At 39.3% G+C, this 70,504-nt stretch overlaps 6 protein-coding genes, 2 long non-coding RNA genes and 1 pseudogene across 12 annotated transcripts; 6 read left to right on the top strand and 3 right to left on the bottom strand.

The window, feature by feature from the left end:
* Positions 1–6,638: 6,638 nt before the first annotated feature.
* On the top strand, positions 6,639–8,069 carry LOC125139971. The gene is made up of 3 exons (XR_007139155.1): positions 6,639–6,898; positions 7,308–7,529; positions 7,668–8,069. It is a non-coding gene; the product is annotated as an uncharacterized LOC125139971 (long non-coding RNA).
* Positions 8,070–14,556: 6,487 nt separating this feature from the next.
* LOC125139965 lies at positions 14,557–17,609 on the top strand (annotated as a pseudogene).
* A 3,720-nt stretch (positions 17,610–21,329) lies between these two features.
* On the bottom strand, positions 21,330–22,452 carry LOC113635576. The gene is made up of 2 exons (XR_003438861.2): positions 22,232–22,452; positions 21,330–21,919 (listed from the first exon to the last, which is right to left on the bottom strand). It is a non-coding gene; the product is annotated as an uncharacterized LOC113635576 (long non-coding RNA).
* A 9,531-nt stretch (positions 22,453–31,983) lies between these two features.
* Positions 31,984–38,854, top strand: LOC125139964 (lymphocyte antigen 75-like). Of its 2 annotated transcripts, XM_047806704.1 has the most exons (7): positions 31,984–32,215; positions 34,743–34,872; positions 35,302–35,401; positions 35,626–35,688; positions 36,963–37,310; positions 37,408–37,740; positions 37,880–38,854. In XM_047806704.1, exons 4-7 carry the CDS (start codon positions 35,652–35,654, stop codon positions 38,245–38,247), a joined length of 1,086 nt encoding a protein of 361 aa, XP_047662660.1. In that variant the 5' UTR covers positions 31,984–32,215; positions 34,743–34,872; positions 35,302–35,401; positions 35,626–35,651; the 3' UTR covers positions 38,248–38,854. The 2 variants fall into 2 exon arrangements, with proteins under 2 accessions (XP_047662660.1, XP_047662661.1); XM_047806705.1 differs by lacking the exons at positions 31,984–32,215; positions 34,743–34,872 and having other exon boundaries at positions 35,111–35,401.
* A 3,033-nt stretch (positions 38,855–41,887) lies between these two features.
* LOC113637298 (lymphocyte antigen 75-like) lies at positions 41,888–45,521 on the top strand. 2 transcript variants are annotated; one of them, XM_047806702.1, is made up of 4 exons: positions 41,888–42,115; positions 43,984–44,340; positions 44,440–44,772; positions 44,911–45,521. In XM_047806702.1, exons 1-4 carry the CDS (start codon positions 42,079–42,081, stop codon positions 45,276–45,278), a joined length of 1,095 nt encoding a protein of 364 aa, XP_047662658.1. In that variant the 5' UTR covers positions 41,888–42,078; the 3' UTR covers positions 45,279–45,521. The 2 variants fall into 2 exon arrangements, with proteins under 2 accessions (XP_047662658.1, XP_047662659.1); XM_047806703.1 differs by lacking the exon at positions 41,888–42,115 and having other exon boundaries at positions 44,007–44,148; positions 44,228–44,340; positions 44,911–45,520.
* Positions 45,522–46,123: 602 nt separating this feature from the next.
* On the bottom strand, positions 46,124–50,403 carry pnrc2 (proline-rich nuclear receptor coactivator 2). The gene is made up of 3 exons (XM_027137897.2): positions 50,206–50,403; positions 49,375–49,608; positions 46,124–48,823 (listed from the first exon to the last, which is right to left on the bottom strand). Exon 3 carries the CDS (start codon positions 48,800–48,802, stop codon positions 48,392–48,394), a length of 411 nt encoding a protein of 136 aa, XP_026993698.1. The 5' UTR covers positions 48,803–48,823; positions 49,375–49,608; positions 50,206–50,403; the 3' UTR covers positions 46,124–48,391.
* Positions 50,404–51,948: 1,545 nt separating this feature from the next.
* On the top strand, positions 51,949–55,026 carry akirin1 (akirin 1). Its single transcript, XM_047806562.1, has 5 exons — positions 51,949–52,327; positions 53,738–53,863; positions 53,989–54,123; positions 54,384–54,455; positions 54,583–55,026. Exons 1-5 carry the CDS (start codon positions 52,123–52,125, stop codon positions 54,591–54,593), a joined length of 549 nt encoding a protein of 182 aa, XP_047662518.1. The 5' UTR covers positions 51,949–52,122; the 3' UTR covers positions 54,594–55,026.
* A 1,443-nt stretch (positions 55,027–56,469) lies between these two features.
* rhbdl2 (rhomboid, veinlet-like 2 (Drosophila)) lies at positions 56,470–65,395 on the top strand. 2 transcript variants are annotated; one of them, XM_047806561.1, is made up of 8 exons: positions 56,470–56,850; positions 57,338–57,564; positions 58,463–58,611; positions 58,710–58,822; positions 60,180–60,280; positions 60,665–60,725; positions 61,012–61,073; positions 63,985–65,395. In XM_047806561.1, exons 2-8 carry the CDS (start codon positions 57,346–57,348, stop codon positions 64,165–64,167), a joined length of 888 nt encoding a protein of 295 aa, XP_047662517.1. In that variant the 5' UTR covers positions 56,470–56,850; positions 57,338–57,345; the 3' UTR covers positions 64,168–65,395. The 2 variants fall into 2 exon arrangements, with proteins under 2 accessions (XP_047662517.1, XP_047662516.1); XM_047806560.1 differs by having other exon boundaries at positions 56,471–56,850; positions 57,333–57,564.
* Positions 65,159–69,636, bottom strand: LOC113637318. Of its 2 annotated transcripts, none has more exons than XM_047806558.1 (6): positions 69,348–69,636; positions 68,647–68,850; positions 67,728–67,936; positions 67,399–67,600; positions 66,463–66,713; positions 65,159–66,304 (listed from the first exon to the last, which is right to left on the bottom strand). In XM_047806558.1, the coding sequence occupies exons 2-6, from the start codon at positions 68,816–68,818 to the stop codon at positions 66,227–66,229; spliced, it is 912 nt and encodes a 303-aa protein (XP_047662514.1). In that variant the 5' UTR covers positions 68,819–68,850; positions 69,348–69,636; the 3' UTR covers positions 65,159–66,226. The 2 variants fall into 2 exon arrangements, with proteins under 2 accessions (XP_047662514.1, XP_047662513.1); XM_047806557.1 differs by having other exon boundaries at positions 68,647–68,836.
* Between the last annotated feature and the right edge of the window lie 868 nt (positions 69,637–70,504).

Below are 70,504 nucleotides of genomic sequence, written 5' to 3'. Positions count from 1 at the left end.
TTTTCTAGCCTATGAGAAAACAGAAGCTGCAGCACAAACCACATGCAAATGTTAAAATGCAGACAGGACAGTTAATAAAACTCTCTGTCCTGTTTTATTTCTTCATCACTTCTGTGGAATGTATCACGACAAGGGACAGTGTTGTTTATGATGATATTTATGTTTAATAATTAATCCAGTCTGCAGCGGCCATAACGCCATGACACAGGAGCACTTCAGCTCATTTACCTGAGGAAGGTTAAACCTTTCTTCCTTTTTTCTGTAAATGATGCACATATCAGCTCATCAGCTCCTGTTGACCTTGAACACGTGATCATGTGGATGTTAAAGGGGTTCAAGTTGAACGTTAATCCTCCATTCAGCAGCGAGCAGCTCATCAGGTAAGACTGCAGCACTTTACCTGGATCTGTTCACCTGATCTCTTTCTCACTGATTCACACACGGCTTTTATCATTTACACTTCACACAAACACACAGCGAGCTTCTGTACAGGCCATTTTACCATTATTATTATTATTATTATTATTATTATTATTATTATTATTATTATTATTATTTATATATACAAAAATTTATTTAAAAAAATGCGGCCCAGGACGTTCGAGCCACATGCACCAAATTTGGATATGTCGTAGACCTTGGTCTGAAGTTTGTTGCTTCTATTTTTCTAAGAGATCGGAATTCCGGCATTCCCGGTACGGAAGCTCAAAGTGGCCTTTTCCCCATAGACTTCCATTATAAACTTTTGAGGTTTATAACTCGGCACGTTTTCGAGCGATTTACACCGAACTCGGACAGGTTCTTTAGGACCTTACTCCGGACGAAGTTTTTATTTCGGACTTCCGACGGAATTTTCGGTTTTCCGGTAGTCGACGATCGAACATCCCATAGACTTGAATGGGGAATTCCGAAAATTCCTCTAAGCTCTCACACACACAGCGTGTTCAGAGCTCAGGCACGGCTTCTCTCTCTGTGATCCACGCAGTATAATAATAAGTAGAATCCCATAATGACTGCAGTATTGACATGAAATGTCCAAACCCTCAGTAGCCACTTTTTGCCAAAAGTATTGGCACACCACCGGATATATCAAAACACTCAGCACAATGAGGGGAACTGCCCCACGGGTTTTCTGGTGACGTCACGTGTAGCCCCGCCCCCAAAACAAGTGAAATCAAAAATTTGCACAAGATGGACATGTGACATATCAAAACACTCAGCACATTGAGGGGAACTACCCCATGGGTATTATGGTCACGTCACGTGACGTCACGTGATGTCACATGTAGCCCCGCCCCAAAAACAAGCAAAATTAAAAATTTGCACAACATGGACATGTGACATATCAAAACACTCAGCACAATGAGGGAAACTGCCCCACGGGTATTCTGGTCACCTCACGTGACGTCACGTGAGGTCACGTGTAGCCCCGCCCCCAAAACAAGCGAAATTAAAAATTTGCACAACATGGACATGTGACACATCAAAACACTCAGCACATTGAGGGGAACTGCCCCACGGGTATTCGGGTCACGTCAAGTTACTTCACGTGAGGTCACGTGTAGCCCCGCCCCCAAAACAAGCAAGACCAAAAATTTGCACAACATGGACATGTGACATATCAAAACACTCAGCACATTGAGGGGAACTGCCCCACGGGTATTCTGGTCACGTCACGTGACTTCACGTGTAGCCATGCCCCCAAAACAAGCAAAATCAAAAATTTGCACAACATGGACATGTGACATATCAAAACACTCAGCACAATGAGGGGAACTACCCCGCGGGTATTCTGGTCACGTCACGTGACGTCACGTGATGTCAAATGTAGCCCCACCCCAAAAACAAGCAAAATTAAAAATTTGCACAACATCGACATGTGACATATCAAAACACTCAGCACACTAAGGGGAACTGCCCCACGGGTATTCTGGTCACGTCACGTGACGTCACGTCAGGTCACGTGTAGCCCCACCCCCAAAACAAGCGAAATCAAAAATTTGCACAACATGGACATGTAACATATCAAAACACTCAGCACATTGAGGGGAACTGCCCCACGGGTATTATGGTCACGTCACGTGACGTCACGTGTAGCCCCGCCCCCAAAACAAGTGAAATCAAAAATTTGCACAAGATGGACATGTGACATATCAAAACACTCAGCACATTGAGGGGAAGTGCCCCATGGGTATTCTGGTCACGTCACGTGACGTCACGTGATGTCACATGTAGCCCCGCCCCAAAAACAAGCAAAATTAAAAATTTGCACAACATGGACATGTGACATATCAAATCACTCAGCACAATGAGGGGAACTGCCCCACGGGTATTATGGTCACGTCACGTGACGTCGCGTGTAGCCCCACCCACAAAAGAAGCGAAATAAAACATTTGCACAACATGAACATGTGACATATCAAAAAACTCAGCACAATGAAGGGAACTGCCCCACGGGTATTCGGATCACGTCACATGCTCATGGCCGATCACCTCCAAAAGTATTGGCACCCTAGCGGTCCAGTAGCTTTCACAATCTTTCTGTCCACTCGCCTCCAAAATGCACCGGCCTTTGCGAATACTTGCACCATCAAAGCCAACATCAAAGTTTGTCGCAACGAACTTTACAAATCTAGTTATTATTATAATTCTTCTAAAAAACAAAAATTTATTTAAAAAAATGCGGCCTAGGGCGTTCGAGCCACATTCCCCAAATTCGGATATGTTGTAGACCCTGGTCTGAAGTTTGTTGCTTCTATTTTTCTAAGCGATCGGAATTCCGGCATTCCCGGTTCGGAGGCTCAAAGTGGCCTTTTTTCCCATAGACTTCCATTCTAAACTTTTGAGGTTTGTAATTCAGCAAGTTTTCGAGCGATTTACACCGAACTCGGAGAGGTTCTTTAGGACCATACTCCGGACCAAATTTTTATTTCGGAGTTCCGACGGAATTTTCGGTTTTCCCGTAGTCGACGATCGAACATCCGATAGACTTGAATTCCAAAAAGTCCTCTAAGCTCTCACACACACAATACATCCAACATTAAAAATTGCATGTAATGTTCTATGCAGTATAATAAGTAGAATCCCATAATGACTGCAGTATTGACATGAAATGTCCAAACCCTCGGTAGCCACTTTTTGCCAAAAGTATTGGCACCCCACCAGGTATTCTGGTGACGTCACTCGACACCACGTGACGTCACGTGTAGCCCCGCCCCCAAAACAAGCGAAATCAAAAATTTGCACAACATGGACATGTGACATATCAAAACACTCAGCACAATGAGGGGAATTGCCCCACGGGTATTCTGGTCACGTCACGTGACGTCACGTGTAGCCCCGCCCCCAAAACAAGCGAAATTAAAAATTTACACAACATGGACATGTGACATATCAAAACACTCAGCACAATGAGGGGAACTGCCCCACGGGTTTTCTGGTGACGTCACGTGTAGCCCCGCCCCCAAAACAAGTGAAATCAAAAAATTTGCACAAGATGGACATGTGACATATCAAAACACTCAGCACCTTGAGGGGAACTGCCCCATGGGTATTCTGGTCACGTCACGTGACGTCACGTGATGTCACATGTAGCCCCGCCCCAAAAAACAAGCAAAATTAAAAATTTGCACAACATGGACATGTGACATATCAAAACACTCAGCACAATGAGGGGAACTGCCCCACGGGTATTATGGTCACGTCACGTGACGTCACGTGACGTCACATGTAGCCCCACCCCAAAAACAAGCAAATTTAAAAATTTGCACAAGATGGACATGTGACATATCAAAACACTCCGCACAATGAGGGGAACTGCCCCAGGGCTATTCTGGTCACGTCACGTGACGTCACGTGAGGTCACGTGTAGCCCCGCCCCCAAAACAAGCAAAATCAAAAATTTGCACAACATGGACATGTGACATATCAAAACACTCAGCACAATGAGGGGAACTGCCCCACGGGTAATCTGGTCACGGCATGTGACGTCATGTGACGTCACGTGTAGTCCCGCCCCCAAAACAAGCGAAAATCAAAAATTTGCACAACATGGACATGTAACATTTCAAAACACTCAGCACAATGAAGGGAACTGCCCCACGGGTATTCGGATCACGTCACATGCTCATGTCCACTCACCTCCAAAAGAATTGGCACCCTAGCCATCCAGTAGCTTTCACAATGTTTCTGTCCACTCGCCTCCAAAATGCACCGGCCTTTGCGAATTCTTGCACCGTCAAAGCCAACATCAAAGTTTGTCGTGACGAACTTTACAAATCTAGTTATTATTATTATTATTATCTGATGTTGGATTTTTAACACACAGGGCATCACCTCAGCACTGCTGTCACCATGGTAACCATGTAAGTCCTGTTCCTCCTGCTCTCAGGTAATTTTTTTATTATAATTAATAAGCATTGTTAAAATATTCCAGAAGTAATGATTGCTGTATATTTTGAACTGTGAAAATAATCAGAGTGAAAGTTTCATCATTTTAAACAGTATGTGTGTGAGACTATGTGATTACAGAATGAAAGACCCTGACATCTGTTTTAATAAATACACTCTTCACAGTTATTGCTGCTTTATGAAGGATAGAAATAATAAAGTCAGTGGCTGTGATGATGTGGTCAGGATGATATTTATCCTATATATCGAACTGTTTACTACGTGACTGAGTTTGGTAGCTCAGCACAGAGGAGACTGGACAAAAAAGTGAACCATTCAAATTAAACACCACAGATTACTGAGAAAGTATTTTAAAAGTATTTAAGTATCTCATTGTCAACAGAATTGTGTATGATTTTATACATTCACACTGGAAATGTTTTTCTCTGTTTGAGGCTGAGGAAAGTGCTGTTGTTTATGAGACTCATGTCAATTTATAGCCACACCCTCAATGCTGCTTAACTCCGCCCCTACTCAGGCTGTAGCAGCTGTGAGCACAACCTTATACATCAGCAAACAAAACGTAATAGAAAAAACACATTATTTTTGTGATGCCCATAGAGTGGGGCTCGAAAGTTTGGGCACCCCAGGTAAAAATTTGTATTAATGTGCATAAAGAAGCCAAGAAAAGATGGAAAAATCTCGAAAAAAGCATCAAATTACAGATTAAACATTCCTATAATTTGTCAAAAAAGTTAGATTTATTTCCATTATTTACACTTTCAAAATAAGAAAAAACAAAAAATGGTGTCTGCAAAAGTTTGGGAACCCTGCAAAGTTTATAGCATGCACCACCCCCTTTGAAAAGCTGAGACCTGACAGTGTCATGGATTGTCAATCTCAAAGGTTTTAAAAGCCCACTCATCTGACTTTTCCCCAACAAACAGCACCATGGGTTCTTATAAGCAGTTGTCTAAAAAACTGAAACTAAAAATAGTTGACGCTCACAAAGCAGGAGAAGGCTATAAGAAGATAGCAAAGCATTTTCAGATGCCAATGTCCTCTGTTCGGAATGTAATTAAGAAATGGCAGTCATCAGGAACATTGGAAGTTAAAGCAAGATCTGGAAGACCAAGAAAAATATCAGACAGGACAGCTCGCAGGATTGTGAGAAAAGCAAGTCAAAACCCACATTTGACTGCACGATCCCTCCAGAAAGATCTGGCAGACACTGGAGTTGTGGTACACCATTCCACTATAAAGAGATACTTTTACAAATTTTGGAAACAATTTCTGTGGACCGATGAGTTTAAAATGGAACTTGTTGGCCGGAATGAGCAAAGGTCACATTTGGAGAAGAAAGGGCACAGAACTTAATGAAAAGAACCTCTGTCCAACTGTTAAGCATGGGGGTGGATAAATCATGCTTTGGGGTTGTATTGCAGCCAGTGGCACAGGGAACATTTCACGAGTAGAAGGAAAAATGTATTCAATCAAATTTTAGCAAATTTTGGACGCTAACTTGATGCCATCTGTGAAGAAGCCAAAGTTAAAGATAGGATGGCTTCTACAAATGGATAATGATCCTAAACACACCTCAAAATCCACGGTGGATTACATCAAGAGGCATAAACTAAAGGTTTTGCAATGGCCTTCACAATCTCCTGACCTCAACATAATTGAAAATCTTTTTTTCTTTTTTTTTAAGGATATACCTTAAAAGAGCAGTGCATGACAGACAGCCCAGAAATCTCAAACAACTGGAAGACTTTTGTAAGGAAGAATGGGAATTTTTTTTTGCACATTAATACAAATTTTTACCTGGGGTGCCCAAACTTTCGAGCCACACTGTAGATATATACACTAGATGTCGCCTTGGGTACGGCAGTACATTGGAACGAATGCGTCAATTGAGCCGCCATCTTGGTACAGGGGACCCCCTCCTCTTAATGCATCAGCGTCAATGTTGGCAAAGAAATAAAATCACCATAAATCGTCATGAATGCGATTTTCTATTTTTTTTGGTTCGTTCCAAAGGGTCAGACATGTATTTATCCAGAGGGCTCTTTGAGTCCAGAGACAATTTAAGGTTTTGATATTAAGATAATCTACTTTTTCAAAATATAATGCATTGTGCTAGTAGGTGCAAGTTTATTATTTACATTCTTCCACTTGAATAAACATTAAATGAACAATCACTACTTACCTTATAGCCCTACTGCATGCAACACTGCTACAATGGTGTGACTACACATGTTAATTTAAACATTTAAATTGTATTGGTTTATTAAATATGATACACAAAGCAATTTGCAGGTGGAAGCAAATCACAAATTTGAGAGGAACATAATGTGAAAGGACCCCAAGGCAACATCTAGTATAGCCTTGGGGTTTCTAAAAATGCCAACACCGCCACCATCTTGGTACAGGTGCCGGACTTCTGTGCTGCGTTTGGATGTTCAGCTGAACGAGATATAAAAGCCAGACAGCAAGGGATTACATTTCACAAGTGAGAATGTGTTTTATGGTACTGAATGTTAGGAAATTATATTTCTTGTTACGTTGGTTTGTTTCAGTCCTTGGTTAACGACCGCAGCTAATCCATGCTAGTTACCCTATTATTATTATTATGATTATTTGTTTTGTACTTGTACCAGCGACTGAGCTCCGAGGACTCACACTGCCACCTGCTGGTGATGAGAGGTTTAGTTTTACTGCTCAGTCTACAGGAGCAGACAAAGAAGAACTACAGACTATTTCTGAAGCTGTTGAACATTATTCTTAAGAAAGTTATGGTTAATACAGCATTCATTTGCTCTTTGGAATGGTTAGGTGTTATTTAAGCAGGTAATATAAAATAAAAAATGATGTGATGGGCAAATGGTTTAATGGTCTAATGGTGATCCTGTAACATACAGAAATATGACAGGAGATTGTGGGACATCAAGCTACTGTGCTACTGTGAAGGCTACACCACACCCTGCTGTGTGATGACTGGCAGTGGAATGACGGAGGAATCTCTGCCTACAGAAACTGGGAGCGCAATCAACCTCAACCACAAGAAAACTGTGCAGCAGTGAGAGGAGAGAGATGGCACTCAGTCCCTTGCAGTAATCATCAATTTGCTTTGTGCTACTACAGTAAGTGTCGACTTCCTGAAGAGTAAAATCATCTCAGCAATCTTCTGTATGATGACTGGATCACAGCTGGTGTGAGTCTCTGTCTCTGATATCACTCTAAACAATCCTCCTCCTTTTGGTGTTTTGTGTCTCTATCAGCTTCCATCCATGTGAGTGAAAAGGCTCTGAGCTGGGAGAAAGCGCAGGATTACTGTGATAAAGAGAACAGAACTGGATTGTTGCAGATTGAGTCAGAACATGACCAGACTGATGTGGAGAATGAGCTCAGAAGGAGGCGTGTCTCTGAGCCTGTGTGGGTGGGGCTTAGACAGAGCCAGCTCTTCGGGTTCTGGATTTGGCCTGATGGGAAAGCTGTGTTTCCGTACTCCAACTGGGATGAAGGGAAACAGCCTGAGCATCAACTCTCTCAGCACTGCGGTGCCGTCGTTCCACAGAGCTACAGACGGAAAGACATGAACTGTGAGGCACAGTATAAAACTCTGTGTCACATCAGATGTTCTCCATGAACCACTATACATATAAAACTGTTTTTCTAATGCATTATATATATATATATATATATATATATATATATATATATATATATATATATATATATATATATATATATAGTTTTCCTATTGCATATATAATTACTATTCATAATTTTCATTTAAAGCTTAGAGACTACATGGTTATTTGTGGTAAAATTTTAATATAACACACTGATAGAAATATGAATTCTTGAAAAAATCTACATGTGAAACTCACAAAGGGTTTGATTGTTTTTTAATCATTATCTTATTTTGTTTTTTAAAAGTAATACTGAAATAAATACTTTAAGATTTGAAGCCATTTTGAATATTCACTAAAGGTTGTAAACATCTAAAGCTAATCTTTTTTTGACAAATGCATAGATAGTCAAAAACAATGAAATAAATCACGAAAACTATTGCCACTTAAATTCCACATACAAACACCACACTCCCATTAAACCCAAATAATGAGTCTGCCCTGGATACGGAATGGGTTTCTAGATTTATTGCCAAACAAGCATCTAGAGCAGCTGGATCATTTACATTTACAGCATTTGGCAGACGCCCTTATCCAGAGCGACGTACATAAGTGCTTAAATCTCTAACATTGGATACATTAATGCTGGTTCACTGGGTTACATACTTAAGATACCATGAGTTTAAAACATTGTTCAAAGTTACAATGAAAAAATAAAAAAAATAATTTTAATGCAAAAGATAAAGAAAGAAGTGCTGAATAAGTAGGTCTTCACCGCCATTTGAAAATGGCCAGTGACTCAGCTGTCTGAACCCCTAGGGGAAGTTCATTCCACCACCTTGGTGCCAGAACAGAGAAGAGTCTTGTAGTATACTTGCCTCTTACCCTGAGAGATGGTGGAACCAGTCGAGCCGTGGTGGTAGATCGGAGGTTGCGGGGTGCAGTGCGAGGAGTGAAGAGGGCTTTGAGGTAAGAGGGAGCTGGTCCGTTTTTGGCTTTGTAGGCCAGCATCAGTGTTTTGAATCTGATGCGCGCAGCTATCGGAAGCCAGTGGAGGGATCGCAGCAGCGGGTTGGTATGCGAGAACTTTCGCAGGTTGAAAACAAGCCGTGCGGCTGCATTTTGGATCATTTGCAGAGGACGGATTGTGTTCATAGGTAGACCTGCCAGCAGTGCGTTGCAGTAGTCCAGTTTAAAAATGACAAGAGACTGAACAAGTACCTGAGCAGCCTGTGTGGACAAAAATGGCCGAATCCTTCTAATGTTGTAGAGAAGAAAGCGACATGAGCGAGTCACATTGGCAACATGAGAGGAGAAGGACAGCAGGGATATAGCATGACCTGTGGATGAATCACCTGGGATGATCAGCAGTTCAGTTTTACTAGGATTAAGCTTTAACTGAAGAGCAGTCATCCATGATGAAATTTCTGCCAGACATGCTGAGATCCGATCAGAAGCTGTGGTATCGAGCACTGTGGGATCGATACCTGCCTGCTTTAGAAATGACAGCATTTACGACTGTAAGATTCTGCAGCTGACAGTGAGGACTGTACAGATAATATATCATATGAACTTTATTCACTACAAGAGAGTGTACTGCTCGGTCCTGCACCACAGAGGTCACTGAACTCTGAGACTTAAAACAAACCAGTGGCGTGAGTTTAGGTGTTCATCCGGTTCAGCTGAGAATTCAACACTTCTACCATCTTCCACTTCCCCGAGGAACAGCAGCACATCACACACTAATTACTCAAACTATATAATACACATAGTAATTATTTCAAGAAAAGAAACACACACAGTTTTGGGGGTTAAAAGGGTGATTTTTTTAAAACCAAATTAGTGCTTAAAAACAATTTGTTAACATACCAATTACAACAAAATGGGATTTGTTTCTTTCTTTCTTTTTTTTAATTCTCTTAAAGTGACATATGAAAAGGTTTGGGACAAATTCAACGCCAATTATCAGGGACTGTCCAGAGACTTTTACACACACAGCAAATAAACATTGAAACAAAAATGCTAAAAAATAATTTGTATTCAAATGTGAGTCTACAGAGGAAAGAACTCACTCCTGGATACACAAAGCTACTTAAAATCTACTGTAAGAGGGGAAAAAAGCATAAAATCAGGGTTCTGCTTTGAAAATGGAGCTGATGTGTGTGTAAAAGTCTGAAACTTTAAAAACAATCTTTTTTTAATCTTGCACTTAAAGCTTTTCTCCTCTGCACTGTGCCTTCTATAAAATAAAATCATGTGCAGGATCACTGGCAGAAACACGGCACCGTGCAGAGGGACTTTCACACGCTACAGTACAAATATTTTCTTTTTTTTTTAACAAAAATAATTTCAGCATTTCAAATCAAGCCACATCATCTGCATGACTTACATTCAGTGTTGTTAATAAAAATACTTTATCAGCAGGTTTAAAACAACCCTGTGTTCAATGTACAATATGCTACAAGGTTTTATACAGCTCATTATTTACACGGCTCCGGGGCGCTATCCAGAGTCACCTTCCTGCTGGCCGTTAATGCGCCCGTGTGCAGAACAGGTGTTCAGGCATGTGTTCAGGCATGTGGCGATAATCAGCTATACGATATAAATCACGATACTCTACAATTATCATCATTGTGGAAAGGATGTGATGGGATTGTGATTGTATTTGAACTGACATCTAAACCTGTGATGATCCACACTGCACTAATACATTTCATCTTAAATCATTTACTATTATTTTAAGTACAATATCAGACTTAGAAGACTGGGCAGTTAAATGATATGGCACATGCCTGAACATGTTAAACAAAAAGGAAATAAAAATAAAACCCACTCACAACATGGACACAGTGCAAGTCAAAGAACGAGTCAGCTGTGTCTAAAACTTTGGCCCCTGTAAACTATTAACTGCTACAACACGACTTTAACGACATGCTGCATGACAAACAGGTGAATGAAGTTAGAGAGCGAGATGCTCAACACTCCTGCGCCTCATCTCCATACACCTTCCTCTGCATCGTCTGCCACAAAGCTGCTGTAAGTCAGTGACTGCGTTCACATCCTCCTTTCTGGTGTAAATCCTGGAAACTCCACAAACACGTGCTGATATCACGGCTCTATGTCGTGACTGACTCTGGTGCTGCTGTGATTTAAAATGACTTTAATAAGAGCCCTAAGATGCGCTCTGTTAAACTGGTCTGAAACTAAAGTGAACGTGAATGGAGCTCGACTGCACGTCGTCCACACCTAACAGTGAGGTATAGGTATAGGTTAGTAATAAACTGCAACACATAGGATTGACAGATTAAAGCAAATCAAAGGAGATGCTTATTTACACACCTTGTCAAATCTTAACCCCCATAGTGCAGTGCGCACAGCGCTAATTATAAAAGTATAGGGGCTGAAAACACAAGGTGTGTGTGGGCCACATTGTGAGGATGTAACAACACACACTTTTGCATTTGGTTTGCATCAAACATTTCCTCTTCCACAAAAAAAAAACAAGCAAAAACCCAGAAACCACAGGGAGCCAGATCGATGTTATCTGATCTATAAAAGAAGGCATGGCTGGCGTGGGAGAAAAAGGTGTGAAAGTAAAGGCGAGAGAGTGATGACACACTCATCAGCAATTTGGCTGTTTAATGCTCAAGATTGTTTCTCTTTAATGTAATAAATTATTACTTAAGGGCATTAAAATATCAGAAAGCGATGTAATCAGTGGTCTAAACTGTTATTAATACAGATATGAACATTAGGAGAACTGGTCAAGTTTTTTTGTTTTATTCATTTCTGTCGAAATCTTGCCCACATATGGCATCTGGACGAGATTAAAGTTGCACATCGTGTGAAAACTGCACAAGATTTTAACTTTCACATGAGCACAACTGAGACGTCAGATGAAACCTGTGGCACAAAGAAAGACTATGTTCAATAATATAAACATGAGTGTTAACATGATATTAACAAGTACATGTATAGCGCTTGCTCATATTCATGAAGTCTACTAGTGTGTATACATTTTGTGAAAGAAATCCTGGTAGAATGCTAATAAAATCCTGAAGGTAGAGAGAAATAAAACTAATAAGATTGAGATCAAAAGAGGGATTATAAAAAAACCTCCTGAACCTCAAATTTATTTAATATTGAGTTTTGTAGCTGAGGTTGGAGGATTATCTGTAAGGTTTGGATAATCAATATTAATGATACATGTGTGATGTTACTTCAGTCATGTGTGATGTTGCTTGATGTCTGATTTCCATATATTTCCTCTATTTTTATGATATTCTCTCTCCAGTAGTTTTCCTGTTTCCATCCTGAAACATTTGCATGTGTTTTGTTCTGCAGCTTCAGCTCCATAACTTCATTTCCTGTATGTTGGATCTCTGCTGAAGAAATAATCAACATTTATATGTGTTTTGTAACAGACTTTATGTGTTTCTTGGATTATTGGAGGTATTATAGAGCAGAACAGCGGGTCATACTGTATCTTCTTTATACAGTACAGGATTCAGTGGGAATAACACAGAGAAGGGCTGAATAATTCAGAACTTTTATTAGTTATGTTTGAGGAGATAGACGTGCAATGAATCTGCCCAGATTAAAGTCCAGCTCCACTTGCTTTCAGACAAAATCTGTACACAATGAACAGAACTGAACTGAACTGAACTGAATTGAATGTAGTTGTATTTTTAGTATTCTCCTGTCCATTGGTTCATCTTCATACCAGATGAGTGATCAAGCCAACATCCTTGTAGACTTCATGTATTAATTTGTGTGTGTTTGACCATCGAAAATATCCTAGCTAATGAATGTTTTTTTTTCATTGGTTGTTGCGTTAAATCTTACCCAGCTATTTTCTGATTGGCTATTGTGTAGCTTCTTTTAGTTGTTTGGCTGATAAGTGTCAGGCTTGACTAAGCGGTGCAGACAGATACATTTTGAATATTAAATATATGATAAATAGTCCAAAAGTTTTTCTGAGTGAGAAATATGATGTGTGGCGGGAGAGCGTGACAAAAGAACAAAATGAGTGACTGTCACTAATGCGTGATACTTGACAGCCCTGTATCTGCCTGAGAGCAGGACTCCTACACACAAGCATAAGACTCTGAGTTTTAATCTAAGTATCACCATTTGTGTTTGTGCTGCTTACTATGTGAAAATTTGCAGGTTATAATAACATCATTCCTTACTTTGGGACGGTTAAAGTGTGAAGTGGTAAAAAAAAAAAACATGGTGGCCTCCATGAAAGCATGAGTTTTGTTTGCTTTGTTAGAGCATTTTTATAGGCTATCGGTTCTGTTCTACTGGAGTGACCTTCAAACATTCATGCAACAATTTGGACTGAAACTGCAGCTACAGCAACAAGATCACACAATAGTGAGATGCTTAGCAACAAGCTAACTGGCTAATGTTAGCGACAACTCTAACGTTGACTACTGATTAGCTTCTCAATACAGCTATTATTATGTTATGGTCAGTGTTATAGATTTAACCAAGTGCCGTGTCTGTATGTTAACAGATCATTTAGCTAGAAATAGAGATTTTACATAAAGAAGTGTAAATATACACCGTTTATAGTTTGATTCACAATTATTTTGATTTGTAAACAGCGACAGAGCAGGGAGTCCACCTGAAGACTGCATCCTGTAGATGGTCCACTTTGAGGAAGCTTAGACATGAAGATCATTCATTATTGCAGAATCCCAGGCGTACTGAGTTACAGGCCCGGGAGTCAGGAGATGACGAAGGCTGTGGACTGAGCCACAGCTATGAGAGAGGAGCAGTGCCTGTATGTGTTTACAGATGATTCATAAGCATTCACAAGCTTTTACTCAGAAAGCTGTAGGGTGCTCAGAAGGTCCTACATGTGTACGTGTGTGTGTGACGGTATTTACATCACATACTACATGTACAATCACAATGATCTTGACACACACAATATTCTCAGTGTTTCTGGTGGTTAGGAGTTAGAGTTACACACATTCTATTGAAAACAGTCAGAGTTTCATGCTCCAAACTAAATGAGTGCAAAATCTCACTTGTATTCACTTTTTTAGTTCAGTTTCCTCTCAGTTTTTCACTTTTTTCAGATTCACTTTTAATTATCCCTCTAGTGTGTGTACTATTGATACTGTTGTGTGCTGGAGTTCTGTTATGTGACACATTATCAAACCAGATCTTTCTCCTGTTTTAACCTTCACATATTTGTTTATCAGTTCACATCTAACTTCATCACGTGACATCACCAAAGTGACGGACATTAAAGAGGGTTGAGTTGAACGTTAAGCTTCCATTCAGCAGTGAGCAGCTCAACAGGTAAAACTGCAGCACTTTACCTGGATTTGTTTACCTGATCTCTTTCTCACTGATTCACACACACATGGCTTAATCATTTACACACAGTGAGCTGCCCTCTGACAAAAAGCCCTTCTTCTGAGTGCAGGATATTTTATCATTATTTTCTTCTTCTTCTTCTTCTTCTTCTTCTTCTTCTTCTTCTTCTTCTTCTTCTTCTTCTCCTTCTCCTTCTTCCCCCTCTTCCTCTTCCTCTTCTTTTTCATCATAATAATAATAATATCTGATGTTGGATTTTTAACACACAGGGTATCACCTCAGCATTGCTGTCACCATGGTAACCGTGTCAGTCCTGTTCCTCCTGCTCTCAGGTAATTGTTTTATTATAATTAATAAGCGTTGTTAATATATTTGAGATGTAATGATTGTTGTATATTTTGAATTGTGAAAATATTCAGAGTGAAAGTTTCATCATTTTAAACAGTATGTGTGTGAGACTATGTGATTACAGAATGAAAGACCCTGACATCTGTTTTAATAAATAAACTCTTCACAGTTATTGCTGCTTTATGATGGATAGAAATAATAAAGTCAGTGGCTGTGATGATGTGGTCAGGATGATATTTATTCTATATATCGAACTGTTTACTACGTGACTGAGTTTGGTAGATCAGCACAGAGGAGACTGGACAAAAAAGTGAACCATTCAAATTAAACACCACAGATTACTGACAAAGTATTTTAAAAGTATTTAAGTATCTCATTGTCGACAGAATTGCAAGTCTATGTGTCTATGTGTATAAGTTTAGTCATTTGTTTAAGAAAATACAATGAAATGTGTTTATTTATTGTTTAATCAGGACGAAAGCTGCAGTTTTTCCTGCAGTGTATCGAGCTCCAATCAGTAGCCAGGTTAAAGCTGAATAATGCTTCTATCTATATAATAGCATCTGTGTGTGTGTGTGTGTGTGTGTGTGTGTGTGTGTGTGTGTGTGTGTGTGTGTGTGTGTGTGTGTGTTACACTGTGAGTTTGAGAGAAACACGTTCACATTTACATGTTATTTTATTTGTAAGTAAATATTCAAAATCTACTTTAAATCTAATTTCAAACATGGCTGCTGATATCTCACATGGTGTTGTGAAGTTCCTGTACACTCTGTAGGTCTCAGATATGGAGACTGGAAGCAGATAAAACTATGTGAATGTGAATTTTGTTTATTTGGATTATAAACATGTCACAGAAAGAAAAAACTTTTTCTATAGTTTATATTTATACATTCACACTGGAAATGTTTTTCTCTGTTTGAAGCTGAGGAAAGTGCTGTTGTTTATGAGACTCCTGTCAATCAATTTATAGCCACACCCCCAATGCTGTTTAACTCCGCCCCTTCTCAGGCTGTGGAAGCTGTGAGCACAACATTATACATCAGCAAACAAAACGTAATAGAAGAAACACATTATTTGTTTTAATGCGCACTTGTACCAGCGACTGAGCTCCTGTTTATGTTTGTGTGCTCAGATGACTCACACTGCCACCTGCTGGTGAGAGGTTTAGTTTTACTGCTGTCTACGGGAGCAGACAAAGAAGAACTACAGACTATTTCTGAAGCTGTTGAACATTATTATTAAAGAAAGTTATGGTTAATACAGCATTCATTTGCTCTGTGGAATGGTTAGGTGTTATTTAAGCAGGTAATATATAGTAAAAAAAAAATGATGTGATGGGCAAATCATGTTATTTTTTGTTCATTTAAAGAATTATATTCATTTATAGAACACTTTATTTTCAAATGAACCCCATTATTTGATGAATGATTTATGTCATTAATCAAATATACATATAAACAAATTAATGATACATCAAAAGATTCATGTCTGCATTCATCACATCACATTTTAGTCCTTTTATCTCTGTCCTGCTACATTAACAGGAGAAATTTCTTCCACAGCTTCTACTCCTCCAGTCCAGAGTCAACTCACTTCACTCCATATCATTCCGGGTGACATGAATCAGACTGAGGCTCAGAAAGCTTGCAGAGAAAATTACACCGACCTCGTCACTGTGTACTCTGATGAAGACAACACTAAACTGGCTGAACTGGTGATAAAGGCTGGTAACGTTTCTGGCTGGATCGGACTCTATCGCGGTGAGAAATGGTCTAATGGTGATTCTGTAACATACAGAAATCTGGCAGGGTATTGTGGGACATGGAGCTACTGTGCTACTATGAAAGCTGATGGTTCATGGGAAAGTCTTCAGTGCACAGTGACTAAACATTTCATGTGCTATGGACAAGGTAACTCCAGGTGACTTCATTACAGTATAACTATGAAATATAAATATAATAGATAAATAAGATAAGTAGCCATTTTTTGTTGCACTTTCCACAGATGCTTCCTCACAGACATTTAATTATCATCTAAACCTTGAGAATAAGACCTGGTATGAAGCTGTAGACAGAGATACACTGACCTGGTCAGCATCAGAGATCAGCAGCACAATGAAGAGGTGAGGATTAAAGGGTTAAACAGCAGCACACCCTTCTGGATCGGCCTGCTGTGTGATGACTGGCAGTGGAGTGATGGAGGAATCTCTGCATATAGAAACTGGGATAGCAATCATCCTCTACCACAAGGAAACTGTACAACAGTGAGAGGAGGGAGATGGCACTCAGCCCCATGCAGTAATAATACCTCTGCTTTGTGCTACAACAGTAAGTGTCGACTTCCTGAAGAGTAAAATCATCTCAGCAATCTTCTGTATGATGACTAGAACACAGCTGGTGTGAGTCTCTGTCTCTGATATCACTCTAAACAATCCTCCTCCTTTTGGTGTTTTGTGTCTCTATCAGATTACATCCATGTGAGTGAAGAGGCTCTGAGCTGGGAGGAAGCGCTGGATTACTGTGATAAAGGGAACAGAACTGGATTGTTGCAGATTGAGTCTGAACATGACCAGACTGATGTGGAGAATGAGCTCAGAAGGAGGCGTGTCTCTGAGCCTGTGTGGGTGGGGCTTAGACAGAGCCAGCTCTTCGGGTTCTGGATTTGGCCCGATGGGAAAGCTGTGTTTCCGTACTCCAACTGGGATGAAGGGAAACAACCTGAGCATCAACTCTCTCAGCACTGCGGTGCCGTCGTTCCACAGAGCTACAGATGGAAAGACATGAACTGTGAGGCTCAGTACAAAGCTCTGTGTCACAGATGTTTTCCATGAACCCACTATACATTCATTTTATATATTTATCAATAACTTTTTTTTAATATTTGAATGCATTCTATATTTTTATATTATATATATACACACATTATATTATATATATTTATTATATATATATACATATTTCTATACATATTATATATTCTATATATATATATATACACACACACACACACTATTCTCTATCCTATCGCATATGTAATTATACATAATTAATTTAATTTAAAGCTTAGAGACTACATGGTTATTTGTGGGAAAACTTCACTGATAGAAATATAAATTCTTGAAAAAAAAAAGATTACCTGCATTTACATTTCTAACATATTCATCTACATGTGAAACTCACATAGGGTTTGATTGTTTTTTTAATCAAACCTTTTTTTTTTGCTTTTTAAAAGTAATACTGAAATAAATGTTTTAAAAGATTATGTATTTTTGAAGCCATTTTGAATTTTCACTAAAGATTGTAAACATCTAAAGCTATTTATATATCTAAATTCCACATACAAACACCACACTCCCATTAAACCCAAATAATCAGTCTGCCCTGGATACAGAACAGGTTTCTAAATTTATTGCCAAACAAGCATCTAGAGCAGCTGGATCACTGCCTGCTTTAGAAATGACAGCATTTACGACTGTAAGATTCTGCAGCTGACAATGAGGACTGTACAGATAATCTATCGTATAAACTTTATTCACTACAAGAGTGTGTACTGCTCGGTCCTGCATCACAGAGGTCACTAAACTCTGAGACTTAAAACAAACCAGTGACGTGAGTTTAGGTGTTCATCCGGTTCAGCTGAGAATTCAACACTTCTACCATCTTCCACTTCCCCGAGGAACAGCAGCACATCACACACTAATTACTCAAACTATATAATACACATAGTAATTATTTCAAGAAAAGAAACACACACAGATTTGGGGGTTAAAAGGGGGGATTTATTTTTATTTTTTTAAACCAAATTAGGCAGTGCTGTAAAACAATTTATTAACATACCAATTACAATAAAATGGGTTTTGTTTCTTTTTTTTTAATTCTCTTAAAGTGACATATTAAAGGTTTGGGACAAATTCAACACCAATTATCAGGGAATGTCCAGAGACCTTTACACACACACAGAAAATAAACATTGAAACAAAAATGCTAAAAAATAATTTGTATTCAAATGTGAGTCTGCAGAGGAAAGAACTCACTCCTGGATACGCAAAGCTACTTAAAATCTACTGAAAGAGGGGAAAAAAGCATAAAATCAGAGTTCTGCTTTGAAAATGGAGCTGATGTGTGTGTAAAAGTCTGAAACTTTAAAAACAATCTTTTTTTAAACTTGCACTTAAAGCTTTTCTCCTCTGCACTGTGCCTTGTATAAAATAAAATCATGTGCAGGATCACTTATTTTATTTTTTTTTTTAACAAAAATAATTTCAGCATTTCAAATCAAGCCACATCATCTGCATGACTTACATTCAGTGTTGTTACTAAAAATACTTTATCAGCAGGTTTAAAACAACCCTGCGTTCCATGTACAATATGCTACAAGGTTTTATACAGCTCATCATTTACACGGCTCCGGGGCGCTATCCAGAGTCGCCTTCCTGTTGGCCGTTAATGCGCCCGTGTGCAGAACAGAACACTGTGTTCAGGCATGTGGCAATAATCAGCTATACGATATAAATCACGATACTCTACAATTATCATCATTGTGGAAAGGATGTGATGGGATTGTGATTGGATTTGAACTGACATCTAAACCTGTGATGATCCACACTGCACTAATACATTTCATCTTAAACCATTTACTATTATTTTAAGTACAATATCAGACTTAGAAGACTGGGCAGTTAAATGACATGGCACACGCCTGAACATGTTAAACAAAAAGGAAATAAAAATAAAACCAACTCACAACATGGACACACAGTGCAAGTCAAAGAACGAGTCAGCTGTGTCTAAAACTTTGGCCCCTGTAAACTATTAACTGCTACAACACGACTTTAACGACATGCTGCATGACAAGTGTCAGCACACGCACATCTGTAACCATGTGACCAAGGGACTCGGTGTAAGTGATAAACTTCAACACATAGGATTGACAGAATAAAGCAAATCAAAGGAGATGCTTATTTACCCACCTTGTCAAATCTTAACCCCCATAGTGCAGTGCGCACAGCGCTAATTATAAAAGTATGGGGGCTGAAAACACAAGGTGTGTGTGGGCCACATAGTGAGGATGTAACAACACACACTTTTGCATTTGGTTTGCATCAAACATTTCCTCTTCCACAAAAAAAAACAAGCAAAAAAACCAGAACCCACCGGCAGCCAGATCGATGTTATCTGATCTATAAAAGAAGACATGGCTGGCGTGGGAGAAAAAGGTGTGAAAGTAAAGGCGAGAGAGTGATAACACACTCTTCACCTCTTTGGCTGTTTAATGCTCAGGATTGTTACTCTTTAATGTAGTAAATTATTACTTAAGGGCATTAAAATATCAGAAAGCGATGTAATCAGTGGTCTAAACTGTTATTAGTACAGATATGGACATTAGGAGAACTGGACAAGTTTTTTTTTGTTTTAGTCATTTCTGTCGAAATCTTGCCCACATATGGCATCTGGACGAGATTAAAGTTGCACATCGTGTGAAAACTGCACAAGATTTTTACTTTCACATGAGCACGACTGAGACGTCAGATGAAACCTGTGGCACAAAGAAAGACTATGTTCAATAATATGAACATGAGCGTTAACATGATATTAACAAGTACATGTATAGCACTTGCTCATATTCATGAAGTCTACTAGTGTGTATACATTTTGAGAAATAAATCCAGGTAGAATGCTAATAAAATACTGAAGGTAGAGAGAAATACAACTAATAAGTTTGAGATCAAAAGAGGGATTATTAAAAAAAACAATACTCCTGAACCTCAGCTTTATTTTAGAGTTCTGTAGCTGAGGTTGGAGGATTATCTGTAAGGTTTGGATAATGAATATTAATGATACATGTGTGATGTTGCTTCAGTCATGTGTTATGTTGCTTGATGTCTGATTTCCATCTATTTCCTCTATTTTTATGATATTCTCTCTACAGTAGTTTTCCTGTTTCCATACAGAAACATTTGCATGTGGTTTGTTCTGCAGCTTCAGTTCTCTCCATAACTTCATTTCCTGTATGTTGGATCTCTGCTGAAGAAATAATCAACATTTATATGTGTTTTGTAACAGACTTTATGTGTTTCTTGGATTATTGGAGGTATTGTAGAGCAGAACAGAGGGTCATACTGTATCTTCTTTATACAGTACAGGATTCAGTGGGAATAACACAGAGAAAGGCTGAATAATTCAGAACTTTTATTAGTTATGTTTGGGGAGATAGACGTGTAATGTCTAGACCCAGATTAAAGTCCAGCTCCACTTGCTTTCAGACAAAATCTGTACACAAGGAATAGAACTGAACTGAATTTAGTTGTTTTTTTAGTATTCTCCTGTCCATTGGTTCATCTACAGAACCATTGTGTTACTCTGTTTCATACCATATTGAGTGATCAAGCCAACATCCTTGTAGACTACATTTATTAATTTGTGTGTGTGTAATTTGCGCGCGAGAGAGAGAGATTATGACTGGTGTTGTTTATTGTAAGTGTAACACTTTCTCTCTGGCTAATAACTTATAGATTGTATAAATAATTTACGCATTATATGCCAATCTATGGACCAGCGTTTCAGAAGAATAGGTACGCTACGGAGAAAGATGCAACAACAACAGTGAACGGACTTGAGAAACAGGTGGATTGAACATACAATGTGTTTATTTAACAATGTTCAAGAGGTTAGATTGAAGCAATGTGAAATAATTAAAACAAAAATATATATATATATATATATAATCTCACAAATGAAATTATTTTTAAATTTTGTTATTACTTGTGTTTTAACAGGTTTCGGGAAATTTTCCCATTGGTCTTCAACAAAGTAAGTTCTTTGTTCAATAACTTTCAATAACAAAAAATAAATATTCAAGCATAAAAAAAAAACCCCAATACATCTCACTTATCAACACACACAAAAAAAACTGACACTTCTCAATGAAATAAAATGTCCTTTGATCTCTAAACAAATGTCTTTTCACTGTCGATGAGGGGAAAAAATATGTCTTCATCCGAACGAGGAAAAAGAAGTTATTTGATTTCCTACCATTCGCAGAGTATAGAGAAAAAAAATGGTGTTTCCACAGAAAGTCCAAGAACAACTCAAGGGAGGCTCGCCAGTCCAAACCCTCTTCAAAACCATTGGAAGGCCGGGACGAATCCAGAACACATGCCTTCGAACATCAGAACAAGAAAACAAAAAGAAAACAAAAAAAAACAAAAACCTGACCTTGAATAAACAAGGTCATGAAAACATCATGAATATCTTACTGTAACAACATTCAATAAAGTTATCCCTATTCATCACTCAACTTCACAGAACTTGAGTATTCTGAGTATGTACATGTGTCTTTCCAAATAAAGAATATTTTCTGTATATGCAATGTCTGTGACAATTTTTTCCAACATAGCATATTAATTATTATATGGCTAACAATTTCTCATGACATACTTGAGCACACAATCAGCTGTTATGTACCAAATACAGTATTTCACTTTTTTATACATACATATATATAATTATCAAGGCAAATTGACTTACCAAAGAGCTCGTTAACTTATTGAAATTTCCAGAAACGGTGCAGCTACAGCACATCCGTTTTAATCCTTTTCTTTAACATCAATCCGTCGATAAAGCACATCAAAAAGGTTATTTCTTTATTTCTGTTTTCCGGAGTTTTAGCAAACACCGCAGTCCTCTGCATCTATGCACGCTAACTAGGGCTGCCTCTAACACCACAAGCAAACCTCGTGCAAAACCGGAAACCAATTTCTCCACTCCGCTACATTCTGCGCTCTCATTGGCTCATGCTCGGGTTAAAAAACCACTCGCGATTGGTCACACTGATAATCAAGTAGATATATATATATATATATTTATATAAAATAAATATTATCTCTGTAATTACACTTATTTTAAGTAGTTTCCAATCGTTTTATTTATACATCTGTATGTTATTATATTAATAACATTATTTATATGTCACTCTGGTAACCTGGGTTACATAAGTGTTTGTTGCCTTTTTGGACTCCTTTATCATTTGCAATTTTGCTCCCATTTAAAACAGTCCGGCTCAATTTTTAGTGTCATGATTGTTTCGTTTTGAGGTTTTGTTCAAACGACCGTCTGCCAAATGCTGTAAATGAAAATATCCTAGATAATGAATGTTTTTTTTTCATTGGTTGTTGCGTTAAATCTTACCCAGCTATTTTCTGATTGGCTATTGTGTAGCTTCTCTTAGTTGTTTGGCTGATAAGTGTCAGGCTTGACTAAGCGGTGCGGACAGATACATTTTGGGCGCTGCGGCATATTAAATATATGATAAATAGTCCAAAAGTTTTTCTGAATGAGAAATACGATGTGTGGCGGGAGAGCGTGACAAAAGACCAAAATGAGTGACTGTCACTAATGCGTGATACTTGACAGCCCTGTATCTGCCTGAGAGCAGGACTCCTACACACTAGCATAAGACTCTGAGTTTTAATCTAAGCATCACCATTTGTGTTTGTGTTTGTGCTGCTTACTATGTGAAAATTTGCAGGTTATAATAACATCATTCCTTACTTTGGGACGGTTAAAGTGTGAAGTGGTAAAAAAACATGGTGGCCTCCATGAAAGCATGAGTTTTGTTTGCTTTGTTAGAGCATGTTTATAGGCTATCGGTTCTGTTCTACTGGAGTGACCTTCAAACATTCATGCAACAATTTGGACTGAAACTGCAGCTACAGCAACAAGATCACACAATAGTGAGATGCTTAGCAGCAAGCTAACTGGCTAATGTTAGCGATAACTCTAATGTTGACTACTGATTAGCTTCTCAATACAGCTATTATTATGTTATGGTCAGTGTTATAGATTTAAGCAAGTGTCGTGTCTGTATGTTAACAAATCATTTAGCTAGTACTGTTAAAAATAGAGATTTTACATAAAGAAGTGTAAATATACACTGTTAATAGTTTCAATTCAATTCAAGTTTATTTGTATAGCGCTTTTTACAGTAGACATTGTCTCAAAGCAGCTTTACAGAACATAAACATAGAGCAGAAGGTAGATATAATTAATGATAAAGGAAATAACGAATAATAAAAGAAATAAGAATTAACAGAATAAAAATTCTAGGTTATTATTAGATGTATATAGTTCACAATGTGTATGTATTTATTCCCCCTATGAGCAAGTCTGAGGTGACTCAGGCAGCAGTGGCAAGGAAAAACTCCCTTTTACGGGTCGCCGTGCCGTGGCCACTAGGGTATGACCCAGAAACAAGCTTCAATTCAACTTTAAAGCATCAAATCCTCCAAAAACACGAAAAAACCTATTTACCTATTACAGTTTATACTCTCAAGAATTTTTTAAGCCCACACACAAAGCACAATATGATTCACAGCCTTCATACAATTAGAAAAAAATTTTGGACAAAACTGACCTAGGTGGCGCTATACCGGTTTTTCCCTTACCTGGGAACCTATACAGCTGTTTAGGCAATAAGCAGACGATTCCAGCGCTATGTGGCATGCCTTATGTTCTTTGCCTGTGTCTGCGTGAACTGGATGCGCAGAACAATTCTTGCGTAATCCCTGACCTTTTGTCCCTCTCACAGCGCAGGGTGTCAAGTTACAGGCCGTTTTTCACACCAGAGTGATAGAGAGAGAGTCTCTGCTTGTTTATGGCCTTTCAGACTGAGCCTGCAGCCTTTTATTTCAAAGTTATATAGTAAACAAGTACACAAAAACGCTGCACCAGACGACCATGTCCGTAGAAAAATATTTTTATTGAAGCCATTTTTGGGTCTTTTGACTTGAAATTTTTTTTTGGTGAAAGCCAAGACATGTGGCTATGACCCTCAGTTGTTATTTGGTCCCTAGCATGTTCCAGAAAAATAAGATTAATCAGTTTATCAGGTAAACAACCCAGGCGGAAATGAAAACCTTCCATTCTAGCCCCTGTAACTTTGTGTTAGAATCAATCTGAAACTAGTTTCTGAAACTAGAGAATCTCTTCTTTCAAATGAGACCAGGCTCACCCCTGTGTGTCAAAGTATGTGGGAGCTGTACTACTTTTGTTGGGCAGGTCATGAAGGCGAAAAACCTGCAAAAGGGGGGCGATGCATAAAGGGGTTAAATTGGTAAAGGAAGAAACCTTGAGAGGAACCGGACTCAAGGGGGAACACATCCTCATATGGGTGACACTGGGGGTGTGATTGTAATATACAGTCTTTTAAATGTTGTATTGGTGTAAGGATCATGGACTTTGGATCTCCTTAGTATCACAGAGTCTAACTGGAGATGTCTCAGGATTCTTAGAGTCGGCCTCGGCTCAGTGGACATCCAAAGGCTTCGTCCCACAGAGGACGTTGGGAGCTGGTACAATGACTGGATGCCTCGGGATGGGTACAAAGAGAGAAGCAGTTGAAAGGGATTAACATATCTGCTGTTCATAAAAATGTGCTGGTCTGATGTACTAGTGCATGATACTATAGGATGTATTATGTGTACGCCTGACTAAAGAGATAAGTTTTTAATATACATTTAAACTGGGAAAGTGTGTCTGAGCCCCGAACACTATCAGGAAGACTATTCCAAAGTTTGGGAGCTAAATACGAGAACGCTCTACCACATTTAGTAGATTTAGATATTCTGGGAACTACCAAAAGTCCTGAGTTTTGTGATCTCAGAGAGCGTGAAGGATTGTAACGTGTTAGAAGACTAGTTAGATACATGGGAGCTAAACCATTAAGAGCCTTGTGCGTAAGTAGCAGCAGTTTGTAGTCAATTCTAAACTTAACAGGTAGCCAGTGTAAAGATGATAAAATTGGGGTTATATGGTCATACTTTCTTGTCCTAGTGAGAACTCTGGCAGCTGCATTTTGGACTAACTGTAACCTATTTATTAAAGATGCAGGACAACCACCTAGTAATGCATTACAATAGTCCAGTCTAGAGGTCATGAACGCATGAACTAGCTTCTCAGCATCAGATACAGACAGGATGTTTCTCAGCTTGGCAATGTTTCTAAGGTGGAAGAAGGCTGTTTTGGTAGTATGAGCGATATGATTTTTAAAAGACAAGTTACTGTCTAATATGACACCGAGGTCTTTCACTGTCGAGCTACTTGTAACAGTATATCCCTCTAGATGGGAGTTAAGTTGTGAGAGTTTCTGTGCACTGGTTTTTGGATCTATGAGTAGTATTTCTGTCTTATCGGAGTTTAACAATAGAAAGTTGCAGCTCATCCAGTCTTTTATCTCTCTAAGGCACTGAGTTAATTTGGACACTGTGGCTATTTCATCTGGTTTTGATGAGATATATAACTGTGTGTCATCAGCATAACAATGGAAACTAATCCCATGTCTTCTAATAATGTTCCCTAATGGAAGCATGTATATAGAGAAAAGCAGAGGTCCTAGAACTGATCCTTGAGGGACCCCATAATTAACTGGTAGTAAACTGGAGGATTCACCATTTAATTCTACATCACTGTAATTTCTAAAGAAGGATCACTGCCTTCTTTAGAAATTATAGCGTTTACGACTGTAAGATTCTGCAGTTGACCGTGAGGACCGTACAGATAATCTATCGTATAAACTTTAGTCACTACAAGAGAGTGTACTGCTCGGTCCTGCACCACAGAGGTCACTAAACTGAGACTTTAAACAAACCAGTGACGTGAGTTTAGGTGTTCATCCGGTTCAGCTGAGAATTCAACACTTCTACCGTCTTCCACTTCCCAGAGGAACAGCAGCACATCACACACTAATTACTCAAACAATATAATACACATAGTAATTATTTCAAGAAAAGAAACACACAGTTTTGGGGGTTAAAAAGGGGGATTTTTTTTATTATTTTAAACCAAATTAGGCAGTGCTTAAAAAACTATTTATTAACATACCAATTACAATATAATGGGCTTTGTTTCTTTTTTTTTAATTCTCTTAAAGTGACATATTAAAGGTTTGGGACAAATTTAACACTAATTATCAGGGAATGTCCAGAGACTTTTACACACACAGCAAATAAACACTGAAACAAAAATACTAAAAAATAATTTGTATTCAAATGTGAGTCTGCAGAGAAAAGAACTCACTCCTGGATACACAAAGCTACTTAAAATCTACTGTAAGAGGGGAAAAAAGCATAAAAATCAGAGTTCTGCTTTGAAAATGGAGCTGATGTGTGTGTAAAAGTCTGAAACTTTAAAAACAATCTTTTTTTAAACTTGCACTTAAAGCTTTTCTCCTCTGCACTGTGCCTTGTATAAAATAAAATCATGTGCAGGATCATTGGCAGAAACACTGCACCGTGCAGAGGGACTTCCACACGCTACAGTACAAATATTTTCTTTCTTTTTTTTAACAAAAATAATTTCAGCTATCCAGCGCTATCCAGAGTGTCCTTCCTGCTGGCCGTTAATGCGCCCGTGTGCAGAACAGAACACTGTGTTCAGGCATGTTGCGATAATCAGCTATACGATATAAATCACGATACTCTACAATTATCATCATTGTGGAAAGTTAAAGCTGTGAAAGGATGTGATGGGATTGTGATTGTATTTGAACTGACATCTAAACCTGTGATGATCCACACTGCACTAATACATTTCATCTTAAATCATTTACTATTATTTTAAGTACAATATCAGACTTAGAAGACTGGGCAGTTAAATGACATGGCACACGCCTGAACATGTTAAACAAAAAGGAAATAAAAATAAAACCAACTCACGACATGGACACACAGTGCAAGTCAAAGAACGAGTCAGCTGTGTCTAAAACTTTGGCCCCTGTAAACAATTAACTGCTACAACACGACTTTAACGACATGCTGCATGACAAGTGTCAGCACACGCACATCTGTAACCATGTGACCAAGGGGACTCGGTGTAAGTGATAAACTTCAACACATAGGATTGACAGAATAAATCAAATCAAAGGAGATGCTTATTTACATACCTTGTCAAATCTCAACCCCCGTAATGCAGTGCGCACAGCGCTAATTATAGTATAGGGGCTGAAAACACAAGGTGTGTGTGGGCCACATTGTGAGGATGTCACAACACACACTTTTGCATTTGGTTTGCATCAAACATTTCCTCTTCCACAAAAAAAAAAAAGCAAAAACCCAGAAACCACAGGGAGCCAGATCGATGTTATCTGATCTATAAAAGAAGACATGGCTTGCATGTCAGAAAAAGGTGTGAAAGTAAAGGCGAGAGAGTGATAACACACTCTTCAGCAATTTGGCTGTTTAATGCTCAAGATTGTTACTCTTTAATGTAGTAAATTATTACTTAAGGACATTAAAATATTAGTAAGCGATGTAATCAGTGGTCTAAACTGTTATTAGTACAGATATGAACATTAGGAGAGTTTTTTGTTTTAGTCATTTCTGTCGAAATCTTGCCCACATATGGCATCTGGACGAGATTAGAGTTGCACATCATGTGAAAACTGCACAAGATTTTTACTTTCACATGAGCACGACTGAGACGTCAGATGAAACCTGTGGCACAAAGAAAGACTATGTTCAATAATATAAACATGAGTGTTAACATGATATTAACAAGTACATGTATAGCGCTTGCTCATATTCATGAAGTCTACTAGTGTGTATACATTTTGGGAAATAACTCCAGGTAGAATGCTAATAAAATACTGAAGGTACAGAGAAATAAAACTAATAAGATTGAGATCAAAAGAGGGATTATATAAAAAAAGTCTCCTGAACCTCAGCTTTATTTTAGAGTTTTGTAGCTGAGGTTGGAGGATTATCTGTAAGGTTTGGATAATCAATATTAACGATATATGTGATATGTTACTTCAGTCGTGTGTTATGTTGCTTGATGTCAGATTTCCATCTATTTCCTCTATTTTTATGATATTCCCTCTACAGTAGTTTTCCTGTTTCCATCCTGAAACATTTGCATGTGGTTTGTTCTGCAGCTTCAGTTTTCATTATAAATTTATTTCCTTATGTTGGATCTCTGGTGAAGAAATAACATTTATATGTGTGTTTTGTAAGACTTTGTGTTTTTTTTTTTTTTATTAATGGAGGTATTATATAGCAGGACAGATTGTCATACTATATCTTCTTTATACAGTACAGGATTCAGTGGGAATAACTCAGTGGCTGAATAATTCAGAACTTTTATTAGTTATGTTTGGGGAGATAGACGTGTAATGTCTAGACCCAGATTAAAGTCCAGCTCCACTTGCTTTCAGACAAAATCTGTACACAATGAACTGAAGTGAACTGAATTGAATTGAATGTAGTCCTGTTTTTAGTATTCTCCTGTCCATTGGTTCATCTACAGAACCATTCTGTTACTCTGTTTCATACCAGATGAGTGATCAAGCCAACATCCTTGTAGACTACATTTATTAATTTGTGTGTGTGTATGTGCGCCCGTGAGAGAGAGAGAGATTATGACTGTTGTTTATTGTAAGTGTTTGTTGCCTTTTTGGACTCCTTTATCATTTGCAATTTTGCTCCCATTTAAAACAGTTCAGCTCAATTTTTAGTGTCATGATTGTTTCGTTTTGAGGTTTTGTTCAAACGACCATCGAAAATATCCTAGCTAATGAATGTTTTTTTTTCATTGGTTGTTGCGTTAAATCTTACCCAGCTATTTTCTGATTGGCTATTGTGTAGCTTCTCTTAGTTGTTTGGCTGATACGTGTCAGGCTTGAAGCGGTGCGGACAGATACATTTTGGGCGCTGTGGCATATTAGATATATGATAAATAGTCCAAAAGTATTTATGAGTGAGAAATATGATGTGTGGCGGGAGAGCGTGACAAAAGACCAAAATGAGTGACTGTCACTAATGCGTGATACTTAACAGCCCTGTATCTGCCTGAGAGCAGGACTCCTACACACTAGCATAAGACTCTGAGTTTTAATCTAAGCATCACCATTTGTGTTTGTGCTGCTTACTATGTGAAAATTTGCAGGTTATAATAACATCATTCCTTACTTTGGGACGGTTAAAGTGTGAAGTGGTAAAAAAAAAAAACATGGTGGCCTCCATGAAAGCATGAGTTTTGTTTGCTTTGTTAGAGCACGTTTATAGGCTATCGGTTCTGTTCTACTGGAGTGACCTTCAAACATTCATGCAACAATTTGGACTGAAACTGCAGCTACAGCAACAAGATCACACAATAGTGAGAAGCTTAGCAACAAGCTAACTGGCTAATGTTAGCGACAATTCTAACGTTGACTACTGATTAGCTTCTCGGAAGCCAGTGGAGGGATCGCAGCAGCGGGGTGGTATGCAAGAACTTTGGCAGGTTGAAAACAAGCCGTGCGGCTGCATTTTGGATCATTTTCAGAGGACGGATTGTGTTCATAGGTAGACCTGCCAGCAGTGCGTTGCAGTAGTCCAGTCTAAAAATGACAAGAGACTGAACAAGTACCTGAGCAGCCTGTGTGGACAAAAATGGCCGAATCCTTCTAATGTTGTAGAGAAGAAAGCGACATGAGCGAGTCACATTGGCAACATGAGAGGAAAAGGACAGCAGGGATATAGCATGACCTGTGGATGAATCACCTGGGATGATCAGCAGTTCAGTTTTACTAGGATTGAGCTTTAACTGAAGAGCAGTCATCCATGATGAAATTTCTGCCAGACATGCTGAGATCCGATCAGAAGCTGTGGTATCGAGCACTGTGGGATCGATACCTGCCTGCTTTAGAAATGACAGCATTTACGACTGTAAGATTCTGCAGCTGACAGTGAGGACTGTACAGATAATCTATCGTATAAACTTTAGTCTCTACAAGAGAGTGTACTGCTCGGTCCTGCACCACAGAGGTCACTGAACTCTGAGACTTAAAACAAACCAGTGACGTGAGTTTAGGTGTTCATCCGGTTCAGCTGAGAATTCAACACTTCTACCATCTTCCACTTCCCCGAGGAACAGCAGCACATCACACACTAATTACTCATACTATATAATACATATAGTAATTATTTCAAGAAAAGAAACACACAGTTTTGGGGGTTAAAAGGGGGATTTTTTTTTAAACCAAATTAGTGCTTGAAAACAATTTGTTAACATACCAATTACAACAAAATGGGATTTGTTTCTTTTTTTTTTTTAATTCTCTTAAAGTGACATATGAAAAGGTTTGGGACAAATTCAATGCCAATTATCAGGGACTGTCCAAAGACTTTTACACACACACAGCAAATAAACATTGAAACAAAAATGCTAAAAAATAATTTGTATTCAAATGTGAGTCTGCAGAGGAAAGAACTCACTCCTGGATACACAAAGCTACTTAAAATCTACTGTAAGAGGGGAAAAAAGCATAAAATCAGGGTTCTGCTTTGAAAATGGAGCTGATGTGTGTGTAAAAGTCTGAAACTTTAAAAACAATCTTTTTTTAAACTTGCACTTAAAGCTTTTCTCCTCTGCACTGTGCCTTCTATAAAATAAAATCATGTGCAGGATCACTGGCAGAAACACGGCACCGTGCAGAGGGACTTCCACACGCTACAGTACAAATATATATATATATATTTTTTTTTAACAAAAATAATTTCAGCATTTCAAATAAAGCCACATCATCTGCATGACTTACATTCAGTGTTGTTACTAAAAATACTTTATCAGCAGGTTTAAAACAACCCTGTGTTCCATGTACAATATGCTACAAGGTTTTATACAGCTCATTATTTACACGGCTCCGGGGCGCTATTCAGAGTCTCCTTCCTGCTGGCCGTTAATGCGCCCGTGTGCAGAACAGAACACTGTGTTCAGGCATGTGGCGATAATCAGCTATACGATATGAATCACGATACTTTACAATTATCATTATTGTGGAAAGTTAAAGCTGTGAAAGGATGTGATGGGATTGTGATTGGATTTGAACTGACATCTAAACCTGTGATGATCCACACTGCACTAATACATTTCATCTTAAACCATTTACTATTATTTTAAGTACAATATCAGACTTAGAAGACTGGGCAGTTAAATGACATGGCACACGCCTGAACATGTTAAACGAAAAGGAAATAAAAATAAAACCAACTCACAACATGGACACACAGTGCAAGTCAAAGAACGAGTCAGCTGTGTCTAAAACTTTGGCCCCTGTAAACTATTAACTGCTACAACACGACTTTAACGACATGCTGCATGACAAACAGGTGAATGAAGTTAGAGAGCGAGATGCTCAACACTCCTGCACCTCATCTCCATACACCTTCCTCTGCATCGTCTGCCACAAAGCTGTTGTAAGTCACTGATTGCGTTCACATCCTCCTTTCTGGTGTAAATCCTGGAAACTCCACAAACGTGCTGATATCACGGCTCTATGTCGTGACTGACTCCGGTGCTGCTGTGATTTAAAATGACTTTAATAAGAGCCCTAAGATGCGCTCTGTTAAACTGGTCTGAAACTAAAGTGGACGTGAATGGAGCTCGACTGCACGTCTTCCACGCCTAACAGTGAGGAATAGCGTTCTACAGACTATCAGCACACGTACATCTGTAACCATGTGACCAAGGGGACTCGGTGTAGGTAATAAACTGCAACACATAGGATTGACAGAATAAAGCAAATCAAAGGAGATGCTTATTTACACACCTTGTCGAACTTCAACCCCCATAGTGCAGTGCGCACAGCGCTAATTATAAAAGTATAGGGGCTGAAAACACAAGGTGTGTGTGGGCCACATTGTGAGGATGTCACAACACACACTTTTGCATTTGGTTTGCATCAAACATTTCCTCTTCCACAAAAAAAAACAAGCAAAAACCCAGAAACCACAGGGAGCCAGATCAATGTTATCTGATCTATAAAAGAAGGCATGGCTGGCATGTGAGAAAAAGGTGTGAAAGTAAAGGCGAGAGAGTGATAACACACTCTTCAGCAATTTGGCTGTTTAATGCTCAAGATTGTTACTCTTTAATGTAGTAAATTATTACTTAAGGACATTAAAATATTAGTAAGTGATGTAATCAGTGGTCTAAACTGTTATTAGTACAGATATGGACATTAGGAGAGTTTTTTGTTTTAGTCATTTCTGTCGAAATCTTGCCCACATATGGCATCTGGACGAGATTAAAGTTGCACATCATGTGAAAACTGCACAAGATTTTTACTTTCACATGAGCACGACTGAGACGTCAGATGAAACCTGTGGCACAAAGAAAGACTATGTTCAATAATATAAACATGAGTGTTAACATGATATTAACAAGTACATGTATAGCACTTGCTCATATTCATGAAGTCTACTAGTGTGTATACATTTTGGGAAATAAAACCAGGTAGAATGCTAATAAAATACTGAAGGTACAGAGAAATAAAACTAATAAGATTGAGATCAAAAGAGGGATTATATAAAAAAAAAAAGTCTCCTGAACCTCAGCTTTATTTTAGAGTTTTGTAGCGGAGGTTGGAGGATTATCTGTAAGGTTTGGATAATCAATATTAATGATATATGTGATATGTTACTTCAGTCGTGTGTTATGTTGCTTGATGTCAGATTTCCATCTATTTCCTCTATTTTTATGATATTCTCTCTACAGTAGTTTTCCTGTTTCCATCCTGAAACATTTGCATGTGGTTTGTTCTGCAGCTTCAGTTTTCATTATAAATTTATTTCCTTATGTTGGATCTCTGGTGAAGAAATAACATTTATATGTGTGTTTTGTAAGACTTTGTGTTGTTTTTTTTTTTATTAATGGAGGTATTATATTGCAGGACAGACTGTCATACTATATATTCTTTATACAGTACAGGATTCAGTGGGAATAACTCAGTGGCTGAATAATTCAGAACTTTTATTAGTTATGTTTGGGGAGATAGACGTGTAATGTCTAGACCCAGATTAAAATCCAGCTCCACTTCCTTTCAGACAAAATCTGTACACAATGAACTGAAGTGAACTGAATTGAATTGAATGTAGTCCTGTTTTTAGTATTCTCCTGTCTATTGGTTCATCTACAGAACCATTCTGTTACTCTGTTTCATACCAGATGAGTGATCAAGCCAACATCCTTGTAGACTACATTTATTAATTTGTGTGTGTGTATGTGCGCCTGTGAGAGAGAGAGAGATTATGACTGTTGTTTATTGTAAGTGTTTGTTGCCTTTTTGGACTCCTTTATCATTTGCAATTTTGCTCCCATTTAAAACAGTTCGGCTCAATTTTTAGTGTCATGATTGTTTCGTTTTGAGGTTTTGTTCAAACGACCATCGAAAATATCCTAGCTAATGAATGTTTTTTTTTCATTGGTTGTTGCGTTAAATCTTACCCAGCTATTTTCTGATTGGCTATTGTGTAGCTTCTCTTAGTTGTTTGGCTGATAAGTGTCAGGCTTGAAGCGGTGCGGACAGATACATTTTGGGCGCTGCGGCATATTAGATATATGATAAATAGTCCAAAAGTATTTATGAGTGAGAAATATGATGTGTGGCGGGAGAGCGTGACAAAAGACCAAAATGAGTGACTGTCACTAATGCGTGATACTTAACAGCCCTGTATCTGCCTGAGAGCAGGACTCCTACATACTTGCATAAGACTCTGAGTTTTAATCTAAGCATCACCATTTGTGTTTGTGCTGCTTACTATGTGAGAATTTGCAGGTTATAATAACATCATTCCTTACTTTGGGACGGTTAAAGTGTGAAGTGGTAAAAAAAAAACATGGTGGCCTCCATGAAAGCATGAGTTTTGTTTGCTTTGTTAGAGCATGTTTATAGGCTATCGGTTCTGTTCTACTGGAGTGACCTTCAAACATTCATGCAACAATTTGGACTGAAACTGCAGCTACAGCAACAAGATCACACAATAGTGAGAACCTTAGCAACAAGCTAACTGGCTAATGTTAGCGACAACTCTAACGTTGACTACTGATTAGCTTCTCAATACAGCTATTATTATGTTATGGTCAGTGTTATAGATTTAACCGAGTGCCGTGTCAGTATGTTAACAGATCATTTAGCCAGTACTGCTAAAAATAGAGATTTTACATTAAGAATTGTAAATGTACACTGTTTATAGTTTCATTCACAATTATTTTGATTTGTAAACAGCGACAGAGCGGGTAGTCCACCTGAAGACTGCGTCCTGCAGAATCCCAGGCATGCTGAGTTACAGGCCCGGGAATCAGGAGCTGATGGAGGCTGTGGACTGAGCCACAGCTATGAGGGAGGAGCAGTGCCTGTATGAGTTTACAGATGTTTCATAAGCATTCACAAGCTTTTACTCAGAAAGCTGTAGGGTGCTCAGAAGGTCCTACATGTGTACGTGCGTGTGTGATCGTATTTACATCACATACTACATGTACAATCACAATGATCTTGACACACACACAATATTCTCAGTGTTTCTGGTGGTTAGGAGTTAGAGTTACACACATTCTATTGAAAACAGTCAGAGATTCATGCTCCAAACTAAATGAGTGCTAAATCTCACTTGTATTCGCTTTTTTAGTTCAGCTTCCTCTCAGTTTTTCACTTTAAAAAGATTCACTTTTAATTATCCCTCTAGTGTGTGCACTATTGATACTGTTGTGTGCTAGAGTTCTGTTATGTGACTCATTATCAAACCAGATCTTTCTCCTGTTTTAACCTTCACATAATTGTTTATCAGTTCACATCTAACTTCATCACGTGACATCACCAAAGTGACGGACATTAAAGAGGGTTGAGTTGAACGTTAAGCTTCCATTCAGCAGTGAGCAGCTCATCAGGTAAAACGGCAGCACTTTACCTGGATTTGTTTATCTGATCTCTTTCTCACTGATTCACACACACACACATGGCTTAATCATTTACACTTCACACAAACACACAGCGAGCTGCTCTCTGACAAAAAGCCCTTCTTCTGGGTGCAGGATATTTTATCATTATTTTCTCTACTTCCTCTTCTTCTTATTATTATTATTCTTATCTGATGTTTTATTTTAACACACAGGGCATCACCTCAGCATTGCTGTCACCATGGTAACTGTGCCAGTCCTGTTCCTCCTGCTCTCAGGTAATTGTATCATTATAATTAATAAGCGTTGTTAAAATATTTCAGATGTAATGATTGTTGTATATTTTGAACTGTGAAAATATTCAGGGTAAAAGTTTCATCATGTTAAACAGTATGTGTGAGACTATGTGATTACAGAATGAAAGACCCTGACATCTGTTTTAATAAATAAACTCTACATAGTTATTGCTGCTTTATGATGGATAGAAATAATAAAGTCAGTGGCTGTGATGATGTGGTCAGGATGATATTTATCCTATATATCGAACTGTTTACTACGTGACTGAGTTTGGTAGCTCAGCACAGAGGAGACTGGACAAAAAAGTGAACCATTCAAATTAAACACCCCAGATAACTGAGAAAGTATTTTAAAAGTATTTAAATATCTCATTGTCAACAGAATTGCAAGTCTATGTGTCTTAGTAATTTGTTTAAGAAAATACAATGAAATGTGTTTATTTGTTATTTAATCAGTATGAAAGCTGCAGTTTTTCCTGCAGTGTATCAAGCTCCAATCAGTAGCCAGGTTAAAGCTGAATAATGCTGTTTAGCATCTGTGTGTGTGTGTGTGTGTGTGTGTGTGTGTGTGTGTGTGTGTGTGTGTGTGTGTGTGTGTGTGTGTGTTACACTGTGAGTTTGAGAGAAACACATTCACATTCAAATGTTATTTTATTTGTAAGTACATATTCAAAATCTTTAAATCTAATTTCAAACATGGCTGCTGATATCTCACATGGTGGTGTTGTGAAGTTCCTGTACACTCTGTAGGTCTCAGATATGGAGACTGGAAGCAGATAAAAATATGTGAATGTGAATTTTGTTTATTTGGATTATAAACATGTCACAGAAAAGTTCAAGTTCAACTGTATTTATATATCACATTTACAAACAGCCACACGGCTGACCAAAGTGCTTCACGCTGAGTTTGACATTACACATACACTTAAAAATACACACACACAAAAATAGAGTTCAAAAAACTAAAATAAGAATTATTAAAAAAGTAGACAAAATAAAACCAGTTTAAAAGACAGTGATATAAATATGGGAATAAGAAGTGATGGGAATGGGAGTGATGTGTTCATGTTTGCGACAACTAGAGAGAAATCTGGCTGCAGCATCTTGAACGAGCTGGAGACGCGTAATCTGAGTTTTAGATATACTGCAATATAAAGAGTTACAGTAATCTAAGTGAGAAGTTACAAACGCATGAACAGCCATTTCTTAAGGGTATCTCTGTCCTGCTACATTAACAGGAGAAATTTCTTCCACAGCTTCTACTCCTCCAGTCCAGAGTCAACTCACGTCACTCCATATTATTCCGGGTGACATGAATCAGACTGAGGCTCAGAAAGCTTGCAGAGAAAATTACACCGACCTCGTCACTGTGTACTCTGTTGAAGACAACAATAAACTGGTGATAAAGGCTGGTAACGTTTCTGGCTGGATCGGACTCTATCGCAGTAATTTTAGTGAGAAATGGTCTAATGGTGATTCTGTAACATACAGAAATATGACAGGGAATTTTGGGACATCGAGCTACTGTGCTACTATGAAAGCTGATGGTGCATGGGACAGTCTTCAGTGCACAGAGACAAAAAATTTCATGTGCTATGAACAAGGTAACTCCAGGTGACTTCATTACAGTATAACTATAAAATATAAATATAATATAGATCAAAAAGATAAATAGACATTTTTATTTTTGCATTTCCACAGACGCTTCCTCACAGACTCGTAATTATCATCTAATCCTTGAGACTAAGACCTGGTATGAAGCTCAGCGTTACTGTAGACAGAACTACACTGACCTGGTCAGCATCAGAGATCAGCAGCACAATCAAGAGGTGTGGATTAAAGGGTTAAACAGCACCACACCCTTCTGGATCGGCCTGCTGTGTGATGACTGGCAGTGGAGTGATGGAAAAATCTCTGCCTACAGAAACTGGGATAGCAATCATCCTCTACCACAAGGCAACTGTGCAGCAGTGAGAGGAGGGAGATGGAACTCAGTCCCGTGCAGTAATAATTACTCTGCTTTGTGCTACTACAGTAAGTGTCGACTTCCTGAAGAGTAAAATCATCTCAGCAATCTTCTGTATGATGACTAGAACATAGCTGGTGTGAGTCTCTGTCTCTGATATCACTCTAAACAATACCTCCTCCTTTTGGTGTTTTGTGTCTCTATCAGGTTACATCCATGTGAGTGAAGAGGCTCTGAGCTGGGAGAAAGCGCTGGATTACTGTGATAAAGGGAACAGAGCTGGATTGTTGCAGATTGAGTCTGAACATGACCAGACTGATGTGGAGAATGAGCTCAGAAGGAGGCGTGTCTCTGAGCCTGTGTGGGTGGGGCTTAGACAGAGCCAGCTCTTCGGGTTCTGGATTTGGCCTGATGGGAAAGCTGTGTTTCCGTACTCCAACTGGGATGAAGGGAAACAGCCTGAGCATCAACTCTCTCAGCACTGCGGTGCCGTCGTTCCACAGAGGTACAGATGGAAAGACATGAACTGTGAGGCTCAGTACAAAGCTCTGTGTCACATCAGATGTTCTCCATGAACCACTATACGTTCATTTTATATATTTATCAATAGTTTTTTTTTAAATATTTGAATGCATTCTTTATATATATTTATTGGTTTTTTTTTTCTATCCTATCACATATGTAATTATTCATAATAATTAATTTAATTTAAAGCTTAGAGACAACATGGTTATTTGTGGGAAAATTTTAATATAACTACGCTGATAGAAATATGAATTCTTGAAAAAAAAATGAGATCAAATGCATTTACATTTCTAACCATTTTAAACATTATATATTAATGTACATGTGAAACTCGCATAGTGTAATGAGTCTGTCTGTTTTCCTTTGTTTCTGTCTGCTGTCATTCCCTGCTGTTAATTGTTGGCCCCACCCACTTATTTGTTACCATGGACATTAATTGCACTCAATCTCTTCCCCAGGTGTTTTGTCCTAGTCTTTGATTGTCTCCGCCTTGTGATTGGTTCTTGTTCACTATATCTACTCTGTTTGTCCACGTTGTTGGTGTAGTATGTTATCTGGTTATGTCCCTGTTCCGCTCAGTGTTCTGCCCTGTTTTTGCCTGCCTATCTGTTGTTTATTTCTTGTTTTGGTTTAGTAAAAGTTCAAACTGCACTTGGATCCTCACTCGCCTTTGTCTCTTCATGACACATAGGGTTTGATTTTTTTTTTTTTTTTTTTTTGCTTTTTAAAAGTAATACTGAAAAATGTTTTAAAAGATTATGTATTTTTGAAGCCATTTTGAATTTTCACTAAAGGTTGTAAACATCTATAGCTATTTATATATCTAAATTCCACATACAAACACCACACTCCCATTAAACCCAAATAATCACAGGGAGCCAGATCGATGTTATCTGATCTATAAAAGAAGACATGGCTTGCATGTGAGAAAAAGGTGTGAAAGTAAAGGCGAGAGAGTGATAACACACTCTTCAGCAATTTGGCTGTTTAATGCTCAAGATTGTTACTCTTTAATGTAGTAAATTATTACTTAAGGACATTAAAATATTAGTAAAAATTAGTAATCAGTGGTCTAAACTGTTATTAGTACAGATATGAACATTAGGAGAGTTTTTTGTTTTAGTCATTTCTGTCGAAATCTTACCCACATATGGCATCTGGACGAGATTAGAGTTGCACATCGTGTGAAAACTGCACAAGATTTTTACTTTCACATGAGCACGACTGAGACGTCAGATGAAACCTGTGGCACAAAGAAAGACTATGTTCAATAATATAAACATGAGTGTTAACATGATATTAACAAGTACATGTATAGCGCTTGCTCATATTCATGAAGTCTACTAGTGTGTATACATTTTGGGAAATAAAACCAGGTAGAATGCTAATAAAATACTGAAGGTATAGAGAGAAATAAAACTAATAAGATTGAGATCAAAAGACGGATTATATAAAAAAAAAAAAAAGTCTCCTGAACCTCAGCTTTATTTTAGAGTTTTGTAGCTGAGGTTGGAGGATTATCTGTAAGGTTTGGATAATCAATATTAATGATATATGTGATATGTTACTTCAGTCGTGTGTGATGTTGCTTGATGTCAGATTTCCATCTATTTCCTCTATTTTTATGATATTCTCTCTACAGTAGTTTTCCTGTTTCCATCCTGAAACATTTGCATGTGTTTTGTTCTGCAGCTTCAGTTTTCATTATAAATTTATTTCCTTATGTTGGATCTCTGCTGAAGAAATAACATTTATATGTGTGTTTTGTAAGACTTTGTGTTGTTTTTTTTTATTAATGGAGGTATTATATAGCAGGACAGACTGTCATACTATATCTTCTTTATACAGTACAGGATTCAGTGGGAATAACTCAGTGGCTGAATAATTCAGAACTTTTATTAGTTATGTTTGGGGAGATAGACGTGTAATGTCTAGACCCAGATTAAAGTCCAGCTCCACTTGCTTTCAGACAAAATCTATACACAATGAACTGAAGTGAACTGAATTGAATTGAATGTAGTCCTGTTTTTAGTATTCTCCTGTCTATTGGTTCATCTACAGAACCATTCTGTTACTCTGTTTTATACCAGATGAGTGATCAAGCCAACATCCTTGTAGACTACATTTATTAATTTGTGTGTGTATGTGCGCCCGTGAGAGAGAGATTATGACTGTTGTATATTGTAAGTGTTTGTTGCCTTTTTGGACTCCTTTATCATTTGCAATTTTGCTCCCATTTAAAACAGTTCGGCTCAATTTTTAGTGTCATGATTGTTTCGTTTTGAGGTTTTGTTCAAACGAAAATATCCTAGCTAATGAATGTTTTTTTTCATTGGTTGTTGCGTTAAATCTTACCCAGCTATTTTCTGATTGGCTATTGTGTAGCTTCTTTTAGTTGTTTGGCTGATAAGTGTCAGGCTTGAAGCGGTGCGGACAGATAAATTTTGGGCGCTGCGGCATATTAGATATATGATAAATAGTCCAAAAGTATTTATGAGTGAGAAATATGATGTGTGGTGGGAGAGCGTGACAAAAGAACAAAATGAGTGACTGTCACTAATGCGTGATACTTAACAGCCCTGTATCTGCCTGAGAGCAGGACTCCTACATACTTGCATAAGACTCTGAGTTTTAATCTAAGCATCACCATTTGTGTTTGTGCTGCTTACTATGTGAGAATTTGCAGGTTATAATAACATCATTCCTTACTTTGGGACGGTTAAAGTGTGAAGTGGTAAAAAAAAAAACATGGTGACCTCCATGAAAGCATGAGTTTTGTTTGCTTTGTTAGAGCATGTTTATAGGCTATCGGTTCTGTTCTACTGGAGTGACCTTCAAACATTCATGCAACAATTTGGACTGAAACTGCAGCTACAGCAACAAGATCACACAATAGTGAGAACCTTAGCAACAAGCTAACTGGCTAATGTTAGCGACAACTCTAACGTTGACTACTGATTAGCTTCTCAATACAGCTATTATTATGTTATGGTCAGTGTTATAGATTTAACCGAGTGCCGTGTCAGTATGTTAACAGATCATTTAGCCAGTACTGCTAAAAATAGAGATTTTACATTAAGAATTGTAAATGTACACTGTTTATAGTTTCATTCACAATTATTTTGATTTGTAAACAGCGACAGAGCGGGTAGTCCACCTGAAGACTGCGTCCTGCAGAATCCCAGGCATATTGTGTGATCGTATTTACATCACATACTACATGTACAATCACAATGATCTTGACACACACACAATATTCTCAGTGTTTCTGGTGGTTAGGAGTTAGAGTTACACACATTCTATTGAAAACAGTCAGAGATTCATGCTCCAAACTAAATGAGTGCTAAATCTCACTTGTATTCGCTTTTTTAGTTCAGCTTCCTCTCAGTTTTTCACTTTAAAAAGATTCACTTTTAATTATCCCTCTAGTGTGTGCACTATTGATACTGTTGTGTGCTAGAGTTCTGTTATGTGACTCATTATCAAACCAGATCTTTCTCCTGTTTTAACCTTCACATAATTGTTTATCAGTTCACATCTAACTTCATCACATGACATCACCAAAGTGACGGACATTAAAGAGGGTTGAGTTGAACGTCAAGCTTCCATTCAGCAGTGAGCAGCTCATCAGGTAAAATGGCAGCACTTTACCTGGATTTGTTTATCTGATCTCTTTCTCACTGATTCACACACACACACATGGCTTAATCATTTACACTTCACACAAACACACAGCGAGCTGCTCTCTGACAAAAAGCCCTTCTTCTGGGTGCAGGATATTTTATCATTATTTTCTCTACTTCCTCTTCTTCTTATTATTATTATTATTATCTGATGTTTTATTTTAACACACAGGGCATCACCTCAGCATTGCTGTCACCATGGTAACTGTGCCAGTCCTGTTCCTCCTGCTCTCAGGTAATTGTATCATTATAATTAATAAGCGTTGTTAAAATATTTCAGATGTAATGATTGTTGTATATTTTGAACTGTGAAAATATTCAGGGCAAATGTTTCATCATGTTAAACAGTATGTGTGAGACTATGTGATTACAGAATGAAAGACCCTGACATCTGTTTTAATAAATAAACTCTACATAGTTATTGCTGCTTTATGATTCATAGAAATAATAAAGTCAGTGGCTGTGATGATGTGGTCAGGATGATATTTATCCTATATATCGAACTGTTTACTACGTGACTGAGTTTGGTAGCTCAGCACAGAGGAGACTGGACAAAAAAAGTGAACCATTCAAATTAAACACCACAGATTACTGAGAAAGTATTTTAAAATTATTTAAGTATCTCATTGTCGACACAATTGCAAGTCTATGTGTCTATGTGTATAAGTTTAGTCATTTGTTTAAGAAAATACAATGAAATGTGTTTATTTATTGTTTAATCAGGACGAAAGCTGCAGTTTTTCCTGCAGTGTATCGAGCTCCAATCAGTAGCCAGGTTAAAGCAGATAATGCTTCTATCTATATAATAGAATCTCTCTCTCTCTCTCTCTCTCTCTCTCTCTCTCTCTCTCTCTCTCTCTCTCACTCTCTCTCTCTCTCTCTGTGTGTGTGTGTGTGTGTGTGTGTGTGTGTGTGTGTGTGTGTGTGTGTGTGTGTGTGTGTGTGTTGGGCTTTGAGAATGAGAGAAACACGTTCACATTAACATGTTATTTTATTTGTAAGTAAATATTCAAAATCTACTTTAAATCTAATTTCAAACATGGCTGCTGATATCTCACATGGTGGTGTTGTGAAGTTCCTGTACACTCTGTAGGTCTCAGATATGGAGACTGGAAGCAGATAAAACTATGTGAATGTGAATTTTGTTTATTTGGATTATAAACATGTCACAGAAAAGAAACTTTTTCTATAGTTTATATTTATACGTTCACACTGGAAATGGTTTTTCTGTTTGAGGAAAGTGCTGTTGTTTAGTAGACACAATTTTTAATGTCCTTATTAAGAGCTTCGGAATCTACAAACATTGTCGGTTTTCCTAACTGTCAAAAACTAATAGGGTAACTAGCATGGATTAGCTGCGGTCGTTAACCAAGAACTGAAACAAACCAACGTAACAAGAAATATAATTTCCTAACATTCAGTACCATAAAACACATTCTCACTTGTGAAATGTAATTCCCTGCTGTCTAAAAAATATAAGAAACAACTTTTTAGATTTCGTTCAGTTGAACATCGAATCGCAGCACAAAAGTCCGGCATCGTCCATGACTTCGAAGTACAAGACCCCTGTTCCAAGATGCCAGCGGATTTGACGCATTTTTAGAAACCCAAGGCGACATCTAGTATAGATATCTATGCCATCAACTGAGCTCCGGTTTATGTTTGTGTGCTCAGATGACTCACACTGCCACCTGCTGGTGATGAGAGGTTTAGTTTTACTGCTCAGTCTACAGGAGCAGACAAAGAAGAACTACAGACTATTTCTGAAGCTGTTGAACATTATTCTTAAAGAAAGTTATGGTTAATACAGCATTCATTTGCTCTTTGGAATGGTTAGGTGTTATTTAAGCAGGTAATATATAGTATAAAATGATGTGATGGGCAAATCATGTTATTTTTTGTTCATTTAAAGATTTATATTCATTTATAGAACACTTTTTTTAAATGAACCCCATTATTTGATAAATGATTTATGTAATTAATCAAATATACATATAAACAAATTAATGATACATCAAAAGATTAATGTCTGCATTCATCAAATCACATTTTAGTCCTTTTATCTCTGTCCTGCTACATTAACAGGAGAAATTTCTTCCACAGCTTTTACACCTCCAGTCCAGAGTCAACTCACTTCACTCCATATCATTCCGGGTGACATGAATCAGACTGAGGCTCGGAAAGCTTGCAGAGAAAATTACACCGACCTCGTCACTGTGTACTCTGATGAAGACAACACTAAAGTGGCTGAACTGATGATAAAGGCTGGTATGGTTTCTGGCTGGATTGGACTCAATCGCAGTAATATAAGTGAGAAATGGTCTAATGATGATCCTGTAACATACAGAAATCTGTCAGGGCATTGTGGGACATCGAGCTACTGTGCTAGTATGAAGGCTGAAGGTTCATGGGAAAGTGTTCAGTGCACATTAGCAAGAAATTTCATGTGCTATGAACAAGGTAACTCCAGGTGACTTCATTACAGTCTACCTATGAAATATAAATATAATATAGATAAATAAGATAAATAAGACATTTTTATTTTTGCGCTTTCCACAGATGCTTCCTCACAGACTCGTAATCATCATCTTATCCTTGAGAGTAAGACCTGGTATGAAGCTCAGCATTACTGTAGACAGAGATACACTGACCTGGTCAGCATCAGAGATCAGCAGCACAATGAAGAGGTGAGGATTAAAGGGTTAAACAGCACCACACCCTTCTGGATCGGCCTGCTGTGTGATGACTGGCAGTGGATTGATGGAAGAATCTCTGCCTACAGAAACTGGGATATCAATCAAACTTTACCACAAGGCAACTGTGTAGTAGTGAAAGGAGAGAGATGGTACTCAGCCCCGTGCAGTAATAATACCTCTGCTTTGTGCTACTACAGTAAGTGTCGACTTCCTGAAGAGTAAAATCATCTCAGCAATCTTCTGTATGATGACTAGAACACAGCTGGTGTGAGTCGCTGTCTCTGATATCACTCTAAACAATCCTCCTCCTTTTGGTGTTTTGTGTCTCTATCAGATTACATCCATGTGAGTGAAGAGGCTCTGAGCTGGGAGAAAGCGCTGGATTACTGTGATAAAGGGAAAAGAACTGGATTGTTGCAGATTGAGTCTGAACATGACCAGACTGATGTGGAGAATGAGCTCAGAAGGAGGCGTGTCTCTGAGCCTGTGTGGGTGGGGCTTAGACAGAGCCAGCTCTTCGGGTTCTGGATTTGGCCTGATGGGAAAGCTGTGTTTCCGTACTCCAACTGGGATGAAGGGAAACAGCCTGAGCATCAACTCTCTCAGCACTGCGGTGCCGTCGTTCCACAGAGCTACAGATGGAAAGACATGAACTGTGAGGCTCAGTACAAAGCTCTGTGTCACATCAGATGTTCTCCATGAACCCACTATACGTTCATTTTATATATTTATCAGTAACTTTTTTTTTAAATATGTGAATGCATTCTTTATATATATAATTTTCTATCCTATCGCATATGTAATTATACATAATTTAATTTAAAGCTTAGAGACTACATGGTTATTTGTGGGAAAATTTTAATATACTACATATTTAAACTACACTGATAGAAATATAAATTCTTGAAAAAAAAAATCACCTGCATTTACATTTCTAACCATTTTAAACATTATATATTCATCTACATGTGAAACTCACATAGGGTTTGATTGTTTTTTAATCATCACCTTTTTTTGCTTTTTAAAAGTAATAATGGAATAAATGTTTTAAAATATTATGTATTTTTGAAGCCATTTTGAATTTTGGCACTAAAGGTTGTAAACATCTAAAGCTATTTATCTACCTAAATTCCGCATACAAACACCATTAAACCCAAATAATCAGTCTGCCCTGGATACAGAACAGGTTTCTAGATTTATTGCCAAACAAGCATCTAGAGCAGCTGGATCACTGCCTGCTTTAGAAATGACAGCGTTTACAACTGTAAGATTCTGCAGCTGACAGTGAGGACTGTACAGATAATCTATCGTATAAACTTTATTCACTACAAGAGAGTGTACTGCTCGGTCCTGCATCACAGAGGTCACTAAACTCTGAGACTTAAAACAAACCAGTGACGTGAGTTTAGGTTTTCATCCGGTTCAGCTGAGAATTCAACACTTCTACCATCTTCCACTTCCCTGAGGAACAGCAGCACATCACACACTAATTACTCAAACTATATAATACACATAGTAATTATTTCAAGAAAAGAAACACACACAGATTTGGGGGTTAAAAAGGGGGGATTTATTTATTTTTTTTAAACCAAATTAGGCAGTGCTTAAAAAACAATTTGTTAACATACCAATTACAATAAAATGGGTTTTGTTTCTTTTTTTTAAATTCTCTTAAAGTGACATTAAAAGGTTTGGGACAAATTCAACGCCAATTATCAGGGAATGTCCAGAGACTTTTACACACACAGCAAATAAACATTGAAACAAAAATGCTAAAAAATAATTTGTATTCAAATGTGAGTCTGCAGAGGAAAGAACTCACTCCTGGATACACAAAGCTACTTAAAATCTACTGTAAGAGGGGAAAAAAAGCATAAAATCAGGGTTCTGCTTTGAAAATGGAGCTGATGTGTGTGTGTAAAAGTCTGAAACTTTAAAAACAATCTTTTTTTAAACTTGCACTTAAAACTTTTCTCCTCTGCACTGTGCCTTCTATAAAATAAAATCATGTGCAGGATCACTGGCAGAAACACGGCACCGTGCAGAGGGACTACACGCTACAGTACAAATATTTTCTCTCTTTTTTTTAACAAAAATAATTTCAGCATTTCAAATCAAGCCACATCATCTGCATGACTTACATTCAGTGTTGTTACTAAAAATACTTTATCAGCAGGTTTAAAACAACCCTGCGTTCAATGTACAATATGCTACAAGGTTTTATACAGCTCATTATTTACACGGCTCCGGGGCGCTATCCAGAGTCTCCTTCCTGTTGGCCGTTAATGCGCCCGTGTGCAGAACAGAACACTGTGTTCAGGCATGTGGCAATAATCAGCTATACGATATAAATCACGATACTTTGCAATTATCATCATTGTGGAAAGTTAAAGCTGTGAAAGGATGTGATGGGATTGTGATTGGATTTGAACTGACATCTAAACCTGTGATGATCCACACTGCACTAATACATTTCATCTTAGACCATTTACTATTATTTTAAGTACAATATCAGACTTAGAAGACTGGGCAGTTAAATGATATGGCACACGCCTGAACATGTTAAACAAAAAGGAAATAAAAATAAAACCAACTCACAACATGGACACACAGTGCAAGTCAAAGAACGAGTCAGCTGTGTCTAAAACTTTGGCCCCTGTAAACTATTATCTGCTACAACACGACTTTAACGACATGCTGCATGACAAACAGGTGAATGAAGTTAGACAGCGAGATGCTCAACACTCCTGCACATCATCTCCATACACCTTCCTCTGCATCGTCTGCCACAAAGCTGCTGTAAGTCACTGACTGCGTTCACATCCTCCTTTCTGGTGTAAATCCTGGAAACTCCACAAACGTGCTGATATCACGGCTCTATGTCGTGACTGACTCCGGTGCTGCTGTGATTTAAAATGACTTTAAGAGCCCTAAGATGCGCTCTGTTAAACTGGTCTGAAACTAAAGTGGACGTGAATGGAGCTCGACTGCGTGTCATCTATCAGCACGACTACATCTGTAGTAGTGACCAAGGGGACTCAATGTAAGTGATAAACACATAGGATTGACAGAATAAATCAAATCAAAGGAGATGCTTATTTACACACCTTGTCGAATTTCAACCCCCATAGTGCAGTGCGCACAGCGCTAATTATAAAAGTATAGGGGCTGAAATCACAGGGTGTGTGTGGGCCACATTGAGAGGATGTCACAACAAACACTTTTGCATCAAACATTTCCTCTTCCACAAAATAAGAAAAAAGAAAAATACAACCCACAGGCAGCCAGATCAATATTTTTTGATCTATAAAAGAAGACATGGCTTGCGTGTGAGAAAAAGGTCGGAAATGTAAAGGTGAGCGAGTGATAACACTCATCAGCACTTTGGCTGTTTGGATGTTTAATGCTCAAGAAAACTTTCCTGTAGTAAATATAAACAATGTTTTATGATGCACGTTGTATAAAGAGAGGACGTGTCCCACCACACACTGACTAGCGTTAACGGCCAACAAGAAAAAAAATATAGACAAAAAAAAAAAAAAATAAAAAAAAAAATAAAAAAAAAAGATAGGTGAGGAGGAAATTCAGGCGAGTGTTTCATTCATCAAGGTGTTAGACTTCATTAAAACACTCCTCCCTCCTGTAAGGCCGCAGTGACAATCTGTGCAAAAAAAAAAATATAAAAAAAAAATCTATATACAGTTAAAATGGAACCGTTTGCAGTAAAGGTCCCGTTTAAAATCACAGCGCTGCAGCGTTGCAGGGGGGCGAAGCCTGGTATGAAGTCACTGACGATTCATTAACATCGTTTTTCTTCACGCTTGTACTTTGAGGAGGCTCTTTAACTGAAAGGCCATCAACTCGCGTCGATCGCAGGGAATCATGGGAAGGGAAACCCAGTGACTAGGAGGTTTAGGGAGTACGCTAGGAGAAGGCGGCTCGCTGAATTTGGCGCCAGCATAGGCATGGTTGCCCTGTGTGACCAGAATGTTGTTCAAGTGAGTCACGGCTCCTCCCCAGCACTGATTGCTATAGGAGAGGCGAACAGAGCTGTTCTCCTTCTCAGCCAGTTTCTCAGGAGAGGTTGGAGAACCAGGAGATGCAGAAAAAGAGCTGGTGTGCTGGTTCCTGCTCCTCGGCTTGGCCTTGCTAACATGGCGGTGCTTTTTGGAGGCCGAGTGATCAGGATGGGGCACTGGAATGTTGTATCTCTCCCCGCCTCCCATTCTGATTGTGCTCGATGTCACCTGGAGAACGTAAATAACATCAAGGGGGATTAGAGCCAGTGTTACTGTAGCCATGATAAACCTGAAATAGACAGCAAGAATACTGGAGACAGACAAATACTTATAAAGCACTAAAAAGTTATCAGCCCAACCTAAAAGACATAGCAGGATCATGCCAGCTAATCAAGAAATTTCATACTGTTCAGAACACTTGGGTCTCTAACAAAAGATGAGAAATTGGGGGAAACTTATCAAATCATTTTCATAATAAACAGCATAATGACTTCACAAATGCATTTGAATGCAGGATTGAATCTTCCATCGATTACAAAAGACAAACTATTTGCTTCTTAAACTACCTCCAGAGAACACACTTTTTAATGATACGTGACACGAGACAAGATGTATCGCAGCACTGTATTAAAAAAAGTGATCCATCATGTACATAAAATCACTTTAGTATGTATGCTTCAAAAATCCATTTTTATAATGTTATATATTTTTTTAATTGTTGTGCTTCATCATCATCATCATCTCACTCTCCGTCACAGTTTTCTGTAGGACAGCTTTACCTCTTTGTTGTTGATGTAAAGTGGACTCTGCAGAGATTTCTCCTTCTCACCGTCTCCTCACTGATCTGTCTCCAGGTCCTCGAAGTAGTCCGTCTACTTCTCACTGCACACGTCTTTAACTCGGTCTTTATGGTCTTTGTGGTGTTCATGTGCCAAAGAGCGACGTTTTGTCGTGAAGCCGAGCTGAACATCAACTCACCTCGGCACACACGGCGCTCAAGGAAGCCCTTAAATCTACGAACAAAAAGAAAACCGTGTTTTGTTTTTTCATACCGCATAGACTGATGGAAATATATAAAACTGTGGCATATTAATATATATCAATTAGCATTTATAATATAATCCTAACTACCGAATCTTGGTGCATTCAGAAGACAAAGGGCTTTTCGACGCTTCAATTGGAGATATTTACATTCTTATTCCGGAGAACATTTAAACGGTTTATTACACGGATAACTCAAGTGGTGTGATTAAAGCAAAAACGTGTATTCATAGACTTCAATAAACTAAACGTAACATAACATAAAAAGGAAAAAGGTCTAGCAAACAAAAAGTTGGAGGCGTACCAAAACAAAGAGCTGGCGCTCACAATATGGCGGTCGAAGGACTGGTTTACCATTTCCACCCGCATTCTGTAAATCCCTCCTCCTGCGCAATGATTGGCTAGTGCGTCGTATTTACAAGCATCTAGCCAATGGGAACCACAGAGCTACGAAATACTAGCCAAACCTAACGCAAACGTACAAGAAACAACTGTAAAACGGGTGCGGAAAAAAATCCCTTTAAGCTAACTTTGCTAACTAGCAAAAGGAATCAAAAAAGACGTCTTACCGACTTCCTTAAGGGATTGAGGGCGAAAACGCCAGCCGCAGCTGTTGGGTGAAAGTTATTTCCCACAAGAGCTAACAGCTTCTTCGACCCGATACCACAAGTCAAATAATTACTTTCTCTCTCACTCTCTATATATATACATCTATCTCTCTCCTTCACTTCGTCTGTCTCACAACAAAATGGCTCCTCGGTCAAGACTATGTACAGCAGCTGGGAAACGACCAATCAAAATGGAACACTCAATTGGTTAGACCAATAGGCGTGAGCGACACGCTTGTTGCTGCCTTTGTTACGCCACAGGCTTAAAACGGTGACGCAGTTTTAGAAAGAAAACTTTTCTAGTTCTGTTTTTTTTTTCCACATTGTTGCACATTTTACTTTCGATTTAACTCCTGTTTTTACTCCGTTATTATTATTGACACGAAACGTTTTGTGATTTATTAAAACTGCTGTCAACTCCATCGACTCCTGTGTACATTATAACATTATACTGTTTATGGATTATAGTATAGTATAGTTATATGTATATCTTTATCAAATAGCACTGCATATTTAAATTCCCTACTATGTTTGAGTTTGTTAGTTAATAAAAAAAAATCATATTCTTTCTATTTTTTTTGTTTGTTGCAAAAAATAAAATAGAAAGTTTGTCTGAAATGTAGAACTTTTTGCAATTTATAGAGAATGAAAAAAATAATTAATTTAATTTCATCTGATTATTAAATCTTTAAACAAAGCAACAAAGCAGTGTGAATGAAAGCTATACTAAAGACCACCATGAATAACCAAACTCTATTTTCTGACTTGTAATACAACAGCTTATATATATATATATATATATATATATATATATATATATATATATATATATATATATATATATATATATATAAAGAAAGAAAGAAAGAAAGAGAGAGAACACCTTATACGGTGTTTTTTCTCTCTCTTTCTCTCAGGAGATGAGGTGTGAAGTGTGTGCACATCTGTTTATCTCGTAATGTCCAATGGTGGCTTTTTCACACCTGATGGTACTGTGGAACAACAAGAAGTGTTTAGAAATATATTGGGGGTTGTGGCAATTGAGGTGATGATCTGCTTATGATTGTGTTAAATTTCTGTCATTTTCCACAACACATTAAAAAAAATCTGCGAGTAAAACCTGCAGCATTACTGAACAAAGACAGATAACAAGCTACATCTTTAGGTAAAAGGTGTATGAATAGCTTATGATGGTTCATCGTGTATTTTTCATATAGGTGTGATATAATCTTTAGATGTACAAACCTCAATGTTAAGGCTCTTCTGCTGTGTAAAACCCTACAATCAGGAAGGTTTTCAAACTAGAACGATACAGAGAACCCACTGAAGAAGTGGAGAGTGAAGGAAAAAATAAGATCAGAGAATTCTATCATAATTATGTATATATACATTTACAACTAATTCAATAAAACAGTATTTTATCGATTGATTAATTACTGGTTTACTGAATAAGGTGTGTTTTTTGGACGCAAGCCAAGAAACGGTATGTGAATAAAATGTTTTCGGATGAACACAGGAATAAAAAGACTTTTTTCTGTAATCGTTTGTACCAACATAGAACGCAAAATTTCCTCACAGGGGGCCTGAATAATAAAGACAAAACCGTATGTACTGCGAGGAAGCATGTTAACGTACACCCCTATGTGGGCGACATGGTACAGTCTGGCATTGTGACGCAGTAGCATTTTACTTAGACACTGGCAATTGGCAAATCCAAACCGGTGTTAGTGGGAGGGGGAGCAAACCGCTGAGTTCATAAAGAAAGCTTAGGGAGAGAAAGACGGGTTGAGAGAGCGGAAGTCGGAGGTTTTGTCGAACACTTGGGATTTTTGAAAGCCCTCAAAACTCGACTGTGATTTTATCTAATCTGGTGAAAACATGGCGTGTGGTGCGACGTTAAAACGCTCCATGGAGTTTGAGGCCCTATTGGGCCCACAGTCTCCGAAGCGCCGGCGGTGTAGCCCGCTAGCCGGAGCCGCCGCTACTCCTTCCCCGCAGAGGTGTAGCCTAAGACCTCAAACGGAAAGCCCAGTGAACCCGGCGTCCCCTCAGGCTTTGAGCGGAGAACACAGGCTAACTCCAGGTAAAGAGTCGAGTCACCGATCATTCGCGTTATATTAGACCTTTACATAGTCTTTAGGTTCAGGTTTAGCTCCACTATCTAAGGCTGAATTCCGAATATACTCCTATGATACATTTGGTGCACTACAGCAGCCGGTATTATGAGCCCTATGTAGGGTGCTAGTGTAGCAAGTGGGTCGCGGTTTGGGATTAAACTGTTTCTGTAGCTAGCTTTAAGGTTTTGTATTTAAACATCACATCTCATTTTTATTCATATACATCTCTATAGTCGAATAGGTCTTAAAAAAATGAAGTATTTCTCTACATTTGGTGTAATTATAGTGTAATTAGCCTGAAGCATCTCTGTCGCGTTAGCGTCTCGCTAATCAAGTTAGCTAAGGTAGGCTAACTGTTGTTGTTATAACCTTTTGTTCTCATTCAATCAGCATCAGCAGAAAAAAATATAAACAAACAATCCAGATGATGACACTTTAAAGGTGCATGTATGTTTATTTCTTTAAAACGCGGTAGTATTTCAGTACGTATTATAATACAATCTGGTAAATAATGGTAACACTGCTAACATACCTAGCCAGACTCTCACGAGCTTTGTTTATTTGAGGATTTATTTTAAAAAAAAAAGAGTATTTATCATATACTTTAAAGTAGAATACAGTCACCTGATTATAAAGATTATAATGTTCTGTGGGAAATTTAAAAATATACAGTTTCTGGATTAATCACTAGTTGTTTACTGTGTAATTTAATGTAATCTTAAAAAAAATAAAATTTTCACTTTTTTTGTATTTTTTGAGTATAATAACAATAATTTGTTACTAGATCACTATCCAGTTACAGCTATTTATTTGTATACTTTTGTTAATTTTTTGTGTTTTTTATCGACAAGGCAATTTTTCTCTCTCCCCGTTTAGACTTATTCAACTGTATTATGCTGCATTTACACTAATGTGGTTACTGTGTTTTTAGTATATTTTATATCTGATTATAAAAGAGATATATATATATATGGTGACCTGACTTCCAGGAACTGAACTGAAAACACACACAGAGTTAATACAACAGTGTTTCGCCACAACAGAACGCTCAGAGTTGTCTCTATTCATCAGGATGCCTCAACTCAGATGTTAAAAACACTGAGTTAATCGTGTGTGTGCAGAAGTGTGTATGTTGTGGTAAAATAATGGCAGTATGGTGAAGTGCAGTTGATGTTGAAATGGTGGTGTTTTTTTGTTTGTTTATTTGTTTGTTTTTGCAACACAATTTTTAAAATCTGTTTTCATAAGCTGTACACGTCCCCGGGAATGATCTGTTACTATCGAAACAACAGACCTATCAAAGTGCATGAATTAATATAAACCATTAAATATTTGTTTTAAACTTGGCTAAATGTTTTGTTTGTCTGTATTTACAGAGCAGATCTTCCAGAACATTCGGCAGGAGTACAGTCGTTACCAACGGCGACGGCAGCTGGAGGGAGCGTTCAACCAGACAGAGACGGGTGCAGCTGTTGAGAGCTCCAACCCCAGCTCACCATCAGGTCAGAACACACACTCGAACTCTAAACCCTGGGTGAAGACAGTAGTCAGAACACTGCACTAGTGTTGAGCTGTGAGAGAACGGTACGTTAATCTGATCCGGTTTATTCTTCCTCTTTCACCACAGGTGCATCATCAGTGAAGAAGGACCAGCCCACGTTCACCCTGCGGCAGGTGAGCTATCTGTGCGAGCGCCTCCTGAAAGACCATGAAGAGAAGATTCGTGAGGAGTACGAGCAGATCCTCAACACCAAACTGGCAGGTACAAGAGAGAGAAGATATGTCGATCCAGCAGACTTTACTGACTTCTGAAAAATAACTTCAGTCCTGAGTCCTTCAGTGGTCACACTGATAACATCATTGTCATGTCTCTAATTATGTTAACATCGTTAACAATGGAGAGTTTCCTTTTTTCCAACTCTGTGATTACATGAAACACTTTTTGTTTTTTTTAATGGTTTTATTACTCAAACACAATAACAGCTCAGTGTGTGCACGCTGATCCTCTCTCTTTCATTACAGAACAATACGAATCGTTTGTGAAATTTACACAGGATCAGATAATGAGGCGGTACGGAGCTCGACCTGCCAGCTGTATGTACACGTCTCTTCTCTCATTAACATTTATTCGAATATAAAGTCTATTTAGTTGTATTGGTGAACTCTGGGGTTTTATATTTAAGTCTTAAATTTGTTTGTTTTTTTTGTTTGTTTGTTTCAGACGTATCTTGAAGCTCTGAAATGGACGCGTACAAGCCAACAGCATGGTTGCTGCAGTATCATTTCTCTCTCTCTCTCTCTCTCTCTCTCTCTCTCTCTCTCTCTCTCTCTCTCTCTCATTCCTTGTTCATTTTAAACACTGTTCGGGTGATCTGGGTTCTTTGTCCACGTAACCTTCTTTTTCATTTTTCTTCCTGAAGCCCGGCTCCTGAGCAGTCGTGAATAAACGCTGTTCTGATGATGATAAACTCTCTCTTCCCTCTTTTTAAAATAGACAGAAAATTGAAAGTGAATGTTTCTGAATCTGCCGTTTCTATAACACACTCAACTCTACTTCCTGCTTCAAACCTGAGGGATGTGGATATTTTTATTTTCCTTACCTTATTTTTTGTTTTTTGAAAAGAATAAAGGTTCAGTGGTCTTCTCAAACCAAGGCCCCTCTTCACTCTTTATTTCTCAGCTGTTTTATTTGATGCAGTATTTTCTTCGTCAAACCGCTGTTGTGACAAGCATTTCACATGGCAAGCTGAAAAGCAGGAGGGTTTGTGGTTTCACAATGGAAATAGTTAGAATTCATATTAAATTATCTTCACATCATTTATTGAATATTTTTGTGAGTGTGAAAGACTGACTGAGTGAATGTGAGTGAGACTAAGTAAAAGTGCTTTATAGTGTCATGGAGAGACAGTCTCACTCAAACACACACACACAATCACTCTCTGAAAGAGAGCGCGCGTGAAAGAGCAACAGCGCGTTAAAGAGATAGCGAGAACGTGTGTGAGAAAGCGGGCGCGTGAGAGCAAGCACGTGTGTGTCTGAGAGTGAATGTGTGCGTCAGAGAGTGTGTGTCCGAGTGTGAGTCTGTGTCTCTGAGTCTGAGTGAGTGTGGGGGTGTGCCAGTGTGTTTTTGTCTGCGAGTGTGTGTGTGTCTGTGCGAGTGAGTGTGTGTGTCTGTGCGAGTGAGTGAGTGTGTGTGTGTGAGAGAGAGAGAGCGGGCAAATAACAAAAATAACATTTATATCTGTAGTAAAAACTTAAAATGATCAGCAGAGAAGAAAAATAAACAGTAATCAAGCTGAGTGACATTTAAAACTCTTCACATTTCACACGCCGCCCCATCTTCACTTCTCATTAAGTGTTTTAATTGATATAATGTTAATGCTGATTAATAAATGAACTACAGCAGGGTCGTTGATGTTTATTGAAAAATCACAAAAGCTTTTCACATTTAAACATTTCCTTTGTGGAGGAGCTTTTTCTAGAATCTGATTTATTTACAAACGTTGCTGAAGATTCAATTTAGTTTAATTCATTTCTATAGCGCTTTGAACAGTTCCACTTGTCTCAAAGTAGCTTTACAGATGTATGGAAACAGAAGAGAGAGAAGAAATAAATAAATATAATAAGAAGAAATAAGGATAAAAATACTTAAATGCATATATACAATTAAAGTTTAAAATTAATTTGAAAAAAAAAATTAAAATTTAATTTAAATAATTTAAAATTTTAAGTACTATATATCTACAGTACCTATAGGTTAATTATTCATTCATTCATTCATTCATTCATTCATTTTCTACCGCTTATCCGAACTTCTCGGGTCACAGGGAGCCTGTGCCTATATCAGGCGTCATTGGGCATCAAGGCAGGATACACCCTGGACGGGGTGCCAACCCATCGCAGGGTAGGTTAATTATTATTATTATTATTATTATTATTATTACTTGAGTCATTAACAATAAGTAATGAGTTACAAACTGAAAAGGAGAAAACAACTCATTACTTCTCATTCGAATGTATTTCACACATCCTCTACAGAAGAGCTGGGCGCAATGCGTTACTGATGACAAACAAACAACCAGGTGTTAAGTAAATTCCTGCACACACTGCAGTCCTACCTGTGCACTGCTTCCGGATCGTGACGTCACTCAGGTGTGGCACAGCAGGGAATGGCGTCTTCGGTTTTTTACTCTCTTTGTGTTCTGAGATTGTTGAAGTGAATAAACAAGAGGGGAGCTGCAGGGTTTAGGGAATGTTGATGCGGAAGGAAGAGCTGATTAAAGCTGGATCTCTATCGCGATTTCCCTCTTGAGCGTGTGTGTTTGTGTGTGTGTTTGCGCGCGGTTCAGTACACACTCCAGAGGGTCTGAGCTAGAACACACTGATCAGATCCACAGCACGTTTTTCTTCCCCATATTCAGTCTCACACCGATCGCACTCGACTCAGAAAAGTCTCACCTTCTAGAATAGGAAAGAGAGGAAAAAGTCGGTGAGTAAATTTACTGGAATTTCAAATTTCTTTTACCTTTCAGTTTCCAGTTAAAAGTTTTTCTTTATACGAATTTGGAGCTTTTACAGAAAAGAACGAGGGGAAAGTGTAGAAGGAACTTTAATAATTATTCTTTAGGTTCTTCCGATAAAATATACAAAGTCTGTGTGTGTGTGTCTGTGTGTGAGAGAGATGTGTTTATATTCCTATTTCCTGTACACAGGACAGCAATACAGAGTAAACCGTGAGCACAAAGTTCTAGGAAATATTTTCTGTATAAAGTGTGTGTGTGTGTGTGTGTGTTTGATCACACTGTTCTATGAAGGATTTGCTGTATAAATTGTGTGTTTATAAATAAATATAGTGTTGCTTTGGCCATTTCCTGTATGAGTATTTACAGGATGTGCATTTGTGTTCAACCCCCTGCCCCCCTGCCCCCCACACCCAAACACCACACACACACACACAAACACATGTTGAAGGTTAGGGTTTGAGATGGCGAGCGTGGATGTGGAGGCGAGTGAAGCGTTTCCTGTAGAGAGAGACGGTGTGGATGTGGAGGAGCAGGAGGAGAGCAGGGAGCTGGGATGCCATGATAGGTTCCACGTGTCCGTGTCCAGATGGATGCTGCCAGAGGACCTGCGAGAGACTTATTTGGAGAGAGCAAACTGCTGCCCACCGCCTATCTTCATCATCCTCATCAGCATTGGAGAGGTAAAACAAACCTTTACACGGTTTCGACACACAAAAAAACTTCATATGGATGCTTTTTTTTTTTTTTAAAAAAAGACAAAACTGTTAACATTATAAAATACTTTCCATTACATAAGTAAAAAATATATAACTAAATCAGATGATTTATTTGATGATTTATTTCTACATTTATAGCTGAGTGAACAAACATTTAGTGAATTTCTATAAATTAATAATAATAATAATAATAATAATAAACCAGACTATACACTTTTTTTTTTAACTGGGTTTACTGTCAGGTGTAAAATGTTCTGTATTTATCAGATCACACACTGACCCTGAGTATTAAGAATAAACAATTTCATTGCTCCTGAATTCTGTTAAACCGAGAGGGGGATTTGGGGTTTAGTGTCTGTGTGAGCAGTTTATTTTCAGTGAGTTTTGAGTTTTAGAGGGAAAAAAGACATGAATTACGACATTCAGCACACACAACCAAAAAACACACAGTTTTTAGACTCTTTCACTAAACACACACACACACACACACACACGCACACAGCAGTAACAGTGTTGACTGTTCAGACAAACAACACAGTGTTTATTCGTTTTGAACTGTAAAAGCATTGTGTGTCACTGCAGTCTGAGGGTCTGAGGATGGCTTTTAAACAGCATAAACATTTTAAACTTGTTTATTGCAAAAAGTAAAAGGTTTAATATGAAGATGCATTTTTTTCAATTGAAAGCATCTGCACATTTTTATATTTTATTATAGAGCATCACAGTTTGTGTCTCTTTCACTCTCTCGCTCTCATCATTAAAATAAATCAGCCATTTAACTGAAATTAAGAGGAAAGTGTGTGTGTGTGTGTGTGGATAAACCGTAATGAATATTAATAACCTTTTCTGTGTCATGTGACAGTTGGCGGTTTTTATTTATTATGCCGTGTGGAAGCCACAGAAGCAGTGGATAACTCTGGATGACGGAATCTGGAGGAGTCCATTAATTTATAAACCTGACGAGCGTGAGGAGGCATGGCGTTTCCTGTCCTACATGTTCCTACATGCTGGGTAAACACTTCCTTTCTTTGACATGAGTAGTGTTTGTTGTTTTGTTTGTTTTTGTTGTTTCTGTGATTTCGTGCTTTTGCTTTTATTCTCCTCTCCAGAGTTCAGCACATCCTCGGAAACCTGATTCTCCAGCTGCTCCTTGGGATCCCATTAGAACTGGTTCATAAAGGGTTTGAGGTGGGGATGGTGTACCTCGGCGGTGTTCTTGCAGGTCAGACACGGGTAGAACCTAGGTCTCTCTCTCTCTCAGACACAAGACACTTTCTGTTCATCTTTCATTAGAAAAACTCTGTATTGTCAATTTAACTCTGTGTGTGTGGCTGTCTGTCTGTGTGTGTGTGGCTGTCTGTCTGTGTGTGTGTGGCTGTCTGTCTGTGTGTGTGTGGCTGTCTGTCTGTGTGTGTGTGGCTGTCTGTCTGTGTGTGTGTGGCTGTCTGTCTGTGTGTGTGTGGCTGTCTGTCTGTGTGTGTGTGGCTGTCTGTCTGTGTGTGTGTGGCTGTCTGTCTGTGTGTGTGTGGCTGTCTGTCTGTGTGTGTGTGGCTGTCTGTCTGTGTGTGTGTGGCTGTCTGTCTGTGTGTGTGTGGCTGTCTGTCTGTGTGTGTGTGGCTGTCTGTCTGTGTGTGTGTGGCTGTCTGTCTGTGTGTGTGTGGCTGTCTGTCTGTGTGTGTGTGGCTGTCTGTCTGTGTGTGTGTGGCTGTCTGTCTGTGTGTGTGTGGCTGTCTGTCTGTGTGTGTGTGGCTGTCTGTCTGTGTGTGTGTGGCTGTCTGTCTGTGTGTGTGTGGCTGTCTGTCTGTGTGTGTGTGGCTGCCTGTCTGTGTGTGTGTGGCTGTCCTGTCTGTGTGTGTGTGGCTGCCTGTCTGTGTGTGTGTGGCTGCCTGTCTGTGTGTGTGTGGCTGTCTGTCTGTGTGTGTGTGGCTGTCTGTCTGTGTGTGTGTGGCTGTCTGTCTGTGTGTGTGTGGCTGTCTGTCTGTGTGTGTGTGGCTGTCTGTCTGTGTGTGTGTGGCTGACTGTCTGTGTGTGTGTGGCTGTCTGTCTGTGTGTGTGTGGCTGTCTGTCTGTGTGTGTGTGGCTGTCTGTCTGTGTGTGTGTGGCTGTCTGTCTGTGTGTGTGTGGCTGTCTGTCTGTGTGTGTGTGGCTGCCTGTCTGTGTGTGTGTGGCTGCCTGTCTGTGTGTGTGTGGCTGCCTGTCTGTGTGTGTGTGGCTGCCTGTCTGTGTGTGTGTGGCTGCCTGTCTGTGTGTGTGTGGCTGCCTGTCTGTGTGTGTGTGGCTGCCTGTCTGTGTGTGTGTGGCTGCCTGTCTGTGTGTGTGTGGCTGCCTGTCTGTGTGTGTGTGGCTGCCTGTCTGTGTGTGTGTGGCTGCCTGTCTGTGTGTGTGTGGCTGCCTGTCTGTGTGTGTGTGGCTGCCTGTCTGTGTGTGTGTGTGGCTGCCTGTCTGTGTGTGTGTGTGGCTGCCTGTCTGTGTGTGTGTGTGTGGCTGCCTGTCTGTGTGTGTGTGTGTGGCTGCCTGTCTGTGTGTGTGTGTGTGGCTGCCTGTCTGTGTGTGTGTGTGTGGCTGCCTGTGTTTTTTAGGATCATTAGCGAGCTCTATCTTTGACCCCTACAGCGCCCTCGTCGGAGCTTCAGGAGGAGTTTACGCCCTGATCGGAGGTTACTTCATGAACGCTGTAGTGGTGCGCTCTTTATTTCAAATTATTTTGTAATTCTTTGGCAATTTTCAGCTTTCAGTTTTTCATGTCTGTAAAATGTCTAGAAATGTCTAAATATCTGTGATGGAAACAGCTTAAGCATCACGGTTTGATTCATTTTGTCCACATGTGTGCAAAAGAACTTTTGATTCATTTGAATCTCCTGACAGAACTGTTTCAATATGATTCACTTGATTCGTTCCTGTTTTGTAGATCAGTTTGCTTTATTCACTGAAACAAATTCAAAGCACATAGATTTTGTAAAGAAATATTTATTAAGGTTTTAAACTAATTCTACTGATAACTTCAACGTCAGAGTTATGCATTATGTTTACTTCGTGTATTTACTTGCTCTTTTTTCTCCTACAGAACTTTAGAGAGATGATTCCCCTGCTTGGAGCTTTCCGCATCCTTGTCATTGTCCTCATCGGTTGGTTTTTGTTACACACTTTAGCCTTTCTGCATCCAACACTATGATGATAATTACAGCTAGATAACTGATCTGAATATTCATCAGAGCAGAGCTTAAGTAAAATTGGATCAGCCAATTGCACACGTGGTCATGTGACATCCTCAATCCCATCACTGTGATTATTGTTTATATAAAAAAGGCTTTAATTACACTATTACTTAGCTAATGAACACAACAGTATGTTAAATGTTCATTGTTTTTAAACTTGTGTTGTATGTCTGTGTATTTTGTGCATGTTGTGTAGTGGGCACAGACGTGGGCTTTGCTCTTTACAGACGCTTCCTGAGTGACGCTGCAGGATTAAAGGTGAGAATTTCACACTCTATGTCTCTGGTAGATTTTTAAAAGATCAAAGTTTTAATATTCAAATCACCTTTAAATGAATATGCAAATGAATCTGACGGTGTGCGGGCGAGTGTGATGGTGGGCGAGTGTGACGGTGGGCGGGCGAGTGTGACGGTGGGCGGGTGTGACGGTGGTTGGGCGGGTGTGACGGTGGGCGGGCGGGTGTGACGGTGGGCGAGTGTGACGGTGGGCGGGTGTGACGGTGGGCTAGTGGGCGGGTGTGAAGGTGGGCGGGTGTGACGGTGGGCGGGTGTGACGGTGGGCGGGTGTGACGGTGGGCGAGTGTGACGGTGGGCGAGTGTGACGGTGGGCGAGTGTGACGGTGGGCGAGTGTGACGGTGGGCGAGTGCAACAGTGTGACGGTGGGCGACGAGTGGGCGAGTGTGACGGTGGGCGAGTGTGACGGTGGGCGAGTGTGACGGTGGGCGAGTGTGACGGTGGGCGAGTGTGACAGTGTGATGGTGGGCGACGAGTGGGCTAGTGTGACGGTGGGCAGGTGTGATGGTGGGCGACGAGTGGGCTAGTGTGACGGTGGGCGGGTGGGCGAATGTGACGGTGGGCGAGTGTGACGGTGTGACGGTGGGCAGGTGTGACGGTGGGCGAGTGTGACAGTGTGACGGTGGGCAGGTGTGACGGTGGGCGAGTGTGATGGTGGGCGACGAGTGGGCGAGTGTGACGGTGGGCGAGTGTGACGGTGGGCGAGTGTGACGGTGGCCGAGTGTGACGGTGGCCGAGTGTGACGGTGGCCGAGTGTGACGGTGGCCGAGTGCAACAGTGTGACGGTGGGCGACGAGTGGGCGAGTGTGACGGTGGGCGGGTGTGACGGTGGGCAGGTGTGACGGTGGGCGAGTGTGACAGTGTGACGGTGGGCAGGTGTGATGGTGGGCGACGAGTGGGCTAGTGTGACGGTGGGCAGGTGTGATGGTGGGCGACGAGTGGGCTAGTGTGACGGTGGGCAGGTGTGACGGTGGGCGACGAGTGGGCGAGTGTGACGGTGGGCGAGTGTGACGGTGGGCGACGAGTGGGCGAGTGTGACGGTGGGCGGGCGGGTGTGACGGTGGGCGGGCGGGTGTGGCGGTGGGCGACGAGTGGGCGAGTGTGACGGTGGGCGACGAGTGGGCGAGTGTGACGGTGGGCGACGAGTGGGCGAGTGTGACGGTGGGCGACGAGTGGGCGAGTGTGACGGTGGGCGACGAGTGGGCGAGTGTGACGGTGGGCGACGAGTGGGCGAGTGTGACGGTGGGCGAGTGTGACGGTGGGCGAGTGGGCGAGTGTGACGGTGGGCGACGAGTGGGCGAGTGTGACGGTGGGCGACGAGTGGGCGAGTGTGACGGTGGGCGACGAGTGGGCGAGTGTGACGGTGGGCGACGAGTGGGCGAGTGTGACGGTGGGCGACGAGTGGGCGAGTGTGACGGTGGGCGAGTGTGACGGTGGGCGGGTGGGCGAGTGTGACGGTGGGCGAGTGTGACGGTGGGCGAGTGTGACGGTGGGCGAGTGTGACGGTGGGCGAGTGTGACAGTGTGACGGTGGGCGAGTGTGACAGTGTGACGGTGGGCGAGTGTGACGGTGGGCGAGTGAGACGGTGGGCGAGTGAGTGGGCGAGTGTGACGGTTGGCAAGTGGGCGAGTGTGACGGTGGGCGAGTGTGACGGTGGGCGAGTGGGTGGGCGAGTGTGACGGTGGGCGAGTGCAACAGTGTGACGGTGGGCGACGAGTGGGCGAGTGTGACGGTGGGCGAGTGCAACAGTGTGACGGTGGGCGACGAGTGGGCGAGTGTAACGGTGGGCGAGTGTGACGGTGGCCAAGTGCAACAGTGTGACGGTGGGCGACGAGTGGGCGAGTGTGACGGTGGGCGAGTGTGACGGTGGGCGAGTGCAACAGTGTGACGGTGGGCGACGAGTGGGCGAGTGTAACGGTGGACGAGTGTGACGGTGGCCAAGTGCAACAGTGTGACGGTGGGCGACGAGTGGGCGAGTGTGACGGTGGGCGAGTGTGACGGTGGGCGAGTGTGACGGTGGGCGAGTGCAACAGTGTGACGGTGGGTGACGGTGGCCAAGTGTGACGGTGGGCGAGTGCAACAGTGTGACGGTGGGCGACGAGTGGGCGAGTGTGACGGTGGGCGAGTGTGACGGTGGGCGAGTGTGACGGTGGGCGAGTGTGACGGTGGGCGAGTGTGACGGTGGGCGAGTGTGACAGTGTGACGGTGGGCAGGTATGACGGTGGGCGAGTGTGACGGTGGGCAGGTGTGACGGTGGGCGAGTGTGACGGTGGCCGAGTGCAACAGTGTGACGGTGGGCGACGAGTGGGCGAGTGTGACGGTGGGCGAGTGTGACGGTGGGCGAGTGTGACGGTGGGCGGGTGTGACGGTGGACGGGTGTGACGGTGGGCGAGTGTGACAGTGTGACGGTGGGCAGGTGTGATGGTGGGCGACGAGTGGGCGAGTGTGACGGTGGGCGAGTGTGATGGTGGGCGACGAGTGGGCGAGTGTGACGGTGGGCGACGAGTGGGCGAGTGTGACGGTGGGCGAGTGTGAAAGTGGGCGAGTGTGACGGTGGGCGAGTGTGACGGTGTGACGGTGGGCGAGTGTGACGTGTGACGGTGGGCGAGTGTGATGGTGGGCGAGTGTGACGGTGGGCAAGTGAGTGGGCGAGTGTGACGGTGGGCAAGTGAGTGGGCGAGTGTGACGGTGGGCAAGTGAGTGGGCGAGTGTGACGGTGGGCAAGTGAGTGGGCGAGTGTGACGGTGGGCGAGTGGGTGAGACAGAGTGTGTGTGAGTGTCTGAGCCTCACTGGTCTCACACACTTGTGGTGCTGATTCGGATTTGTCACCTTCATGACTGATGCTTGTCACTGAGTCTCTGTATTTTGACACAGGTGTCGTTTGTGGCTCATATCGGTGGAGGAATCGCAGGAATGACCATCGGCTACGTGTTCTTCAGTAACTACAACCGGAAACTCCTGCGAGATCCTCGCTTCTGGTTCTGCATCGTGGGCTACACCGTCTTCCTGCTCTTCGCTGTCTTCTTCAACATCTTCCTGTCTCCGGCTCCTCGCTGATAAAACAGTGGAGCTGAGACGTGGGAACGCAGCCTTGTCTGAATCTCCATCAACATGCTGTTTACAGACGTCCTCAGGTTTAATGCTGAGAAATCAAAGACTAAAAAATACACAGAAATCTTTCAGATAAATGTCATTTGAATAAAAGTCAGAAAATAGTTTTAGTGCTGTTTGAAACCTCACTGCTACAGGACATGAACACCACATGGACCTTTAGTGAGCTTTTCATTCTATTTCATTTAATTTATGGTGCTTTTCCATTTTTGGGGGATTTTCAGGGTTTTTAGGGTTTTGTTTACAGTTTAGTTTGTTAATTTTTTACAGAATCAGCAAGCACACGTTTTTCTAAATTTTCTAATGTCTGTGTGAATGAGCTGTTACTATAGAAACGAGAAGGTATCAGAGCGAGTGCCTTAATATAAGTGTTGTTAGAGAGAATTAACCAACACCAGACCACCAGTTCAGCACTTAGCATTATATTATTATTATTTATTATTATTATTATTATTATTATTATGTAGTCATAATTCAAAACCATATTATTTTGTAGTCATAATTCAGATTAGTGTGGCACGCAGCCAGACAGAAGTGTTTTGTGTGTTGGTGTAAGACTGTGTGGGGTTAAGTTTCTGGGTTGTTGATCAGAACCTCAAGACCGCAAAAGCTACAACTGCTGGGCCATTGAGCGTGACCCTTAACCCTCTGTGCTCCAGGGGGTGCTGTACCATGACTGACCGTGTGCTTTCACCCCAACTTTCAAAAAGCTGGGAAAGATTTCACTGTACTGTAATGTAACGAGTGTCAATAATAAAGGCTTCTTCTTCTACTATAAAACATTATAAGGATCTATTGTGCCAAAAGTACAAATTTCAAATGTTCACAGATTCTTCTTTACTGATCAGCGGAGACCTGCGTGCCAGTGTAGCTAACAAGCAATGGAATATTATAGCCTTAAGCATTTTGCGTGTGTGTGTGTGAGATGAGTGTGTTCTAATTGAAGTCTCAGGTGTTTGTTGGAAACATTGATCTTTAATCTGATTACAAACCTGAACGATATGAAATTATCGTTTTAATTTATGGATTATGGATTGTGTTTGTGTTTATTTCCTGTTTTTATGCTGTTACTTTAAGGGGAAAATTTACATGGTTTTTGATGGAAATATTAGAAACCTGTTATTTGTACAGTTTGAAGTTATTTTTCATTAAAAGCCATTTTCAAACTTTAAAACTTGTTGTATTCACTCATTTTAAAATCACAAGAATAAAGAACAGAATAAATTGTTTTTATAGCAGTGATGTATTAAAAAACTCTACAGTTCATAATGTAATATTTAGAGTTTTAAAAGAAAAGTAAGTAAATGTTCCTCACAAAGCTCAACACAATTTACACAATTTTCCTTTAAAGCTAACAAATTTATATATACAATTTTATTTTAACACATTTCTGTATTATAGTTAGTTAAATATGTATATAAACTCGTGTCTATTTCTAAACCCTATCTATTCTCTTCACTCTGTAATGTTCAATAAAATCCATTGATTTAACTTTGTTTGCTTTTTACAAGAAGTTTGATTCTCTAAATCAATAATGAACCATATAACATGAAATGACAGAGGAAACAATAACCATTATAAATCCTAATAAAAGAGTTTAACCTACATTATTGAATTATCAGTTTATATGAAACAATGCAATCAAAATTCACAACTCATTTCATCTCTAATAATTACAGCATAGAACAAAAATCATCCATCAGCAGTCTCTGTGTCCAACAAGGACATTTCAACATAAAACAAATGACAAAAACAACACTTTATTTAGTGATGAAAAGACGTTGCTCTTTATCTTTACACACATTTCAAACACATTTATATTTAAGGCTTTAAGTGCATTTAGCTGAACACATGCTAACTTTCAATCAGAGTGGTGAATGTGTGTGTGTGTGTGTGTGTGTGTGTGTGTGTGTGTGCGTGTGTGTGTGTGTGTGTGTGTGTGTGTGAGTGAGTGTGTGTGTATGTGTGTGTGTGTGTGTGTGTGTGTTTTACAAGTGTATTAATGTCACAATGAAAAATTTTCTGTTTCTTCAAAATCATCAAATAACAGTTTCATTAGATCTTCCACGTTTCTGTCTTTGTCCTGTGAAAAATATGATATTTATTAATTATATTTCTTAATATATTGTTAATATACCATATATCCGAATTAGATTTGATATGAATCTCTAGTATATCAATAGATTGTGTTCTGATTGCAGTAATTCACATGAACACATTGAGAGAACTGAAATTTCTTGCCTCCAGATCTCCATAAAAAAGCTCCAGGGCAAAGTGAATGCAGTTATAATGCAAGAGTTGATATTTTGGGCTTTGGATCATTGCTTCTGCGACTCTTCCCTGGAATGAGTCAGAGATTCCTGTCTTCTTCCTATAAACTGCAAATTTGCTGTGTGTGAAGCCTTTAACGTTCACTTTGCTGACGAGACCTTGACAGGAAGTGGATAAGGAAGAGACTGCAGCACTGATCCCAAAGGACCCAGGATACAAGGCTGGAAAAAAGAAATCACACTGATAATATAATATAATATAATATAATATAATATAATATAATATAATATAATATAATATAATATAATGCTGGAGAAAAGAAACGTTGTGTGTGTGTGTGTGTGTGTGTGTGTGTGTGTGTGTGTGTGTCCAGAGAGAGAGAGAGAGAGAGAGAGAGAGAGAGAGAGAGAGAATGTGTGTGTGTGTGTGTGTGTGTGTGTGTGTGTGTGTGTGTAGAAGGCTCTAATTTAAAAAGGAATAACAAAATGCGCAAAACTCACACAAATCTTCCTTCTACTTTTTACACACACAATTTTACAATCCTGAGACAATTATTTGAGAAAATAACATGTTAATCGTATTAAGATCGTCCACATACAACAAGTGCCAAATTCACTGAGCTCCTAGTAAACACACAGCTGACTGTAAGGATTTCGCTGTCTCCACCTAGCGGAGAAATAGAAAATGACCCATTACAGTAAACAACCCCAAAAGAAGTGTAAACTCCTTCCTCTGTCCTGAAGATGTGGGAAACCTTAAAGTTCCAGCTTTACCTCTGACTATCAGCCCTGATGTATTGATCAGCACAATACATTTCTCTTCACAGGAATCACACTGATATAAAGAATGCTTTTAATCTATTGTGTGTGTGTCATGTGGACATTTATAAAGACATGTAGAGTTTACGTGTGAAGTGAATAATCTCCTGTCCACTTTCACAGCAACACACTCCAGCATGGTGATATCCTATTTCACTCATTGCACTTTCCACGATAAACAGATCCCCTAACTTTGCATTTCCAGGATAACTGTCAGAGAATTTTTTGACAACTTTGAAGCCCCTTGGTTTAGTGCCGAGTCCAATATTTATGCAGTCCTGTACAGTCGGCTGAAAAACAAACAAACCATGAGTCAATTGAAATGCTGTTTAGTAAAGAAAAGAAAAGGAAAATTATGCACTATGAAGACAAACAATGAAAAGATTACCTTTTAAACAATGAAAATGGGAGTTTTACCTTTAGATCAACTTCAAGAAGATCCATGACAAAATCAATACAGTTGTATCTGCTTAAACTGTACTCTGGACCTCTGCTCATTGCTTCAGTAACATTTTCTCTGAATGAATGAGGGATTCCTCCTTTCTTCCTATAGACTGCAAATCTGTTTCCTCTGGTGAACGTGTGCACATTTACCTTCTGTACCTCTGTGCTGATGAAAAACTTTTCTGTAAAAAAAACATCAACAAAAATGACTATACACATAATACCATATGATGCATCACAGAAGGACTTCCATGATAGAAACCTGCGAGCGACAAGGTAACGCCACGGCACAATGAACACTTAAATCTGATTGGTCAGAGGGTGCACATTATTTCTGGACAGCAAGAAATGCAGTTCCAGCTTTAACACGATTATATTTAACCTTTAACAGGTTTATATCCATGCACTCACTATGATATATTATCGTTTCTGTAGTAACAGCTCATTCACTGGGACATGTACAGCACACAAACCACTGCTAAACTGATTAAATGTGTGTGTTGTGGAAGGAGTCTCCAGTGTCAGCCTTAACAATTGAAGTTTTCCTACATCCTCATGTCAGAGGAGTTTACACTGTATACTCTGACAAGCTGCAATTTTATTTTATTAAATTTAACATAGAGAATAAAGAGGGACTTCTGATGGAAACACTCTTTATAAAGCTTCTATAAAGTAAGGAACAAAAAAAACCAAACACACAGCTTTAAATATAATCGTAGGCATGTTGTTCTTTATTTAAAAAAAGTTTTAATTGTTAAGTTGCTGTAGTGTAAAAGGAATAAAACAGTGTTGGATGTTAGAACAAAATAATCAACTTTCGGGTGTTAATAGTATCACAATTAACAATGTGTGTAGTTATATGATATTCACGACGAAGTAGTGTACAGATTACTTTTCAGCCGAATGATCCGTGTGTCTTCGACACAGTAAACTCCAGCATCGATGCTCCATTTATGATGTTGCACAATGAAGATGTCTCCATTTTGCACATCTCCAGTGTATTCCTCTTTGTAGTTTTTCACAACTGTGAAGACCTTGGGTTCCAAAATGAGTCTCATCTTCATACTCTCCTTTGATTGTGCCTAAAACAAACACCCTAAATATGAGGATTTCAAAAATAAATTACAGGAAACCAGAGCCATACATTTCAGCACATTTTTTTATGAGCTCTCAATGAAGAGTGTGATGGTGATGAAGTTAAGGGCAGTGACGTGTTTGAGACTGAAGCCTGTGGTTTAAACAAATCATCACCAAAACATTCAGAAATAGTCCCATCTTCGTGTCTTCACTTCTATATTAGTTCATCTATAGCTACTTCATACTACAACCTTCAACATCATTAGTGTCTAAATGAACAAATTTGTCTATTTAATTTTATTAATCATTAAAAATTTGTTTGATTAATTTGTTATAAAAATTTTTGGTGTGAACGTTTGTCCCTTGTTACTAAAATATCCATGTGATTATTTTAAATAACAATATTTACAAATAATTTATATGAATAGTTTAGTATAACAATTTATCAATAAAAATATGAAAATTAATCAACTAAAAATATAGATTCAAATATTTCAGGAAGAAAGCAACACTCACCATCTTTGTTCACCAGCACTCACCATCCAGTGAGTTCACTAATGTGTCTGTAATACGTTTTGGTGTCACAGGAAGTTATATATTAATTTTTATATGAAAGGATGTGGTTTTATGTGGTTTAAATTTAAATCTGTAGTCTGTTCGTGTCAGCGTGTGGCAGGTTCCTCTTTTTGTCTGTGTGGATATTTAACACAAATCTGTACTGTAATTACTCAGACTGTAATCTTTATTCAATTTCACTGAATTATTCAATTCAATTTGTGTACAGTGTCACAAAACAACAACAGCCATAGACACATATCTATCAGGAAAAGAAACACCGACCCCAAAGCACAGATTATCGTCACACACGATCAGCCTCGATGAGCACCAGTGATTATGGAAATGAAATAGAAATCAGAGTAGATATCAGAGTGGAAAACAGCCAAGCAGCTGCCTGGATCTGTTTCCTGGGGTTAATGCATTCTTGCTGTTTACAGGAGAAAAGAGATTAGATGTTACTCAGACAGCAGGTACGGCGGTGATGGACGATGTGAAGGGAGGAAGTAAAATAAAGTGAATGGTCAAAGAAACAGCAACCCAACTTACTATCACAACAAAGTCAATATTTTTGGCCATGTTTAATTTTACAAACAATAAATAGAGCTTTTTATTTTTTTCTCTGTGACCAGCAGAGGGAAGTGTTTGCTGCTATCAGAAATCTGTACATCTGTAAATAATTCTCACTCATTAGAAACACTCAGATGAATGGAGAGATTATTGGTGATTATTACATCAGAGCTGTAGATGAGTATCGTATGATTAACTGTAGCTCTGAGTTATTATGTAATCCCTGATAAACAGCTCCATAAATTCATTAAGACTTTCAGATGACAGTCAGAGTAATTACTCACCTGTAGAGGGCGATGATCAGATATAAGCTCACGTCATCACAATATTCACTGTTTATCTCCAAAATCAGCTGCATTATCTGTACTCGAGTTCAGCTGATCTGCCTTTTTTTTTTTTTTTTTTAACTATTTTTATTATTTTTTTCCACATCAAGACAAAAAAAAAAAAAAAAACACCCTCTAAGAAATTAAATATCAAAATGAACAATTACAATTGGAACATAAAATAAATAATAAAAAAAATAGATTACATAAAAATACACTTTA

The sequence above is a fragment of the Tachysurus fulvidraco genome, chromosome 22 (genome assembly GCF_022655615.1).
Source record: "Tachysurus fulvidraco isolate hzauxx_2018 chromosome 22, HZAU_PFXX_2.0, whole genome shotgun sequence".
Lineage (NCBI taxonomy): Eukaryota > Metazoa > Chordata > Actinopteri > Siluriformes > Bagridae > Tachysurus > Tachysurus fulvidraco.
The sequence above is the reverse complement of the archived record's forward strand: the minus strand, read 5'-3'. Positions and strand labels throughout refer to the sequence as shown.

Bases quoted from the DNA above. Each gene is read 5' to 3' on its own strand.
- LOC125139964 (XM_047806704.1), top strand. From the start codon at position 35,652: ATGGTAACTGTGCCAGTCCTGTTCCTCCTGCTCTCAG. The intron at 37,311-37,407 runs GTAACTCCAGGT...GCATTTCCACAG, and splicing joins TTTCATGTGCTATGAACAAG to ACGCTTCCTCACAGACTCGT. The intron at 37,741-37,879 runs GTAAGTGTCGAC...TGTCTCTATCAG, and splicing joins CTCTGCTTTGTGCTACTACA to GTTACATCCATGTGAGTGAA.
- LOC113637298 (XM_047806702.1), top strand. From the start codon at position 42,079: ATGGTAACTGTGCCAGTCCTGTTCCTCCTGCTCTCAG. The intron at 42,116-43,983 runs GTAATTGTATCA...TTTCTTCCACAG, and splicing joins CCTGTTCCTCCTGCTCTCAG to CTTTTACACCTCCAGTCCAG. The intron at 44,773-44,910 runs GTAAGTGTCGAC...TGTCTCTATCAG, and splicing joins CTCTGCTTTGTGCTACTACA to ATTACATCCATGTGAGTGAA.
- pnrc2 (XM_027137897.2), bottom strand. From the start codon at position 48,802: ATGGGAGGCGGGGAGAGATACAACATTCCAGTGCCCCATCCTGATCAC.
- akirin1 (XM_047806562.1), top strand. From the start codon at position 52,123: ATGGCGTGTGGTGCGACGTTAAAACGCTCCATGGAGTTTGAGGCCCTA. The intron at 52,328-53,737 runs GTAAAGAGTCGA...CTGTATTTACAG, and splicing joins AGAACACAGGCTAACTCCAG to AGCAGATCTTCCAGAACATT. The intron at 53,864-53,988 runs GTCAGAACACAC...CTTTCACCACAG, and splicing joins CAACCCCAGCTCACCATCAG to GTGCATCATCAGTGAAGAAG.
- rhbdl2 (XM_047806561.1), top strand. From the start codon at position 57,346: ATGGCGAGCGTGGATGTGGAGGCGAGTGAAGCGTTTCCTGTAGAGAGA. The intron at 57,565-58,462 runs GTAAAACAAACC...GTCATGTGACAG, and splicing joins TCCTCATCAGCATTGGAGAG to TTGGCGGTTTTTATTTATTA. The intron at 61,074-63,984 runs GTGAGAATTTCA...ATTTTGACACAG, and splicing joins GTGACGCTGCAGGATTAAAG to GTGTCGTTTGTGGCTCATAT.
- LOC113637318 (XM_047806557.1), bottom strand. The intron at 67,937-68,646 runs GTAATCTGTACA...TTTTTTTTACAG, and splicing joins ACGGATCATTCGGCTGAAAA to AAAAGTTTTTCATCAGCACA. The intron at 66,305-66,462 runs GCAAGAAATTTC...TATTTTTCACAG, and splicing joins TTTTTTATGGAGATCTGGAG to GACAAAGACAGAAACGTGGA.